At 42.3% G+C, this 70,343-nt stretch overlaps 5 protein-coding genes across 5 annotated transcripts; 2 read left to right on the top strand and 3 right to left on the bottom strand.

Moving 5' to 3' along the window:
• Window positions 1–24,984: 24,984 nt before the first annotated feature.
• On the bottom strand, window positions 24,985–27,932 carry mrpl22 (mitochondrial ribosomal protein L22). The gene is made up of 7 exons (XM_070917868.1): window positions 27,908–27,932; window positions 27,768–27,810; window positions 27,326–27,461; window positions 27,017–27,082; window positions 26,019–26,096; window positions 25,780–25,849; window positions 24,985–25,307 (listed from the first exon to the last, which is right to left on the bottom strand). The coding sequence occupies exons 1-7, from the start codon at window positions 27,930–27,932 to the stop codon at window positions 25,099–25,101; spliced, it is 627 nt and encodes a 208-aa protein (XP_070773969.1). The 3' UTR covers window positions 24,985–25,098.
• A 360-nt stretch (window positions 27,933–28,292) lies between these two features.
• Window positions 28,293–44,959, top strand: gemin5 (gem (nuclear organelle) associated protein 5). Its single transcript, XM_070917230.1, has 28 exons — window positions 28,293–28,434; window positions 29,765–29,919; window positions 30,706–30,887; window positions 31,014–31,165; window positions 31,343–31,441; window positions 31,764–31,896; window positions 32,610–32,775; window positions 33,254–33,466; window positions 34,140–34,225; window positions 34,844–34,926; window positions 36,154–36,290; window positions 37,055–37,128; window positions 37,651–37,832; window positions 38,249–38,388; window positions 38,650–38,821; window positions 38,930–39,142; window positions 39,232–39,288; window positions 39,422–39,547; window positions 40,180–40,275; window positions 40,596–40,733; window positions 41,148–41,295; window positions 41,557–41,676; window positions 41,783–41,993; window positions 42,495–42,761; window positions 42,854–43,016; window positions 43,312–43,798; window positions 44,365–44,452; window positions 44,544–44,959. The coding sequence occupies exons 1-28, from the start codon at window positions 28,293–28,295 to the stop codon at window positions 44,706–44,708; spliced, it is 4,395 nt and encodes a 1,464-aa protein (XP_070773331.1). The 3' UTR covers window positions 44,709–44,959.
• Window positions 44,960–45,254: 295 nt separating this feature from the next.
• cnot8 (CCR4-NOT transcription complex, subunit 8) lies at window positions 45,255–50,094 on the bottom strand. Its single transcript, XM_070917348.1, has 7 exons — window positions 50,019–50,094; window positions 48,543–48,752; window positions 47,610–47,803; window positions 47,359–47,520; window positions 46,628–46,772; window positions 46,334–46,444; window positions 45,255–46,062 (listed from the first exon to the last, which is right to left on the bottom strand). Exons 2-7 carry the CDS (start codon window positions 48,657–48,659, stop codon window positions 45,934–45,936), a joined length of 858 nt encoding a protein of 285 aa, XP_070773449.1. The 5' UTR covers window positions 48,660–48,752; window positions 50,019–50,094; the 3' UTR covers window positions 45,255–45,933.
• A 1,037-nt stretch (window positions 50,095–51,131) lies between these two features.
• fam114a2 (family with sequence similarity 114 member A2) lies at window positions 51,132–59,093 on the bottom strand. Its single transcript, XM_070917229.1, has 14 exons — window positions 58,981–59,093; window positions 57,943–58,178; window positions 57,256–57,355; window positions 56,670–56,771; window positions 56,425–56,528; window positions 55,626–55,760; window positions 55,141–55,305; window positions 54,913–55,036; window positions 54,712–54,797; window positions 54,286–54,366; window positions 53,469–53,593; window positions 53,295–53,367; window positions 52,562–52,615; window positions 51,132–52,444 (listed from the first exon to the last, which is right to left on the bottom strand). Exons 2-14 carry the CDS (start codon window positions 58,141–58,143, stop codon window positions 52,343–52,345), a joined length of 1,452 nt encoding a protein of 483 aa, XP_070773330.1. The 5' UTR covers window positions 58,144–58,178; window positions 58,981–59,093; the 3' UTR covers window positions 51,132–52,342.
• A 1,201-nt stretch (window positions 59,094–60,294) lies between these two features.
• On the top strand, window positions 60,295–64,394 carry LOC139295357 (microfibrillar-associated protein 3-like). The gene is made up of 3 exons (XM_070917539.1): window positions 60,295–60,399; window positions 60,863–61,164; window positions 61,903–64,394. Exons 2-3 carry the CDS (start codon window positions 60,909–60,911, stop codon window positions 62,658–62,660), a joined length of 1,014 nt encoding a protein of 337 aa, XP_070773640.1. The 5' UTR covers window positions 60,295–60,399; window positions 60,863–60,908; the 3' UTR covers window positions 62,661–64,394.
• The last annotated feature ends 5,949 nt before the right edge of the window (window positions 64,395–70,343 follow it).

Genomic DNA, 70,343 nt, shown 5'->3' with positions numbered 1-70,343 from the left:
TTAGCCAAACTGCAGTCGTAAACATCCACCGCAGCTTACAGTTCCACTTTGATCCACTGCAGTAGCCCTCGTCATGCACACTTACAGTGTTCCTGTGTAGTGAGGGATTTCTTCCAACATAGCTGATCTGTCTAATCTGTCTGCTTGTTCACAACCTGCACGACTGTCTGACAGTTTGTGTTTGGTGCCCTGTTATTTTTAGTTGCTGCTCGCCCAGATCTCAGATTCTTCCTCAGATAGATGTGCAACTTTGGGATTGTCTAATTATTCTTCAAACAAAATCTTAAATGATTTACTTATAAGCTAATGCGGTTAAAAGAACACTGGAGGCAAAATCGTGTCCTGATGTCTTCCCTTTAAACTGTTGAAAAACATGGATGTGCTTTTTGAAGCTTGCTGCAATATTGTTGTTTGGAGCCGTAAAATCCAGTTTACCCCAAAACCTAACTGGTTTCAGCTCAGGTCTGACTAAGATCTGTGCTAAATTGTGATAGGACATGCTCCTCAAGAAAGAGTCAGTATATTTTGAGTGAATGTTGAAGTGAGGTTTTATTGACAAATGTAGCTTCATCATGTTACAGACTGCGGCCAGGACACATGCTGATTGCTGAGTTTCCCCACACTTTCACAGCCCTAGTGAATTTCTGTTTTCTACATGTTTTATGTGCATTGTTGTCACGGAGAAACATACTTAAATGGAGCCAGCCTCTGAGAACTGCTTCATAAGGTGCTGGCTTCAACATTTAGCAATGATCAACAACCCAAATGAAATGAAAATTACATATGTAAAAAGGCCGACCTACCAATAGTTTAATCTACTTTACCAAATAAAAACACACACGTTGTTTTATACAGATAAAGTTACTCAGTTCAAGTTCTAAAAGACGGTAAAGTTGTTTCCATTTCACTTTTCAGTAAAGGTCTCCATAACAAGAGTCCTTGTGGACCAAATAAAGCAATAGATGAAAAGCAGAAGAGGGAGATTGAAAGAGAGTCTGAGTAGGAAAAATACATAGAGGGCAGAAGAGAAGAAGAAAGAGAAGGCAACAGGCAGAAAGAGAGGAGGAGGAAAAGTTGGAGAGAGTGAAAGAATACCGAGGGGACAAAACTTTGGAATAGAAACACAATCAAAATCTTCATGACTGCAAACTGACAAAAACAAACACAAAATACTACAAAAACAATATTTTCATGGACTGGACCCCCTTTTCACATGCTGGGCTCACTGTTGCCCCAGGCAACCCAGGCTCCTCAGGTGGAAGTGAACAGCTGCCTTGGGCCATAATAACATATTTACCTGACTGTTAATGAAGAGAGTGGACTTTCAGAGGCCCCGAGGTCACACTGCCTCTTGCTGACAGCGTCTGCAGAGATCATACCATCTAATCTCCCCTGCAAAGGAACGAGTCATTGATTTTCAGATGGTATCCGTGTGGATCTTGAATTTTTCTTTGTACATTAAGAAATGCTACAGTACATAGCATAAGTGATGCAGGCTGATCCACTGAGAGAAACTGCCGAAGAGGGTTTGCTCCACGTCACTGTGTTGGTCTCCATTGTGAGAAATTATTTTGGTGTTTTGGACCACTAGCTGCAGGGCCTGATGATGCTGTCCCCACTCACCAGTCAAATCACGATGGCATTCTCAACACATGTGCATGGTCCCCAGAGGATGAATGAATCCTTGACGAGGCTGGACGATCACCAGTGTATTGCAAAGCCTAAAGCTGGAGACCTCAGACCCCGACCTTACCTGAGTCCACTGCCATCAGGCCACAATTTCAAGTTGATCGCATTTTTTTTCAAAATCTAATGTGGTCATGAAATGTACTTACCAGGTTCATGGTCCCCAGTGGACAAACATTCTCCATTTCCTCTAGCACCATTGTGAGACCGAAATGTCCATTTATGAAACAAGCTGCATCAACATCTACATGCTCACCAGAAGATATAAACCAAAATCTAAACTAAAACTAAAATTATACATAGTTCGGTCCATGCAACATGGTTGTACTGTGCGGTCTAAAAAGCACTGCAGTCTGTAAAGGCCACCAGCAGGAATTAGACTTTCAGCCTTGTTATTTCAGCGGTCAGTCCGGTGTTGATAGGGAGCAGGAAGGAAGAGTTCCCCTGAATGTGTCGACGGTCTCCACAGCATCAGGAGGGTGATGAGACTCAGCTGAATATATATCAGCTCATCTGAAATTCAGGTTTGAGTTCAGGGGATGGCCAGGGAAAAGGTCAGTGTCGTCAAACCTGGAGTGGACACATTTTGTTCTTAGCCCTTTTGTCAGTGACAGAAGAGGGAAGAGTTTGTGCTTCTAGCTCAGAAGCCAAACCCTGGACTTCTCAGCTCCTCCCTCATCCTGCACATAAACATTTAGCAAGCGTTCGGACTAAAAACAGCCCTGCAATAAAGAATTGCAAGGGGCTGCGCTGGTGAGGGTATGTTGCTTCAGGTACCAGCGACACATGAAATATGATTCAAGACGGCCAGTTAAGAGTAATAGATCCCTGAGTTTGAAGGTTTATAAGGCACCAGAAAGGTTTATAATAATCTGAGACAGGATTTTACATTTACAAGTTCTCACGGCTGCAATTATTTTATCTTTCACCGCAACAAGTTAACAGTAAAGATACTCTCATTCAAACTTCGCTGCACTATGTAATCGGCCACCGCAGTGCCTTACAAGACGACGTCGCACTGTGATCGGGCAAAAGTTGTTCCCTAAGCATTTTGCTGGATAGTCACACTGTAAGTAAATAGCATGAATGAAAGTTAAACACTTAGGGAGGGAGACTGATCATTTATGGGGGGTGACAGAATGAATTATTCTCTTTCTGCATACAATATGATGAATAAATGACAGATTTATTACAGTGCTCTTAACAAGGCAAAACAAGTAACGTATTTAAGATATCTCTGCATATTTGAAGCTTCAGCTGTGCTGAATGTCACGGAAATGTTCCAAGGCTCAACCTATAAATGATCGCTTTTGTGACTTTTATGGAAAAATGTCTCGGCCGCTTATTCAAACATGAGACCGATGTATAAAATTGCCATTACATTCACCTAATGAAGTGTCTGAAAGGGGATTTTGACTGTCAAGATGCGTTGGTTCCCACTGTAAGCAGCAGAGAGCACGCAGCGGGGGCTAAATTTAATTTCCTCTCCCTGGAGATTCTGTTTGAATAGATGACGATAAAGGTAATTGTGAGTGAGAGCTGGAAACTGGAAGCAAACTGGGAGCATGAGGGTGCAAATGTCACTCAGATAATTCTGTATCCCGCAGGGGAACACTGCCCTTTCATAGTAAGCTTCATTATGATCAGCCGTGGCTAAACTGAGAAGCACTCTTCCTGTGGACTCTATTTCCTGCAGGAATAACATGCTAACATGAAAGGTGGGGAAGGAAAATTGCAACTGACTCCTGCCATATTGTATGAAATGGAAGGAAATTTGGTAAGGGGTGGTATTGAATTAAAATTGTTATTCAATCAAAGTGATATAAGAGCCCTTGACAGTGTGTAATTGCAATCAGTTAAACTGCTTAATTCAAACGGAGAGCCATGGGGAAGCACAGTTTGCAGAGCGAGATAGAAAAGAGAGGCGCGGAGACAGAGATTGTGAGGATTTTATTTATTTTATCCTAACCACCTCTAACTATGTTTACATCAGGCTATGCAATTAATTAATTAAATATGGATTTTATGTTGATTTAATTGTGAGCTAATGTGCCAATGAATATACCTGATATGCCTTCAGACCTTTTGTAGCTGTTCTGAAATTTGTTTTCACCATATCTTATCACTGCAAACAAACCAGCAGTGCTTCCGGATACTCCGATAGATGAAGTCTCTATTACTGAAGGTTTGTTTTTACACACAAGCACTGACTGATTGCTTGTGCAAATGATGTATTTCCTCCTCCTGGCTTTCACATTTGGTTGTGGACTCTGTTGGATCGCTCACTCGACGTGAACTCCAGACCACTTCTTTGTGGTCGAAACTGAGGCTGGTTCTCTGGTCTGAACCCAAATTTGAGATTCGAGATTTTTATCTTGATTCGTTCCTTCAGCCTTTAGCATTTCGCAGCGCAACCATGTGTGTGAGTGTGTGTGTGAAGTGGGCCTATCTTGCTTTCATGAAGCCATCTTTTAAAATGCCGTTGTTGTGTGAAAACGATGTACTCCACATCTCTGTCCACACTGAAACACCTGAACATTAGAAAGACCGGTAGCTCTGCTGAGTCTCAGCCCATTAAATCTGTATTTCAGTCTCCTCCTGCTCTTTATGATCACCTGTTCTGTATTTTAAGATGGCTGAACACATGATTTAGTTGTTCTCATTTACATATTTAAATATATTTTGCTGTTTCTATTGTCAGACAACAAAACAAGTATGAAATAGTGATTTAATCCAGGCTCATAAATAATAAATGTTAACCAGCAGCTGTTCTCAAGCTGCTGTGATGCAGTGCTGATAAAATCCTTATTTCATGATTTGTGTGTATCTGATAAAACACAACAAGTACAGGTTAATGACAGCAGCTATATTGTGTGGACAGCTACACCAACATTGGAAATGAATGATCTTGCAACGTGCTTGAATGCATCGCATCCTTTCATTGACTTTGTGTGCTGCCTCAGTCTGAACAAGCATTTTACTTCCCCAATGTCTTTTGGGGAAAAGGCCTTGAATGCAGGAAATCCTTTCCAGTCTCCCCAAGTGTGCAAATGTCCCAAGAAACGTCGCTCTACATCTCATGTGAAGCGTGAGCTGCAGTGAAAGGATGACGCACTGTAGTTATCAAGCATGGAAATAAACTTTTTCTGTATTTTCCTTATTCATTAACCTCATCTTCCAAGGAGCCATGCTGGAGGGGAAAACTGGTAATGGTGGTGTGAAGTGGTTCAGTTCTATTATTCATATGTACCACAGTGTATAATCAGACATTAAAGTGGAGTACATTGTGGCACTTTGCAGGCCACAGAGAGGCAGTTTAAACCATTTGCTAAGTGCGTGAGCAATAAGGGGATAAAAAGGATAAAAAGAAAAGAGACTGAAAGATACAGAAGGAAAGAGTAAGAAAACGAAAGAGACAGCTTCAGAAGAAAACTGAGAAAGAAAGAGTGAAGAAAAGAAGGGGAGGAGAGGAAGAAACAAGGAGCTCTCTGTTGCATCGAGAAGAGAGAGTCCTCTGATTGAAATAATACATTTAGAGTGTTGGTAATACCACCTTAAGTGCTGCTGGAGGAGTCGGGAGAATTAATCGCCTCCCTGACTCGATCTCAGCCAATCACATTATCCCCTGATTTATGACAACAGGCCAGAACGCCACCATAACCTTGAGACCAAGAGGTGCTGACTGAAACCCAAATCAAGTCTGGATCTGAATATTGTCACACTATCAGTAATGTTGTCTTTATAAACAAGTCTTTGCATGATGTTTCTAAGCCTTTGGACATCATGTTTTAGATTCCTACACTTGGTTTGGTTTCATTTCTCTTATTAAACAAAATTAAAACATAAAATAATATCGATAAACAGCATGAAACTCAGTCAGCTGTGGCTGCTGAATGCTTCTCACTACCCTGCTGCGTTTCTCCGTTTCCTGAAACACTCGGTCCAACTTTGACAAAACGTAAGAAGAATGATTCAGCTTCACTTTATGTTCCAGCCTTAAATAATTACATCAAGTTAAAGGCAGAACGAGGAGGATTTGGGTTGCGGTTTCTAAACACAACATTATAAATTGGCCCCTCCTCCCCGCCTCGTAGCTTCCTCCTGGATCCCGGCTTATGACCTGGCACCTGGTCCCGCCCTCACACCCTGCATGCTGTTATTGGCTGGGGCTGCACATTCGCTGCCCAGGGTTGGTTGACGCCCAGAAACGTCCCGAACACAGCAAAATAAGAAACTCCAGGCAGAGGGCAGGGTCTCTGCAGATACAGACACCGCTACACACCGTCAGTGGGTCATAAGTGATGATTCAGAGGGATTATGTTTGAATGAGTCTATAGATTTTTTTAGGAAATCCTACTCACTCTGCCTAAATTGATCAGAGTATGCTGTAGCTCACCATTGTTTACCCCCCCCCCCCCCACTGGGAGGCATCAGGACCTGATTTATTTGGCATCTGAGTACCTTCAGTTACCTGTGTTACTACACTATTATAATTCAGCACTGTGGTGGAAGAATGCTAGAGGCTGCATTGCTGTTGTTTCAGGCACTGATGAGATCCAGGAAGGCTGGTTTGAGTAAGATATCTACGGGTTTGTAGACTTATCAGACACCAAAACACTGCACAGTGGTTGTCATGGCGACAATCGATCACCAGGAAAACAGCAGAAATACAGCATTCTTGTTACAAAGGAACCTACCAGGAAGCACTGTGGCAGAGCTCACTGTGGCCCCCAGTGTGTCCAGTGATGGTCTGAACACAGTCTGACAAAAGAAACATTTTGAGGCTAACTGTGTCATGTCTGTAACAAGTCCCAGTCTTTACAACCTCACTCAGAACATCATGTGATGAGATGAGTGCAGGAACACAGTTGTGTCCTGCTGCTGTCAGAGCGCCAACATCACTGCACCGTGACCGCTGCATTACCTCCCAGATTGAAAGGATGATCCTTCTGTTTATTAATTGGACCTTAAGGACGCAACATGTGTGTGCACCAGTTCAGCTCTGTCAGTGTAGAGAGAGAAGCTGTGGGGCACTTACTGTAAAACCAGTTATGCGTCATTGCATGGCATCTTCTGGAGAAAACTTTATAATTTCTAAATGATTCCATCCAAACTGATGCAGAGCAGTAGACCACATCTGCAACATCTGTATGGACCTCATGATCCTGAGAGACAAGAACCTGGTTTGTTTATATTTTTCTCTTAATTAAAACTCTGGGCAGCTTGCACCCTCTGACGCTCTGTTAAATGTTTTCTGCATCGACCATTGGACCTTTTCCTCCAAGAGTATTTAAAACAAAAGTTGGCTAATTGCACAAACTGAAAGGTTGCATTTTGATCCAAGGCAAAGGCAGCGGATCCCAAAGTAGTCCGAAGTAGACCAAAGAAAAAGTAAAGACACACAACTTAACAATGAGGTCAGTCTTTTACTTCCCTCCTTAACAAAAAGAAGCTTAACCAGATCTTTGAACATGAGATGTTTGACATCAAACTTTTTTAGGAGCAGATGACTGAACTGCTTTGATTTCTAATAATAGTGTTCTGCGAGGTCCACTTCACGGTTGGGGCTCATCAAAGCTTCATGCGCTACCAGGTGTTCACAATCTGGACTACTCCAAGTGGGATTTGAAGGAGGGAGAAGGCAACAGGCTCTTCTTTTCTGCACTTTGTGTTGTCTTTTCCTTCCTGCCCCAGTTGGATTAACCCTGGTTAGATTTTGTGGAGATGTTGTTCAGTTAAAGGCTACTTGTGGAGCTTCGAGTAGCTTAATTTCTTGACAGCTTTAATTGTCTGACCTTTACTAATGCCTAGTTGGTTTTGACCATGTGGTTTTTACAGCTGCTGTTTTGGACTCTTCTGTTACAAAGAAGTTGATTGTTACAGGACTGTGCAGCTATATAATATGCTGCACAATCATGTAATCATGTCCTTCTTTGTAAGTATATGTCAGTGTAGGACATATCACCTTCAGGTTGTATATTTGTATTGTCTTTTGTACTTTTTACATCCCTGACAGAGCGATTTTTCTTCTTTTGATAATGAAATGAAACTTTAATTAAGATAGAATAGATAGATGGATAGAAGAAAAGGCTTCATTTATAATTCATGTTTTTTAGAAAGGAAAAACATCTGAATTAACAACGTAATTTATTGTACTAAAGTAAAAAAATGTTTTATGTAGGATAGATAGATAGATAGATTATGAGAACGACTTCACAGCTTTCTTCCCTGGAGCATCTGAGAAAGAGAACAACCAGAAAAGTCAGCAGCATCACCAGATCCTCCTCTTATGACGGGCATTGTGGGTGATTGGATTGTCTGTATCAGCATGTCGGCTGGTGAGAGCCGCACGATGAAGACCCTGAAGCTGATTAAAGGCTGGCGCCGTCCGCCTCCTCCTAAACAGCTTGTGACAGGCCAGAGTCCGGCGGGCTCCACGGAGGCTCCTGCTGCAGCCAGGCGGAGACCGGAGGTGCCATCGCTGCTTAGACTGTGTGTGAAAGGAGCAGCTTTACAGAAGGACGGACAAAACCAACAGAAATCAATGGATGCTCAGCAGTGGCTGCCGCTGTTGTGCTGCTTAGTTGCAGTCTGAAGGCTGATCTGACTGTTGTTAGCTGGTGGATTTAGAGGAGAAACAGGTAGAAATAAAAAGCAGCTCCCCAAAACGTCCTTTTCAACCTTAGAAGACTTTCTGCGTTTTGAAATGGCAGACCCACAAACAGCCGCCTTAACAGCTACATGCAACAGTAAACACAGAGCAAGGAGTGAACATAATGACTTTGTTCGGTACGACACAAAGCCCGTCTCAGCTGAAAACAAGGTAATGACTGCGCAAGACAACCAAAGGCAAAAATACCAGGTAATTTCACAGAATCAGGGGTAAACACTATTCAGAGCTGTTAACAACAAGAGATTACCAGGCCTTCACTTTTTGACATTTTCTTCTGTTCTTTTAGCTCCAAGGACACTAACAGCTTCTATTGATTTTCAAGAGAAAGCGTGCAGCATTTTCCCTTTTTCAGCCACATCAAAAGAAAGCAAAATACTTTGCACCGGAGCAAGATTAATGAAGCCTGGTCATATATTTGTCTTTCTTCCTCCTATATTATCATATATTATGCACTTGGACACCTGGACTGACTACCCCTGAGTGTAAAACTAATTTATACACACAAAAGTTTAATATAGCAAGAGCCTTTACACATTTACACATTTACAAACCTAAACTATAAACATAGACGGATTAACCCTCTGATACTTGATATTATATCTACCATTCCAATACAGTGGGCTAGCTTGATATTTAATGACTGCAAAACAACTCTGCGTGTTTGCATTAAGTGTAATAGAGAAAAGTGTAATTTCTTCAGGTAACACTGAGACAGATCTGTAGGATGGTTTCTCTGAAAGTTATGTAAAAGAGGTCATTATCCCTGCCATAACCACACCCCTTCAAACATACACTAATATTCTTAAACACAAGTGTGTAGAACAGTTTTGGTATTAATGGTATTTAAGATAAGTCAGGCCTACATGACAGCAACTGCAACGAAATGCAGTGTTTTCAAATGAACTCGTGACCTTGCATTTAAATCAGTTAAATGTGGCTGCATCTGTATAGTGAGAGTGTGTGTGAGAGAGCAAATTGCTCCCCTCCCTGAGGTGACTGTGGGGGCCATGCCAGACAAATGACCATTTGCACATAGACACAGACTTACACTCAGGGTCAAGTGTTGGAGAGCCACAGATCCATTACTGAGATCAGCCTGTAGGGGATCCAGGTGTCCAGACTCAGAGCACATTACATGATTAAGAGGAGTTCAGATGCCGCACAGGTGGAGTGTGTATGTGCATACCTCTGTGTGTGTGTGTGTGATACAGATGAGGAGCACAGGTTCCTTCAGCAGCACAGAGCTCTCGTTGAGCTCTCAGATGAATCAATCCATGGCCATCCAACTGAGACTGTGGGGAAAGGGTACATCGATCCAGGCTTGGGGTTTTCCACACACGCAGGTAGCTTTCCAAAAACTCCCTACACTCGTTCTGCAACAGCCCCCGTCGCATATTTAACATCTTGTAACGCACACTTGAAATCTTCACTCAAATCTCACTTTTCTAGTTATCAAGCCTTGCAGACAGTTTCAGTTTTATTTGCAGTGGTTCTGAGACCATCACAATAACCAACCCAATGAATGTCAACAGATTTGTTTGTGTTACTTAAAACACCAAAACGTGTCTTTTGAGAGAATGAAAGTGTAAACCACAGTTAATCCACAAACCTTCAAACCTTTCCTGGTTGCTGTCATCCAGTGTAAACTTTGATTTATTGGAGGCGTTATGTATCTCTGCAGAATGAGTCAGTACAAAACATCTGGTGATGCTTTTAGCTTGCCACACTGGGGGAGACGAAGACATGAGACAACTTATGGAGACAGACAAAGAGGAAGAGGTTTAGAAAGACCTCAGACTGAGGTAGTGAAGGAGAGGCAGAATACCTGTGAAGAGATGTGTTTGAGCTACACTGTTGTTGAGATGCTCCACATGCCTGTAGGAATAATGACCAATAATACTGCCTGGCAATCAAACTACATATAAACCTTTATCACTCTCAAGCTTTGACATTAAAAAACACCCCAGAGTAAACAGTCCCCCATATAACCAATATCACCAGAGCTCTGTGTTAATGACCCTGTCGGCGCTGTATATCTCATGTGTTGAGCACCGTCAGAGTGTCCGAAAAATCAATCTCAATCTGAGCCTCTTAAAGTCATCTGTCCTTGCACACACTCGTTGGTGCATTTTTAAGATCAACTGTGAGGGTCTGGAACATGGATCACGTCCATCGCTGGGTTCAACTCGACGTACTACAACATGGCTGAGTAACCGTCATCAATGCACCGCCTCTTTCGCATTCAAAGACTGCTCTCCTCCTCCTCCTCATGTGGAGGCTGCGGTGGAGACTTTTTAAGTGTATGTGAGAATAGTAAGTAAACAACTGATATTGTAAAATATTTGTATATTTCCAAACGGTAATTACAAAGAGCTTTACAAGAATAGATGAGGAAGTAGAGGAGGCTGATAAGACAAACACAAGCCAGTACAGAGCTCTAACAGAGGGGATAAACTCCAGCGGACACCAAAACGAATCCCCTCGTGAAAAAATATTGAGTGGAATTCATGTTGCTGTAGCATCTTTGTTTCTTGGTGGAAAGCGATTAAAAACGGTGGATCATTTTTCTGTTTCTTTGTTGTCCCAGGCCATTTATTCTCTGTATGAATTGAAATGTATTGATAGTATATTTTTGCACGCAGGTTCACGTATGTGCGCACGTGTACAGTCACCTCCCACACCCGAAAAACAGGGCACCCCTGAAAGCCACGTTGTAATTTGAACACTGCTTCTAAATGTATATATTTATATATGAAACTGTTGTGATATCTTACGTTTCATATGTGTTAAATATGTTGAATATTTAGAAGCACATGTGAAATGTGCTCTACAATAACCTTTAATGTGTGACCCCTAGCACACATTAAAGGTTAGCAATGTCTATTCGTGACCTATTATAACATGTTGCATAGTATCTGAGTGGAAAACGTAAATCAGATTCTTTGTGGACACTGATATCACATCATTTTACCACCACTGACTCCAGACTCTTTGAAGTAATGATTTCCAGGCAGAAGAATGGCTCCTTGAGGGTTTTTCTGTCCTTTCACAGACAGTTTTAAGTACACGGTGCCCATCTTGTCACACTGCTTGTTAGAACATTTAATCCCTCTCCAAAGACTTAATGCAATCAAAACAGAGGGATTTAAACTTTGATTTGTTGCTGCGAGTTGTGTTTACTCGTTGTGCTCAGTTTTTGGGCTGGCATGACAGATGACGTAACTAACGTATATTTTCAATTAGTATAAAACATCAAAGTTAAATGCTGCTTAAAGGACCAGTCAGAGGAAATAAAGGATCATATTGATGGTCCTGTCAGTTTTTCCACCTAATCATTGGTTTTAATTCATTTCGGTAAGCTGTTGATGATGTGAAGCTTTTTTAATGTAGGTGATCATCACAACCAAGAGTCTGCTTTATTTTGTGTCAGAGATATGTGGCCATTGAGGGAGAAGAGCTGTTTTGAAACAACTTCTTGGTGGTGCATTCAAGGACACACTGTATATCAGGGGTTTGTATTAATAAGATATTTAGTTTTGATAATAAAACTCAGAAGACAACCAATAAGCAAATATTGTTGTTTTCATTTGAATCTTTTCTTGCATCAAAAACTCTGCTGTTGGTTTGCTGATTTACTGTCAAATCTCAGATGTATGTTTAGCATCTTTAGTATTATAAGTCTCTGGGGAGACTCTCCAGCTAAAGATGCACAAGACAAGTGCGAGCGTCACACACAGCTGAGCTAGCACAGCCTTTGCCCCGGGGGCCACTGTCTGGGACTGGTCTTGATGCGATGACCAAGTGCACAGAAGCAAAGTCAAAATTTGTGTCCTTGTTAAGAACAAAAGGTATGTTGAACAGAACAAACATCTCAAACAAGGAGGCATCTGCACGAAGATGTTCGATGTCACATGATCAACCTAAACACACAGTTAAAGTGGTGATTGGTCACAATCGATCACCATCAAATGATTCAGTCGGCAGGTAAACTCCCGTGGTCTTTACATGTCATGTTTCAGTCTTTAGATAATACATCAAACACATCGCGGAGGACATATGAGTATTAGTTTCCGGACTTCTCCGTCTCACATCCAACAGTCCCGGCAGCTTGTTGTCCTTGAGTTTCGATGCCTGCTGGAATCTTCGCCACAATCTGCTAAAAAGATGAGGTTCATTTATCTTTTTAAGTGGGAGAAACACGCTGAGATGTTTTGCCACTCGCAACAAACCACAACCTTCCCCCCAAAACAAACTTGCGTGCAACATTTCCAAACCAATTAAGGACGTAATTAATGAAACCCAGCACCTGTAGTGCCAGAGCAATCACCGGAGAGGGGACAGTGAAAAATGTAGCAATCAAATTAATCAAGCAAAAGGCACAGGCCAATTACTCACAAACCATCTAGAGTGTGGAGCCGCGCTCGGAGAACAGGTGATAGTTATCATTAAATTAGAGGGAGATCAGCGGCTCAGGCTGTTTCATCATGTGGCACCTTGATGAACCGCGGGCCGGGCGCCGCGTTTGTTGTGGGCACAGTGGCAGACAAGGCAGTCCATATGCCCGATGGTTTCAGAGGAGAGGACGAGAGGTGCTGGGAGAAAGATTAATGAAAACGTGAGTGACTCTGCAGCAGAAACACAACTACATCTGGTCTTGGGCCCCCGTGTACATCCAGTGGATCGGTGGTGGTCCCGTAGGGGAGCACACACACACAGCCTGCGGAGTTGGTGAAAGATGTTGGAATTTGAGGGTTTGGTTGAAAGTTTGCAGCCGTTTCATGAATTCCCTCATCACCCACGATGGCAGCTGAAGGGGAACATGCAAACCTACCAGCCTTCTAAGATAGAAGTGTTTGTGTACGTTTTCTTTTGTTAGCCCCTTGAAGGTCTTATTATTAATAGGACCCTTGACCCTTGTTGTGTATGTTGCTATTACATGATTGCTGCACACACACGGAGGCCATAGTGAGCCGTTATGTCAAGATCAACCGGACTGATTCATTCCTTTGAAATTAAATTAGGTTCTTTACTATTACTGCTACTACGTACTACTGTCACCCTTCTAAGTAAAAAAAAACAAAACATATATTATTACTACTGTTAATTATTAAATATAATTAATTATAGCTCCCCCATCAGGCTAATCACATTATGTTATTAGACACTGGAACACAGCGGAAGCTTTAAGCTAGCCATTAATACAACATATCCCATGAGTCTTAGCCACAAAAGCATGGCCTAAGCGTCATGGTAGCTGTTAATGATGAGACTGCTCAATGTTAATCTCCAGTAAAGGAACAGATACTCACTGTGGACATAAAACTCCAGGAACATGAAACCTTCAATGAGAAAACAGCACTGACCTCTGAAAACCAGTGCAACAGAAGGGAATCCTTCAGTGTCAGGTGCCTGAAACGTCACCTGAAATACTATATTTGATATATAATATCACGTGGAAAGTTCAACATGCACCCAAATGAGTACAGAAAGTGTCACAACATGAAAAATGTATGCTAAAAACAGCTTTAACTTCTTTGAACTGATGCAAGAAAGACATTTAGGTCCAGATTTTACCAAAACAATATGTTGTACAGCGCTGACCATTGCAAAGAAAGAGTCACTGCAAAGAAATGAATTGTTTTGCGTGGACAAAGTGTGATTAAAGCTTGTATTGCAATGGTGAATAAATGGTGTGTGCTGCATGGAGTGAAAACAAAGGCTGGACTAAGCGTGCTGGAGTGTGAATAGTGATGTGCATTTCAATCGTGTGCAGCGGTGGCCGAGGTGAGTGAAGTGCTGATTAGTCTGGACGTGGGTTACAGGTTGGCTGAATGGAAACGGCTCTGATGGACTGTGTGTAATAAACCATGATGACCTCCTGCTAATCCACACACTGCAGCTCAGAGTCACTAAAGCACAGCCGCTGAATGGAAAGCTGCTCAGTCGCCACTCTGCGCCTGCTTTGGTCACGTAAACTGCAAAATCCAGTGACTGAAAGAGACTTCATTAGACCATCGCTGCCTCAAATTCACCACTTAATGAGATTGGACCAGTTTCTACATAACTCATTTCTATGAGAGTGTTTCCTACACCCAATCCAGAATCTTGTTTTTGTGGCAGACATAAAGAAAACTGCTTCACAAAGGTGTGTGATCGGGTGAGGCAGGAACGTCCACGCTACATGCTGATGGACAGAGGGGATGCTCAGCTTTAAGCTTCTGAACTGAATGCGGTGGCAGGAGGCGCACAAAACACCACAAAACATCCTGCACAGATCAGTCATGTTAAACACAGTACTGACAGGAGATAAAGGTACATTCGATCTTTAATTTGATTTGTAATGTATTGATGTATTTCTTCTCCCTCCCTCCATGGAGTGAACTCCTTCAGGAGTTGGTTAAAAATATTGGACCCACATTTGTTGGGTCGCCAGAAACATGAATCTAAATGAATGCTAATGTTTCTCCGGTCCTCTAAGGTCCTGGAGGCCTACACATGTGCATCCTCGAATGCCTTCTAGTAGAGACCAGCTCAAAACATTGCTGCATAGCACCATTTGTGGTCAAAAACTCCACAGGGTCCCTTTAACATCCTGGTACGGGCATCGCAGTTGCAAATCTCAAAACTCTGAGGCTCGGGTGGTGAACACAGCCAGCAAAAATAAAAACAAAGCTGTGTTTAAAAAGACAGCACTGTGTGTGATCTGTACTGCTGTTTAACTCACGTTTATTATCACTTTTCTAGATCGTGCCCTGTAGTTTACATATGAATACTTGGGTTGTAGATTGACACATATTTGATGTCATTCATGTCTTCATGATGTTGTTGTTTTACATGTTGTCTGTAATATTGCATGTATTAGTATCCCTTTTTTGATACACTGCTGGGTCTAGTCAAAGACAGTTTTATTGTGTAGGGTAAATATTACATGTTTTCACACATTTCTTGAAGCTTTTGCACAGACTTGAATCATTCTAGTAGCTGAAAGAAGCAGGTGGGGGGAGGGAGGGGGGGTTCATTCTCAGATCCCTCACCAACAGAGGCCACAAGGCTGTTTTAATCCACCAAATATCTTAGTGGATTAAAACATAAATACTTAATCTGTGCATGCAGGTGCTCATCAAGGTGGGTATTTCTTCAGTGTTTGTGTGCGATACAACATCACTACTTACTGATATACCTGATGACCTTTTCATAGTAAAATACTGTAGATACATTTTACAGGAAGTGAAGAAGCGTTTAGTTCAATTTAAAGGGTCAGTTCGGCCAGTTTAGTCCAAGTGGTATCTAGTCATGTAGATAGTTTGTGTAGTTGGAGGTTGTGAGATATCTGTCTGTGGTTTTCTGCAGCCACAACAACATAGGTTGTAAGTTTTAGTGCAGTATTAAACCAGTATGTGTTTGCTTTGGGGTAACCAGTAGTGGTTAGTTTCAGCGCACGGTGATGTTCACCACAGTCTGCTGTTCAACACAGATACCAAAATAACCAAATTCAGGCACCAAGTGGTTTCCGTTTGGTTTGGATTAGTTTCTTATCTGTACTGTACAGATGGATACTACAGTGCAGACACACATTTTTGTCGTTTTTTGATTCATGAGGTTCTTAAAATTGGCCCAGCTTGGACACCAGAGACACACAATCCCATTATTCTGAGTTGCTGATTGTGAACTACATTTGGAAATGTGACTAATTCTTTTTTTTATTCCTCTTTTGACAGCTCGACTGGAATAGGAACAAACACATCATTAAATCAGCAATGTCCCACTGTCGTCATCGTTATGAAACTCAGTTTGATGCCAACGTCTTTCATTAGAAAAAGCAGGCAGCCATTTGGGGCCCCGAGTTCCCTCGGTACGGAAATATGACGCTAATCACGGACACAGTGCACGCCAAGCCCGGGGAAAACTGCTCTCTGCTTTAGGAGCGTTTTCAAAGAATACCATTAAAAAATAATAATTGATGAAGTTGGCTCTGAGCAAAGGCACTAAGCGCTTTAAAAGCCTTCCGTCGTCTTACAATACAATTTCCAAATCAATATTTCATTAACTGGATAGAGGTGCAATGTTCCTTGTTAATAAAGAAGGTTTGGCTCAGTGCAGACTTAACGTTTAGCGTTAGTGAATTTCAGGCAGGGAGGTGGGCAATTATGTTCCACCTGGCCTCCACATACACACTCACATACACACACATACATTCAGTATATTCTCTGCACACACACAGGCCCGGTCCTCCCCTGATTGTTTCTGTGTTTATGGGCCGTTTTATGACCGGAGAGCCTCTGATATCCTGCGTCGCCGGGCATCAGGTGACTTTCCCGGCGGCAACAGAGAGAAACAAACGTGAGCTCCGCTGGTTTTGGCCCTAATTCAAGAGACAGAGAAGGTGCAGCCACCACGCTAACAACGCTGTGAATACAGAGTGAAATTCAGGACAGAATTAGCCCACAGAGAGTCTGTGTAGGTCACGTTTAAAGAGCTGATTTGATTTCAGGTAGAGTTAGACCGACTTATGACCACTAAGAATATTCAGCCACGATTGGCTATTCACAGCTAGAAGGTGACTTGTTTCAGCTGCTCTTCACTCATCTGTCTGATTTTCACCTGGTCTTCTGTTTGCATTATGACGGCAGATTGTGCCTTTAAACACCTGCTATCACTTACACTGTTCTTAAAGTGGATTTCAGTGAGAGTTTCATGCTCTGTCCCTTCACACTCCACATTTGTCTACTGACACTTTAGAAATAAAGAGAATAAAATATTCATTTAGTTTAGCATTCGTGTTTGTGAAGACAGTGTCAATGCATTGCTTGTTGCCGTGGTAATTCTTTCTTAGGCGAGGCAAGTTTTGCAGAAGACATAAATAAATAATCACTCATGACTCATGTTGATAATCTTTGTGTTTTCCTTGAGAAACAGTGAATCCCAAAACCGGTCCTGTCCTGGTGGACTAGTGCTCCAACACACTTATCATGTAATCACGACATCCCTGGTTTGATTCCTTGGTTTTGTATCATCCCTCTCGCTCTTTCTGCCACGTTCTGCAGTTTGTGGATTATACTGACAATGAGGTGTGAATGTTCACCCAGCAACAGAACAACTGGTTGGATCTTTTGTTTCCTGTGTTATGCTCATCCATTAAAGATGACAGCAGTCTTGCAGAGGTTGAATGAATGATCACTTTTTCTGTCTTTGTCTTAAGTAATACACTTGAAAGTAAAGACAAGTAGTGTGCGAGTAATCTGTCACACTATGTAGAATTCCCCGTGATGGTGAATAGTGAATGACTAACACTAACACACACACACTAAATGACATTGGGCAACACAGTGTGTTTTGTTGAGTGTTGATGTAAAAATTCCACTTCACTGTCCTCTGATGGTGTTTTCAGAGGCAAACGGATCAAAAGATAATTCTGAGGGACACATTAAATATTTCCAAGTATTTGGTACAAAATGGACACAGTTTATTGGTAGTGAGTCCCAGCGACAGTACGAGCACCATGAATCCTGAAATATCATATCAGTTTAGCTGCAAACTTCAGGCAGTCACGCATATAGAAGCAGGAGCAACGATGGGACAGATTTTGATCTTTGTAGGGCTTCATTTAAAGCAGGGGAAAATACCTTTTATAGTTTTTATAGATGCATTCAATTCAAGGGACAACAGCTGGGTGACAATGAGTGTCATTCAAACGTTTGGAGATTGAACAAATAAAATGTGCACATTTTTCTCACCATGTGAGTCCTTAAATTAACTTTTTTCTATATGATTTAAGATTCTTTGAGACACCAGTTCTTTATTTGAGTACAACCAAAAACTTCAGTGCAAACCACTATTCGTTTGTATTTGTTTACCAGCTAGATGGTGCCTCAGAGTGAAGAAAGCCAGGGACGTAGGACATCACCCAAAGGTCTCTAAAGTGAGGTCCAATTTTGTAGCCAGAAAATTCATATTTTAGCATTGGGTAGGAATCCTGGTGGAGGTGAGGTGGGACAGCAGCTTTAAACTTGTTTGTTAGTTTTATATTTTGACTTTGTGCCTTTGTCAGTCTGCAAAATGCACTTTACTTTGATTCAGCTTTAAATGGATTTGTGTGGAGAAGGTTTTGGCATCAATGCAAATGCAGTGGTGCTTGTCATTCAGGGCTGTGTGCCTGGACATTTGATTAACTTCTGTACAGCTGTAATGAAATATTGGAATGTACACACACAGTATCAGAATTACAGAAAGTCAATTTTACTGTAACAGTCTTTTATTGTACTTTCTTTCTCAGCCTGCTGCACATCGTCCCTGCACTGCACAGCTCTGTGCTGAGAGCTGCAGCATGCGTGACAAATTGAAATAGTGAAATTCATCTTGATGAATTGAAAGACGTGCAGTGCACATACCCAGCAGGATTGTGTCAGATTAGTGTCTCTGGGTCTCTGGTTTCATGCGGGATGTCATCCATTGGAGGAGTCTGCAGACATGTTTAGGGAAGCCGTCCTCTGCGTCCTGCGAAACGTGACGCTTTGAGCTGCTGCTCCTACCGAAGCCTCCGACATACAGTTTGAAGCAGGAGCATTCAGACGTGATGCAACAGTGACACCCAGTGTAGCTGAAATGCAGGGGTACTCACACCGCCATGCATTTACTCTGTGGTGGGTCTTGAAAAGATGTAAAAAAAGAAAAATGTATGAATCCTGAAAATGTGGATTTAAATTCTATCACTTCCATCTCCTCATGATCATAACGCCTAAATGCTGCTGGACCAAATTAATTTCCCAACAGTGATCATTCAAGCTTCATCATCTTTATCCTCATGTGTCTGCTCTCAGTTGTCTCTCCTCTCTGAGCTGCTTTTGAGTTTGTGTATCTAATGACAATGTCAGTGATAGCACCCATGCTTTGTGTTCTTGAACAAAGCATTAACACAAAGCCGAGCAGGAAGGTTGGACGATTTAAACCCAGGTCAGGCTCTGCTGATTTATACAAGGCCTCTCCAGCTCCAGTGACCAGGAAGCAGCTTTCCAATATTGGCTTGCTTCACTAATTATACATGTTTCTAGAGTTAAGTCTGGAATCCAGGCCTGAAAAAACATGGAGAAAGGCTGGACTTGAGGAAACTGACTTAAAGAGAGTGCCTCACAATCACAAACATGAGCATGCGCTGTCGTGCTGCCTGTTTGGAACATGCAGAGCTGAGTGGGACGGGCTCGAGTGGCTGCCTGTAATGCAGGAGTTACAAAAGTATGAGACTGCAGACACAAGCAGCCGAAATGAGAGTTTCCTCCATCCAGAAGAAGCTCAGAGTAGAACGGTTAAGGTGGTTTATTTACCCTCAGGAGGTGTTCAAGACAAATCCAAGTGGAGGTCCCAGTGAAAACCCAGAACACACTGGGGAAATTGCATTTGGCCACTGGAATGGAAAAGTGTTCCCAGGGACTTTTCTGTCTCTGACAGAAAGCCCAGATGAACTGTTCCCAGGAGGAGCTGGAGGATGTAGCCGGGGAGAAAGATGCCTTTCTTAAAGCCTCAGTATTCTTGAAACTAAGTGCTTGCTGGATCATCTAACAGCATCTGAAAGACCATTTCAACAGCTGAATCAGGGGTCTGTATCCGCCAATGTTTGTAACTTTTGTAACTACAAAAACAGACAATAGACAATGGTTGGCCAGGTGCACAGAGCCGCGAAGGAAGGCAGGGTCTGAACGTCTTTCTCAAGGTCTCTTTGTTCACTGCAACACCATGAAGGCCTCTGAGGGGAGACGGGCCAGAAGGGTTTGCTGATATTGGGATTTGTGGGATGCATTACGTCTCACTCCTTTCTATGACAGCCGTCTTCTCACCCCGTCTTCGAGTGTGGTCATTTAGGACAGGTGTCTTTAGATGTGTTTGGACAACACGTCATTCAAACTAGTTTGTTTTAGGCATACTGAAACCTTTAGCCTACTGCCACTGCGACCTAGATAAATGGCAGAACATGGATGGATAGATGGATGAACACACAGATGGGCAGTGGAGAAGTGGATGATGCTGCAGTAGTGGTTTGAGAGGTGTGTTGGAATACATTACCACTGACATGAATTTAATGTGACCACAGCTACTATCAGGAGGGAAACTGTAAACATTTTACAGCCACCTTTCGAGTCTACGGGTCATGTTTGAGACTCAAAAAGGTTGGAGGTGGATCACTTGTGTGTGAGTGTGATGAGGAAAAAGCCGACAACAGACAAGCTCTCAAGCACTTTTGTTCCTGCAACTTTCTTCCTTTCTTTTCTTTTAAAAACAGATGCGTCCCTGTCAGGGAGATAAAGACTGTGAGCTTTTTTTCAGGAAAAAAAAGAGGTGTATGCGGCTTTATTGGAGGCTGTCCAGTGAGCTAACAAAGTGTTTCGTGTCTGGATTTGTTTCTCAAGGGCAAAGCATCCAGCGCCGGCCAGCAGGCAGCCTACTCTGTGGTGTTTGTGCCGAAGATTTCATTTGGGAGCTAACACCATTTTGCGGCTGTCGTTCTCTGCACACCGCCACCACAGAGAGACAGGGAGAGAGAGAGAGAGAAAAAAACATAAAATGGAAAAGTTAAAAGGAAATGAATAACACCCTGAGGCACTCCCCACACAACTGGCTTCTGATTTCTATTTGTTTCTCAATCTGAGCCTCCTCTGGGCCGCCCGGCACACTGACCGACAACCAACATTAATATCAAATGAAAGAAAGCATCATGACATCCCCTTCTTTCATCCAGGTGTGTGTATATGTGTGTGTGTTGCGGCCCACGTTGTGTAGCGCATACGTTTGTATTTTTAATGCACAATTTCACCTGTCATGAATAATAAAGTCCAGACTATGTGAATGTTTCCTCCATGATTCCCAACGCTGGCAGCACGTTTTCTTGTCCTGTTGTCTGATGAGCTCATGTTTGGAATGAGACGATGCATAATTCACGTAACCGCTGAACTCCACCATGGCGTCCCTGCAGAGGGATGGTGGGGGTGCTGGGGTGGGGGGGGCAAAAGAGCTGGAGAGAAGCTTAGTTTTTGATCATTTATTTATGTGACTTCTCATGAAAACCACAATGGAGGACAATAAGTGTTTTACCACACCAGTGTCTCTTGACAAAAGATAAGAAATTTGGGGGGTTTTTCTGATTATTTTTTGCCATTTTAGCATTTATTGGACAGCCAATGAGGAGACTCGACATGCACTGCAACCATTTGGCTACCAGGGTGCCCATGTCTGAAGAAATATTGGTTTGTATGTACACCACACTCTGTGGTCGTCTGGATTAAGGTGAATGTGTTAAGCGTGGGAGTGAGAAATATACAGTATCTGTTTCACTCGCAGAGGGAAACTTTGCTGTAGTTCAGGCACTAGCATGAGACTGAAGCTCAGTCTTGACTGTGGAAAAGGTAGTTTGACAAAGCAATTCCAACTCAAGGTCCACTTACTAGCTTTTTGATCTTCATGACAACTGAGCAGAGTTGGTGTTTTGTCAAAAAACAACAAGTGTCAAATATTGAGGTTCTCTAGAAAAGGAAAGGCCTAACGTGAGTGTTAGTGAACATTTGACCTGTTGAAAAGTTATGACATGTGACCATTGACTTATATAATCAGTAATCTTCTGGTCGTGATTACTGTCCCACTTTACCAACAAATGATATACTTAATGTTAACAATAAAATCTCCTCTAATCGATTTTCATGTGTTATGGATGTGAATGGAAACCTACTGAGGTTTGTTAAAGTAAAAAAAACGAATTATATTTATGAAATACAGCAGCATGGTTTCCAAAATGTTCAACTGTGACGTAAAGTAAATTACTTTCAAAAAGCTAAAACATGCACAAAAAAAGGAGAAAAAAGGAGTTTCTGATTTTCCTTCATTGTGGTTTCACTGAAAGTCATCAATATATGGGTATAGGACAAGAGTTGAGCTGTATATTACAGTTCTCTCAAGAGGTTATACACCCCCCCTCTCTCACACACACACACACACACTGCACAATATTCACACATTCATTAATCAGCAGTATTGCCGCTTCACCAACACGACTCACAGAAACATGCTCTTATCTGACAGAAAGCCCAGATGGACTACGAGCCTCTCAGGTTTATTGGCCGAAGCTTTGCCAAACATTTTTCACTTCAATCTCAGTGTGTATCTGTGCGTCCGTAGCTGCCGGGCGGAGGCAGTCATCTGTTCAACGCCGATTAATTGGTGTAGACATTACACAAGTCGCATCTGTGTGTGTGCGTTTGTAGCCTGTCTTTGCATGATTACAGTTGGAGAGAGGGAAGGTGGTTTGTGGAAAACAAAAGTCAATGCAGTATTTTGTTGTTTTCTGTGGAAGGACCACTTTTCTCAACGCACTTGAATGCATCAGTGCTCAGTTTACTGATCCATTCAATCATCCAATTAGTCTTAGTGTATTTAAAGAAACACCAACCATCATCCCAGAGACTTTCACAGAAGGTTCCACCTCGAAAACAGCCCATAGACTCCAAGCTTGGACCGCACTATCTACTGTTGGAATGATCCATAATTGTATTTGTTTAAAATGACTCATTTGGTTAGTTAGCTATCCAACTGCTTTGTTCATCTTCAAAAGGCCACTTTAACTCTCGTGGCTGTGTCCCATTTCAGAAGATGGATACTCCAAATGTGTAAATACAGTTTTGTTTGTTGTTTTTTGTAGATTGTCTCCCTTGTTTTGTACCAACGCTGACAGGCGCCAGTTCATCCTCCAGTTGTGCAGACACCTGATGATTATATGATCCCTCACTGGCTTTCCACCGTCAAATGGCCAATCGGGTTTGTTGGGAATTGAACATCATGTCTCTGTGGTGGTTTTGGGTAGCCCGACTGATATGTCAGCTAGGCCAATATCATCTGTTGATATTAGCTTATCAGAGCGGTATTAGCATGAGCGTATATTTCAGCTGACAAAAACAAGAAATCCCAGTACAGAAGATATGCTTAGATAGATGATTCAGAAACAGTGTCATTACATAGTTTGTCCACCAGAAAGCAGTGACTCGTGTTTTTAATTCGTACATGTTAATGTTAAAAAAAAAAACTATCTATCAATATATCATCATCAAATGTTTAATTAATTCTCAGTGATCATTGCTGGTATCAGTCAGGCTGTAGTGGGGGGACAAGAACTCTGAATTAATATTCCACTAAATATTTCCTGCATGTTTGTGTTTGTGCTCAGAGAGGTGGAGGGAGATTAGCAGCGAAGAGAGACAGTCAGGTAGTAAAGGTGAGGGAGAGAGAGAAAAAAGAAAAAAGGAAGAAGATGAAGCCTTTTGCTCTTTTCTGGAGTCGGTGCTGCTTTGTGCTGTGGGACCGAGCCGGCCTTCAACCTGAGATTGAGGGCACTTGTCTGCTGAAATTGGGGCCAGCAGATGGCATTTTATTTGAAAATACACTCAAAGCTGCTCAGAGCTGACAAGGGCTTTGGAGGGACGTGGTGACGGGCAGATGCACGAGCCGGATCACTCACATCAGGAACAGGAAACTAAAGGCCAGCAGAGGAACAGCAGAGAGCGAAGCTGTGGGCCTGGACAACACTGAGGCACTGTGACCTTTAGAAAAGACAAATTCCCAAAGAAGACATGTTTTCATGTCTCCTCCCAAGTTTGTTCCTCTGGGGATGTTTCCTTTCCGTCTAAATTAAACTCATTGGAAGAATAACAGACAATAATTATGAGGGGGAGGCTGAGAAATCCAAAAGAGAATGCAAATAATAAATAGAGGAGGACATGAAAGACATAATTACATTCTGCAGGAGTTTTAGATAAGACGGCAGAACAACAAAAAGCATAAGTAACTAAATTAAATGGATAAGCAGACAAACATTCAAAAGATAATGTGATGTGTAAATTAATGCTGACTCTTATTTTACATCCATGAAAAAGTGTTTTTAAAGAAGGCTACTGTTTCCTCCGAAATCTCATTTTAAAAACATGAAGTTCTTTTCTACAGACTGAAGCCTGCGAGCGAAGCCATTCACTTCAGGCTTATTGTTTCCTGTGTTTCATAAAGGCACTGAGGCAGCTCCGAGGGCGTCTGCAGCCCGGTTTCTCTGAGCTGTGGTCAAAGTGAAGGGATGAAGAACAGTGAAGCTGACAGGTGTGTACTCAGGGGAGGAGTTGTGGTGACTGCTGTCACCCTAACACAACTACCAGAGCCATCACAGTGAGGCTGTGACAGTATGACAGACACACACTTAAGGCTCTACTTTGGTGTGGCACAAAAACACACATTTTCTTGAGAAGCAATGGGATGCGCCTGTTTGGTCTTTTGGTGACTCGCTGTGAGCTGCACAGTGAGGAGGGGCACCGTGGTGTCACTAAATGTGATTAGCGCTGGCCACTATTCATCAAACTTGCCCCATGTTTTTTTTTTAAACTGACAGAGGTGAAGTCTCTCTTTGTGATATTTATGAGATGAAATCTATTGTAGAAAATGAAGAAACTGCCCTTTCTTAAATGTTGGTGGGCTTTATGATCTCTGTCTGAAGTAGTCGTCACTTTATTTACATCTGCATCACTGCTGCAGTCAATATTAGTCAACATAATATGTAAGACAATGAAAATACCAAAAACGAGCAACGCTATAAGGTCTCATTACCCGTTCGCTCATTTGTTTATTTACAAATGTCAAATGACACACACACACACACACACACACACACACACACACACACATACAGTAAAAGGTACATGTGATATATTATCCTATCCGATGGTCTACAGGCTGTGGATGATGGTTCGGTTCTTGAGGTCCTGGACGTACTCTTTGGCCTGGTCAAAGCCCGTCCTCTTCTCTGTTTTTGGCGGCGGGCCCTCCACCAGCTTGACAAAGTAATGACTGTAAACCTTGTCCATGATGCCAAACATCCCCCTGCCATGGTAACGGATCCGCTTTAGGTACTTCCCTTTGCCGGAGTAGGACTCAGCTGCGGGAGGGGAGACGGGAGGGGAGACGGGAAGGGAGACGGGAGGGGGGGGCGTGTGATTAAAGAGGGGATGAGATAAACAGAGAGAGAGCGATAAGGTACAGAATAACTCATTTAATTTGTGGAGGTGCCTTTGAATGAAAACTGGTAAAAATAAAGATTGTGCTGAGTTTAGGCTTATCTGTAATGACGTCTGCAACTCCATATAAATTACTCACTCTGCGCAGCTCCTGAACTCAAAAGGAAATCTACTGCTTTTTAAAAAAAAAAAAAAATTCATTACCTGCTTCCCCTCTAACTGAAGGTCATTTTCCACTCTGAAATTTATTTTCTTGCTTTTGGCACAACGGCTGACAGCATGTGATGACTAATATGAGATTTTCAAGTAGTTCTGGGAAGCACAAATCTTTCATTTGCAAGTCTGAGTGCAGTTGTTTACACAGTGAAACCCAACAGTGCCGCGGACACTTACCTACATACAGGTTGGATTTGTACTCGACATTGTGATTTATCACCGCCATCTCCTGAGCTTCCAGAAGAACCTGAACAAGCAAACAAAGAAAAGCTGTGACATCCGTACGTAGGTGTGATGGAGGACTATGTCAAATAAAACATGAGCAGTGAAAATGGGAATTTGATGAACACCTATTTGTGACGGCAGCGTCTAATTGTATTAAACACACACACACACACGAACATGCAGCTTCAAACCTCTTTCATGATCTTCGCCCCTTTCTTGTCGTTGAACTCCAGCTGTGCAATGGCCTCATCAATGCTCATCCCTCGGATCTGTGAAGGAGGACAAACAGCGAGATGAAACAACAAAATGAACATTTAGGACAGCAGGGTATTGCACAGCACGGATATGAAGCACCATGTTTAAGTCAACCCTGGCCACAGCAGCTCTATAAAACAACACAAAGCTGTGTGCAACAGCTAATTAAAACTAATAAGCACTCAAAGTTTGTACAGCCCTGGAGGAAGTGTGAGTGTTTGTTATTGTAATAATGAGAGCCAGAAAATAATTATTTTTCAACAATTAAGTGCAGTAGATCATGAAAAAAATGCAAAAATGTTTAAAAAGGCCTCCTCTTGCAATGTTAAGAAATAATTTCAAAGCATTACTGGATACACTAACGACGTGTTCCTTGGGCCATGGCCTGACTTTCCAAAATAAAATATCCTGCAGGCTAACACACAGACAAAAAACACCTTCTCTTTGGCAGAAGTGATCCCCCAAAACAAACAAACATTTGAATACATTGTGGGGTCACTCTGGAGGGTCTGAGAATTGTTCAGATATGAGGAATCATATGATATAATTAAGCCACTCGTAGTGTTCACAAATGATCCATCACCAAGGCAGCACGTCAGAATTAACAGAGATGCATTCTGCATCACATGATGTGACTGGTGACCATCCACTGCACCATGTGACGGCTGAATGCAGCTGTGGTCAAGAAAACAGCAGAAATAAAAACAAACATCCCTGATAGATTCATCCCCACTGCTCTTTTACCCCAAATCTCTAAATGTCCTTTCAGGCACCGTTGACGCCTGTTTGAAACAAGCATCAGCTTCAAGCATTTAAAAAGAGGTGAGTGGTACAAATGACTGAGTAAAGGGGACAAATATGATTCACTGCTTGATGCGGTTCAGCTGCTCGAGGATCTGATACTGATGAGGACAATCCCTGCTGTAGCTCTCACCATTTTGGCCAGGTACCACATCTTGTCTTTGCTGTACTTAATCTGCCTCCTGCTGTGGTGGATCTCCTGAAAAGAAGAAACATCAAAGTCTTCAGATGTTTGTAGAGACAAGAGCCAACTTCTTCATTATTTTTGGGATATGGAGATGATCGCTCAGCTTATTCAAACATACAGTACGTATACATACATACGTCCATAACGTTACCATTAGCAATCCAAAGAAACTCTGAATCAACTAAGTTTCCTGCAGGTGACACCTGACCGGGACATCCTCTGTACTTTATGTTGTGAACGGGCAGAAAGACTCACTGCTGGTCTGCAGGGATCGTCTGGTAGCTGGGGCGGATACACCTTGAGGTTCCTCCTCTCCCAGTTCTTTGACTCCAGTGAGGTGCTGGTGTGGAGACATGAGAGCTGCTGAGGACCACCACCCAGAACCTGGAACCTGGAGACACGTTTAGGGAAGGGGACAAAAAGAGAGACATTTAATTACATTGTCAACTGATCATCAAAAATAATAAGCCCACTGTACAGCAAAAAGCAAGGTAGCCTTACATGGATAGAACAACAGTAAACACTTCGCTTATATAAATACACACATTACAAACAGACACCATTCACGGCAAAGTCACACTATAGTTCTGTATTTCATAAGTTCTCTGTCAATAAAGCGGTTTAATAAAGACATTTGTCCTTCTGCAGAGACAGTGATAGAGTTAGCTAAGTAGCTGTGTCATATCGATGTATTTACCTTGACTGCAACACGCCAGATATATTCCTAATAAAAGCGATACCTGAAAACAAGTATGAATCCGTTAAACCATCGTCAGCAGACACAATTAATGTCATATAATGGCAGATTTGTGGATAATTAGGCTGCACTTCTCTTACCACGTCCTGTCATTGCAGTCGCCATGTTGCATTTTTACGACGCTACTGTGTTCGCTTTACGGCAGTATTGTTCGAAGCGTCAACAGCGCAATTTGTCTCGTTACTTGTCTTCTTCACTACGTATGTAACGTATTAATATTTTGTATTAACAGTAATGTGAAAATGTAGTGTTACAAACTGCAGTTGTGGTTTGAGACAGCAAACTATTCATGGTTTGACCCAACTAGGATTCCGTACTCGGCACCGGCAGGATTTACGATACCACGCTGGCCGTACGGCCGACAGTGTTGTCGCTACGACAGTGCAGGTAACATGTGAGAAGTTTGGCTTTGGCTGTATCAGACTTTATTAGAGAATCGATAAACTTTAAACTATTCGAGGCGACATGCACGAAAGGTCGCTTCCCGCCTCTCCCAACTGGTACTGCTCCCGCTGCAGTGACGTCAACAGCAGCGGTTTACTGGGAGTCGGAGCCAAAAACATCATCTATTTGATTGACGTGTCTGCATCCTTCTGCAGGGTTGTAGGTGAGTCTGCTGTCTCTGCGGGGCTTTATATAGGCCTATAGACTCCCCAGCCTCTTCAAGGCTAAAAAAAACATGTTCCACGCAGGTAAAGTCGTCTCAGGTGTGGTGATTACGGCTCTTGGGGTCGTGTAGCAAAAGAAAAACGGACGTCTGATCATGTGGCTGGATTGTTAAAAAGTCTACTGCTGAAAAGAGTAGCTGATTAATAAGTTAGCTAGTCGCTACCAGGAAAGCCAAATACATCTTTGGCTTAAAGAACTACTCAAGTTCAAGCAACAGTTACAACCGAAGCAGATCTCTCTGAACTGATTTATTGAGCTCTGAACTGAGGAATCAGCCGATTCATTGATATGATAACAGTTTTTCTTAATTTATTGACCGAAAACATTTGCTAGTTCCATCTTCTCAAATGTGAGGATTAGCTGCTGCCCTCTGTTTAATATTATATCATTGTAAACTTAATGTTTTCAGGTTTTAGACAGTGTGGTCGTGTCACTGTGGGTAGTGGTAAATTGGGAGGGGCATTTTCACTGTTTATCAGACAATATTTAGACTAAATGATCAATCGATTAAAGGGGTACTCCACTTATTTACTATTGCACTTTCATAAGGTTTGAGGACCTAAAGGGGAGACACATTTAAAAGAATAACAACATCAGGATATCTTGACTTTTAGTATGAGTGAAGCTCCAATAACACTGGATCCTACTATTCCCATAATGCAATTCTATAGTATCTTTCATTAGACCCAACCAACTCCACACCCCCAGTTTGTAGCGCAGGGTTTCTATTATAAATTTGAAGTCACAATCCCAAACCCACCTCACCCTGATGACATCACAATGACGTCATCCGGGTTGTTTCCTCAGAAACTGGAAAGCTTTTCCAAAGCCACAGAAGACATTATACTGGTGGTGCTCCTTTATTGAAAAATAACAGGCCAGGGCTGCCGTTTATTTTCTCAATTAATCACATGGTCTATAAAATGTCAGCAAATAGTGATAAATGGCCGTTTTATTTCCCACAGCCCTCACATTAAAGAAGCTGCAGCTCGAACATGTTTGGTATTTTTGCTAAAAAAAAATGACTGAAACAATTAATTGAGTAGTAAAATTGTTGCGGATTAATTTTCAGCCAATTGACAAATCGTTTCAGCCCTTAAAATGTATTTAGTTTGGCTGTGTGAAGGTTCAGATCTCAAATCATCATCCCAAATCTCTTGTGATATAATCGAGCAGAGACATCAGTGGCTTGTTACTCTGTTTCGGGTATTTTGTGGTCGTTTCTTCATGAGAAGACGCTGATGTCCAGCTCGCTCTGTGTTTTTCAGGTGAGCTTGTGGGCCATAAAGACTTGGTGTCTGGCTTTTCATTCTGTCAGCATGCAGGCCAGAGTGACATCTGCGTCAGCTCCTCCAATGATGGGAGTGTTCGCTTCTGGGACTCAGACAACAAGGTTCATATAAGGGATCATGCAGCTCATCAGGTGAGAGTCGACGTTCTTGTTCTGTTGTGTCTTTGCAACAGAAACTGTGTGTTTTCGAGACATGCTGGCGCCCCCTGCAGGCTGCAGTCAGCTTTGCACCAGCAGCAGAGGTAAAGAGGCAGCTTTCTCAGTTCTGAAGCTGAAGTCTTTCTCTTCAGGCTTAGATGCAGATGCAGTCTGGAGAGAGAAAGTTCACCTTCTGAGCATGACCACATGTGCAGAGGGACAAACGGCACAGATTTCTACAGTTGGCTTCCAAGCCGCTCCTCTGCAGCAATTCAGTGACTCTCTCAAGGGCATTTTTGAACAGTTGTCAAGGTTAGGGAGGGCATTGCTTATTTACTTTCCATTATTTGCTTCAAATGATGCCTTCAGGGGATAATTATTATGTGGTTTGATCTGGAAAACAGACACAGACTGGCAGGATGGTTAGGCTTCCCTCTTTGAATGGGTCTCAATTTTCATTTTTTCATTCAGTGACGCAAACAAGTGCTTTCTATTTTTTATTCTTGTTTTTATGATGTCCTCTTTCACTTAATGTTCAGCCATTAAACAGTGTTCTGTAGCAGAAGACTATAAAAGTGTTTGTAAATTTTACCCTTTTCACGGCAAAATTTGAAAAGACTGAACCAGGCATGTTTCCTTCCGATGATTTCCTGTGAAGGTAGCAAGCCCTGGAAACAGAATTTTGACCACCATAAGAAACTAAGACTTTCCACTGCAGCCCAACTAGTAAAGCACAGTATCAACAGGATGCCATTACAGCTGTTTTTTCCTCACACACAGAGCCCCGTCGCAGCGGTGCACTGGTCTCCGGTGGATAAAAACCTGGTGGTGTCGGGGGACGAGAAGGGCATTGTGGTCTGTCACTGGTATCACACAGGAGACACCGCCAGCTTCTTCCCCGAGCCCAGGACCATCTTCTGCCTCACCTGCTCCCCTCACACCTGGAGCACTGTGGCTGTGGGGTAAGAAGACCATAGACCACTTCACTCTGCTGGAACTAAATTGGTTGTCTTTAAACAAAGTCCAGAAATTCAAATCTGAACTAATGAAAATAAGAGTGATTTCATTGTTTCATGATTCGGTCTAAGGTACAAAGATGGGATGATTGTGCTGATTGACGTGAGTAAGAAAGGCGAGGTGATGCACCGTCTCCGTGGACACGACGATGAGATCCACTCGCTGGCGTGGTCGCCGCTGGCCAGCGAGGACGCACTCTACAGCAGACCTGAGGACAGTGAAGGTAGCAGTGTGTGGTCACAAACACCAGTCGTACATTGGTTTAGTGCATCTGTCAATGCAGTAGCATTTTGAATGTGTGATAATTCTGCACCAACAACTACTTTTTGACAGAAAAAATGGTACAGAAACTAAAGTGGTGATGGAAAATGTATATGATGTGTTTTTTTTCATCCTGTAGCAGCCAGCGGAGTGTCTGCAGGAGACGAGGCGGGCTGCTATCTTGCGTCTGGGAGCAAAGACCAGACAGTGAGGATCTGGAGCTCAGCGAAGGGAAAAGGTGAGAGATTCAGCCGAGGTCTGACCAGCATCAGTGTCTTAAGGCAGGTTTTTAGATTGAAGCTGCCAGGAGTCTGTGCTCATTCATGTCTGTTTGTGTTGAAGGGTATCTGTAGCTCATTAACAAGCCCCAAATATTGAGTCAGGCTTCAGGAAAAAAGTGCAAAATATAGAAATTCTGAATGGATTTTAGGCTTAACGCGATGAAAACAGCAGCTCAAATCCATAGAACTAAGATCGCACTGCTGATGTTCAGTGAGGAAGATGTGATGAACTGGATGATCTCGTGTAATCCTCTCTGTGTCCTCTTCTGCCCCCTGCAGGTGTGATGACTCTGAAGCTGCCGTATGTGAAGAAAAGAGGCTCTGCAGTCGACCCCGGGGTCAAAGAGAGACTCTGGCTCCACGTCCACTGGCCGAAGGGACGACCAACACAACTTGTGTCCAGCTGCTTCTGGTACGCACACGTCAGAGCGCAGTCGTCAGTCATGAATGTGGCCAGTTGTTTTAACCCTTTAATGAGTGATTTTCCTGCCTTAGTAGCACACTGCAGAGACTTTGAAACTGGGATTTCAAAGTAAATGTATAAATTGTTCTCAGTGTTTTGTCTTTATGAGTCATGATATTGTCTCATGGTGATGCATTTGCAGGCAGGGGATAATTAAGATTATTCTTATAATCATATTTAGATAATAACATCAGCCAGCTCACCAGTAAGTTCTGTTTGTTAACCGTACCTTTATTTTAGCTCCTTTATTTGCTGTGCACAGGAATCCACATGCCCTATCATATCTACCATAATCCAGCGACAACGCAAACCCACTCCATGAGAGACAAAAACTTACATTGTGTACACTATTTATCCTCAAATGCTTTAAGTAGCTGCAATATGAGCATGCTTGGCTTATTTGTATATGTATGTGTGTTGCTGAGAAGGTGTATTGTGCTTGCTCAGCACACTCAATCAATTCTAACCCTTCTTAGACTTTGAATCCCTTGTCAATAGTTTCAGCCCTTTCTCAGAGCTAAGGCTCAGGTCCACCTTCCCGTGTCCTTCTATTGACAAGGGATTGGAAGTCTAAGAAGAGTTAGAATTGATCGAGTGCGCTGAGCGACCGCAATTCACCTTCTCAACTGCGTGTGTGTGTGTGTGCGTGTGTGTCCGTCCAGTGGTGAGTTGGTGATGTGGGACTTGACCAGGACAGGAAAGCAGAGGTGGACTCTGTTTGGGACATCTTCCGAGGGTCAGAACCACAGCAGGATCATCTTCAACTTGAGTTCAGTCCACCTGCAGGACAACAGAGAGCTGCTCATTAGCACCTCCATGGACAGGGAGGTGGGTCACCGTTCTTTGGTCTGACGCAACCTCTCATCCTGCCCGGTCAGAGTGTTTTATGGGGCCTGAGTCACTCTCAAACACGTGTGCAACAGGATATATTTGACCCTTTTTTCAAGACAAAGACTGTGGTTGTATAAAAGAGGGAAAAGCCTGAATCGGCTGAACTTTGGTTAAGAATAATCTGTGTTGAATCAGCACTTTTATTTGTTGGCAAAAGGTTTCACAGTGTTGATGATTCATCAGGTTTGAGTATTTGTTGCAGCTAGCAGGAGGCAAAAAAAACCTTTGGTGTGTTGTGAACTCTACAGAACATTTAAATATTTAGACTTCCTAAATGTACCATTAATTATGAGCTAATTGTGGAGTTTACCACATTATCATTGTTTCCTAAAGGGCCTTTGGCTGAATGCTGGTTCACGTTGTTGGAGAAATGGTGTATTTGCAGAGAGGCCTGACTTGACTCTTTATTTTCCAGATTAAATGCTGGGACCTGGCCTCTCTGGACTGCTGCTGGACTCTGCCCACCCTGGGTGGTTTCGTCTACGCCCTGACCTTCTCCCCTGTGGGTGCAGGGTGTTTGGCGCTGGGTGTCGGTGACAACATGATCCGGGTGTGGAACACACTGACCACCCAGAACCAGTACGACACCAGGTCCTTCTGGCAGGGCATCAAGTCCAAGGTCACAGCGGTAAGGTTTGGTTTAATTAGATTTAGTTGAAAGCTCCATATGTAAAAATATTAACTTCATTTTATTACCACTGTTGACTTCTGCAGGATGTAACAAAACAATTAGCCTAATTGTTTTGTAGTCGTCTTTTTATTTGTGCTTCATAAAACAAAAAAATACAGATAAGATATTCACAATATCTTTGTCCGTAATACGTTAAGGATTTACAGAATAGTTGTATGTCGTATAGGCAGTATGTTAGGGTCAGTTTATTAGGAGGTCTCAGAGCAGTCAGACAAAGACAAAGAAAGCTATCTGTCTAAATGTCTGCTTTTTAATAAAATCCTCCACTGAGCTGCTGATAAGGCTCCTATCAGCCACTCGCAGCCGTGAAATTCAGAAAGGACATTTGTAAACTTGTTATGATTCAGACTGTGATTTATCAACCCCCCCCCATCATATCTGAGGGTGATGGTGACAATGGCTGAATAATATCAGGCATCTAATGTAGAGCTGATATCAACCCGGCACATCAGTTTCACGCATTCTTTTGAAGAGGTGAGACTTCAGTTGTTTGTTTTGCGTCCTCGGTTATCAACAGCTGTTACTCATTTCAGAAACTCTTCGATGACACAAAAGAAGCTCTTGAGATTATAAGATTAAGTGCATTAAGAAATCTTTTCATCCACTGCAGCTGGCGTGGCACCCAAAAAAAGAAGGATCCTTGTCTTTTGGAACAGATGATGGTAAAGTTGGTATCTACGATGTCTTCTCAAACAAGTAAGATTCATTATTTCATGTTTTAATCTAATAGCTTCCAATACTTCATCACACCAGTCCACACATTCACGCTTCAGTGTCATACCTTCTTAAAGTTTTTAACCCACAATCCACATTAGCTAATGGTTGGCTTAGCTTTCTATCTAATGTCTCATTCTCAAACACAAGCATGGACAACACAAACAAACAAACATCCACCAGGAGACAAGTGTACCGCTAACGTTAGATAGCTAGTTAACTGCTATCTAACCGAAAAACCTAGCTACAAAATGTCGGCGGTCATGCACTCCACACGTTACCTCGACCTCAGGGATATACATGACGTATTCTGGTAGGAAACACTGAATGTGCACGTAACTTTTGTTTGTTTATAATATTTCACAAAACCCTTTTTAAAAGTGACTGTGTTTAACCGCAAGAATGGACGACTGATTTCAATTGGACTTTGAGTTTGGAGACTTTTCTGAAAGTCATGAAGTTAAACCGTTGCTGGTTGTTTGCCTGGGGGCCTTCTGGATCTTTCTCATAATCCCTCCAGCCCCCTGAGTCCCTTTTTCCTGCAGCTGTCTACGTCATCTATTCCTGACTGGGCATTTGTTCTGCTTCATCTCCTCCCAGGCCTCCTCAAATATCGAGCTCCTATCACCGTAAAACAGTGTACACAATGGCCTGGGGACCCCCCGTCCCCCCGATGTCATTTGGTAAGTTCCTAATGAACTCTTAGCATCTGCTGCCGTTTGCTCTGAACGCTCTGACCCAGCAAAAACACTGACGCTGGGACGCCGAAAACCCGCAAGTCAGCAAAAAAGCTCTAACGTCTCTGCACGGCCTTTTTGTAATCGACTCTGTAATTGAATGAGCCGAGGAAACGCGTACTGCTCGCCTCCCCCCACTTCAGTCGCTCGTGGGGAAATCAAGAGGTAGGAAGCTGATTTTACCAGCTGTCGGCAGATGACATTTTGATTAGCGTATCAGTCACTCGGCTTTGAAGCCGTAAATGTAATTGTTGCCATGCCAACAACCTACTGATGGCTCCTACACAAAGTAAAGGAGCAGCTAATGTGTTTACCCGCAGCCCTGACACACCGGTTCAGCTCAGTTCATGGTTCTGGTGGAGTTCTGCGATCTCATTGGTTCAGATCGTCAGGGTGGCTTACAATAGGTGTGCAGAGGAAAGTACATCGGCTGTCAACTGTCACGCTGCTTTCTGTTCTTACATTTAAATCCTCTACATACTCAATGCAGGCTGAACCAAACATTTTAGACCACCGGCTCATCCTTAAAATGAGCTGAAGCAGATGAGTGCAGGTGACAAATACAGTCCCTTTTTTAAAAATGCATCTGTTGAATCGGTTTCAGAAAGAGACTGAGAGATTGACTCATTATAGCTGGGCATATTACAACAGATGGTGAAGCGTTTTAGAAGCCAGCGTATGTTTTCATCTTGTACAGGCTGAGACACGCTGAAGGGTTCACATGCGTTTAAAGGTTCATATCAATATTCTCAAGTTACAGTCGCCAGTACAACATGGTTAAAGTTCACAAAACAGTTTTTTTTATAAACCACTTATTTATAAGTGTAAAAAAAGGTGAACTGTAATGCAGAACTGCACATGCACTTGGTCAGAGCTGACCCCGGATGAAGTGAATCCTGAATACTTACAGTTTGTGTGTGATGATTATGTTGAACCTGCGACAGCACACACTGTGAGGCCCTGTTTCTCTCTGATGAAGCTGGAGGGCAGAAATGTTGTAATGATGTTTTCATGCCTGAAATCCAATAAATAATGATAAAGTTTTCTGTGTTTTTGCTGAAATGTATGTTCTGCTAGCGTGTAAATGGTTTTGAAAAAGCATTTAGGCCTCAGTAACCATAGTCAGCAGACAGTCATGTTTAGTTTTCTGTTTGTCTTGTGTGTGATGTTCAGGTGCAGTAGGAGGAAAGCCGTCCTACAGCCTGTACAGCTGCGCCGGCGAAGGCATCATCCTGCAGCACGATCCGTCTAAGCTGAGTGGAGAGGCATCCGACATCGACAAGCTGATCAGAGACACCAACAACATCAAGGTGGGAGGGATGTTGAGGTGATGATGATGATATGATTCTCCGGGCCATTTAACCTGCAAACTGTGTCATGTGGTTGAGTTTTAAGTACATGCTTTTCCAATGTGGCTTCGTTCCATGAACCACGACAGCAAAGTAAGTAAAGATGTTCTCCCTGCAGCCAGTCGGGAATCATCCTCCCAGGTTTGTCCAAAATCCTGTAGCCGTTAAGTTCTTTATAGATTTATAATTTATTATGGTTGTGCGTGGCATTAGAAAGCAACAGCTGGATGGTATGTGCACACAAGGCCACCGGCTCTTGATCTGATTTCTATTTTCAAATTGATACAGTAGTTTTTCTTTGAATCTTTTAATCAAATTTTAAGGATAAACAAGACAACAGCAGTTATCTGCTCTTGACACCTGAGCTCTTGTAAGGGAACATATTTATGCTACGATGAGCAGGAAAACAATCGTTATCTATACAGAGAAATGAATTGGTGTCAGCGTTCCTGCGATCCTTTAATCGAGGACCTTTAGCTTTGTCTTCTGTCCCTTCAGTGAGTTAGAAACACCTCAGCCACAGTACACACACACCTCAAGGTGGAGAACAAACCCAGGAAAGTTCACATGAGAAGTTCAGACTTCAGCTTCTCGGTGTCAAAGCTTTAACGGAGCAGATATCGTGTCCGGTGCTCCCGGCTGTGACAGTCTGTTTCCTGTTTGCTGCTGAATGTAAATGGAGGTGATTTGAATATGTTACGAAGGTGATCTCTGCTTCCCAACAGCACAAGCTGTCTCCACACACCGACCTCAGCTGGAAGCCAGATGGGAAAGTGGTTGCCATCGGCAACGAGGACGGGTGAGTGAACGGCCGGGCCTGACCCGTCTCATAATAGACCACCAGCCTGTGGAGTCCTGCGAGGGACCAACTGTCCACTGACAGTGTGCAGTCTCCAGGCTACAGAATAATGGATTTGTTTCTGTGTGAACTGTTGTACTCCGCTAACTGGGTCACATTCTGAGTTTATGATGGGTGTCGCACTGACTCATCTCAACTCTTTAACATCCTGAACCAGACAGATTCACCGTAAAACACACACCTGTTAGTGTTAGTATTAGTAGTATTAGTATTAGTCTGTGATGGTTGAGTTTGTTTGTAGATGTTTGCATCCGGGATTTGACTCAACTGGCAAAACTGCTGTTGTCTGTGTGTTTAACCTCGACAGGGTTTGTGGTGACTTTGTCTAGATATTCATAAACCATCTCTTTCGTTGTATCTTGTCGTTTCTTCTTAGTTTTCATGTTGTCTTGGTAATGCAGTCACTTTTAATTCTTAATTAAAATGATTATGTTCCTTTCCCCCCGACACATCTGACTGCAGGAGCATTGATGTGTATGAGGCTCCCAGTCTGAAGCTGCTGTGCAGCATCCAGCAGCACCACAAGATCATCAACGCGTTACGGTGGCATCACGACCACAGCTCTCCTCCAGAGCTGCACTGCCTGCTGGCCTCGGGCTCCAGCAATGCCACCGTCTACGTGCACGACCTCCGCTCTATCATAGGTGGGAGGAGACCTCAAGCACACTGTATCATTCAGTCCATCCGAGGAATTTCTCTACAAACCTACATTAATTACGAGAGCTTGCATTATTGTCTGAACTGAGTATTTCAGCAAAAACCGTCAAATTATAAGAACAAATTTTCAGGAGGAGTTTGGCCGACTCACATCAGCGTTAATTAGCTTCAGCTGACATAATTGGTTACTGACTAAAACATTCACCTTTTACATGTTAGACATTTTTATTAACGCGAGTTGTAATTAAACTTGCAGCTCTTGATTTATTGTTTAGTTCACCAAAGAAAAGGAAGTACAGCATGTCAGTGACTTCCAGTAGTTACTTTGGGAGGAACATCACATCTTGGATATTTAACATTTTAAGAGCTCTGTAGCTCCTGACATTAGTGTCCCTTTGCACAGAGAATCCTCCAGAAAGCGTTGTGGTGTTGACGGAGCCGTATCGCAGGCTGTGTGGACATACAGCTAAAATCACCGGCATGGCCTGGAGTCCACACCACGAAGCCCGGCTGGTCTCCGTCTCATATGATGGCACGGCCCAGGTCAGTACCAGACCAGCATCGGGTTTATAAAACCATGATAATGTTCCAGAGTCTGAATCAACCCACAAACTGTAGAACAGCATCTTGAACCTGTATGCCACATGCTCCTTTTGAGAGGTTTGGTTTTGGGTTTACTGATCATCTAATAAGTGGACTTGGTTTCTTCTTGTTAGTTAATGCATCAAAATATTATTTATCTCCTTTTTATATATTTTTATTCCTTGTTGTATTTGTAATCTTTCTTCCTTATGTGCTGTTCAGGTGTGGGAGGTGCTGCAGGAGGCGGCTGTCTCTAACTACCGGGGTCACGTTGGTTATCTGCTGTGCGTGGACTGGTCGCCTGTCGATCCGGATGTGATCTGGACTGGAGGGAAGGACTTCACCCTGCAGGAGTGGAGAGTCTCCAAACAAGAGTTTACAAAGCCACCTAAAGGTGAACATCAGCGCTGTTGAAAGACCCAGAACCACATCCTCCAGCACTCAAGACCAGGTTAAAGAAAAGTTCTCTTTCTGCCTAACGTTCACATGCTCGTCCTCTCAGGGAAGAAGATGGTCGACCTGAGGGAGAAGATGAAGGCTAATCCCAAGCAGAAGAGGAAGAACAAGAAGGCGTCGGCGGCCGGAGGAGCTGCACCACTGGAGATGAACGGAGAGACGGTTACAGGAGGAGAGAAGGCGGCGGTGGGACAGGAGCTGTCTGGTGACGATGAGGAAGATGAAGTCAGCTCAACGAGCAGTCCTGTACCTGCACCAGGTGACAACAGTCGCTACAGTTTTAGAAACGTTAAGATTTTGGGACCTTTTTAAGTGTAAAGCCAACTTTATTCTGAAATTGTGTTTCAGCCACTTTTGAGATGCAAAGAAAATCCTCTGCTGCCGTGAAGAGCAAAGACAAACCTGGTAGGTACTTTAATTTTATACTGTAACTGTTAGTACTACTACTACTAATTATAAAACGACTTGTATATTATAGAATTTTTATTTCTGAAATTGGGTGTAGTGACTTTTTGGGTTTCTATGTGAGTGTTTCCAGACTTAAACTTGCTGAAGAAGAAGAAGCCTCGCTCCATGTTGCCCATCAGTACGTCCATGGACCATCGGCCCAAAGAGGATCTGCTGCAAGACTGTGTCACTCTGGCCTCCATCAAACACAGCAATGGTGAGACGGAGTCTGCTGCGGAGACGCTTGTCTCTGTGTCTCTGTATTATAATCACTGTGCGAACCAATGAACTGAACAGTTTGTAGGAGCGATGAGTTTAAATAATTGATTACCTTTTGGAGGAGACACGCTGAAAGACTGGCATGGGACCAGGGGTTCAGATCAAGGTAATCGTAGCAGGTTAGTTTTAGATCATTGGTTGCCATGGTAACAGACTTTAGTAAACAGGTAAACCTTTTGAAACTCTGTAGCTGTGCCTCTGTTGCCATACGGAAAACCATGAAAAGCTTCAGTTCCCAAGTCAAGATTACACAGGGTTTCCCGCAGCACATTATGGGGGCAGCGTGCCTGAAGTAAAAACGATGTTACTCTTCTAAGGGGTAGTAACATAAAACCAGATGAAGAATTTATACATTTTCTGATTCTTTTCTTTATATGGAAGCTGAAGTTGAACTTCAGGGACATTCCAGGTCAAAATGGCAAACATGATAAGACTTGCTAGACAAAAAAAACAAAACATTGCTTTTTTGCATTTCTTGTTAGTTGTTCAGTTACAAGCAAAATAGGGCTCATCAGCAAATGTCACACGGATTAGCTCTTTAAGTGGACTCTGTGTGTATGTGGTTTCCAGCGCCCCCTGCAGGCTGTGTCCCAGGCCAGGGAGAGCACGTCCACCTGGGCCTCTTCTCTGACAGACAGGCTCTGTACCGCATGTTTGACGCAGAAGGTATGTTGTTTTTCTCAGCCTTTCCTTGAGTTGTACGTCCTCTCTCTGATTAACACAGTTAATAATGTTCACGTCCTTCAGGGATTCATTTTCTGTTGTTTAGCTTGTTAATCAGTTTAATTAAAGTGAGCACATAATTCCACCTGACACATTTCAGACACTGAACGCTTCATGATGCACACAGAAACGCTTCATGTGCTCCTGATAGAAATCACAGCGCTAAATCGGTGTTCATTTCAATGCTAATAAGCCTTACATAGAGAGAAGACTTCACGTGTTGTGTCAGTGAAGTCATTGCTCTGCTGTCTCTCGTTCTTCAGAGGAGGGTCATGTGGAGGCGGGTCACTACGACTCTGTTGTGTACCTGCGGCTGTGGAGCGGAGACCTGGAGGGGGCGCTGCAGCTCGCCACAGAGAAAGGGGAGCTGAACGACCACCTGCTCTCCGTCGCTCCTATGGGTAAAGACTGGTGTTGATTTAACATTGTCCTTTAGCTGACACAAATGTGCGTAAAATATTGGACAGTTTTCTTTGATAACTATCTCGTAATATCTCTCAAGACTCAAAACTATACATTTTCTCAAATGTTTGACTTGCTATCTCGCAACAATAAAAACATAAGAATGGTACCTCGGCTTATTTCCAAACCTTTTGTCTGTTTTTATGATATTTACGTCATGGTGCTGCTCAGCTTCACTGACTCCATTTTTAGTAGGTTGTAAATAACTGACACTGATCTCTACTTGATAAAGACATCAATAAACCTGCGTGCATCATGATACTGTGGTGCTGCCTTAATGTTAAAAGTTGATGAAACACAATATCAGGAGGCTTCCAGATGTTGCAGTAATGCTTGTGTGCTTCCTCGTCCAGCCGGGTTCGAGGTGTGGAGTCGAACAGTGGAGGCCTTCGTCAAGCAGCTGTGTCTGCAGGAGCAGTACCTGAAGGCAGCGTCCCACCTGCTGTCAATCAACAAGCTCTATGAGGCCGTTAACCTGCTGCGCTCGCACAAACTCTACAGGTTCTTTTTTAATGGGTTTTGATTATTGGCTTCATTTTGTCACTTTTCTTCTACCTACACAGCGACAAACATTTGTTTTGCTGTAAAATAAAAGTACTTGAACATTTCTAAGGCAACTTTGTAGTGTTTCCTCTTACACTAAACCCATAAGACGATTCTTTTTATTTATAAATGTCATGCGGATCTTGGCTCCTTACTTCAGTGCAGTGTCCAGATGATATTTGTTTATTTGCTAACAGAACAGATCTGTGTGTGTTTCAGGGAGGCCATAGCTCTGGTCAAAGCCAGACTGCCAGCAGACGAGCCCGTCCTGAAGGAGCTCTACACCTGCTGGGCCACCGTGCTGGAGAAAGACGGCCATTTCTCTGCAGCCGCTAAATGGTGGGAATAGGAAGGATTTATGGAATCGTCTCTCAAATAACTAACTTAAATCTCTTTTACAAACGCGTTATTTAAACTTGCCCGTTTGTTTTACCTCGTCTTCCAGTTACCTGGCTGCTGGGGCCAGTTTCGACGCTACTAAAGTTATCGCCAGGAAGAATGACGTCTCCTCGCTGAGGACAGCGGCCAGTCTAGCGAGAATATCAGGAGAGGTCGCTCTGGCTCAGTCGCTGGCGCTGCGGTGCGCTAAAGACCTGGCTGCTGCTCAGGACTGGGTCGGAGCCCAGGAGGTCCTGAACTCACAGGAGAGCCTGCTGGTCAGTGGCACAAACATCATCGACACAGAAAAACATTTCATTTTTACTGTCAATTTGAAAAGGGAATATCACTCTTTGGTTGAATTCCTTGCGAGTAATAAACACACATGCAACCTAAGACGAGCCTGAAGGTTGGGAACCACTGCGCCATGCATTTAAAAATGTTCACTTGATCGTCCTTGGCTCCATGAAATGTCACACAAAACAGCACTATTACGGCCTGATATGAGTATTTGGGTTGTCCATCATCAGAATAAACTGTGTGGGGCCAGTTCAAAGTCTGGAAACAACCTGAAATCATCTGTATTCCAAGCATTAAAGCTCTTTGTGCTCCACATGCAGCTCAAACAAACCTGTAAATAAAAACAATAGTTAAAGTTCATTCCTTTTGCATTCAATCATTTCATAAAAAACATGGAGAAACAGAAAGGTGTGACCTTTTTTTGATTCAAGGTTTGAAAAAGGTTTTTGCCTTTTGTGAAATGGTTTCAACCCCTGCAGGTCCACAGGCTGCACCTCTGCGTCGCTGAGCTGCTGGCTGGGATGCTGACAGACTCTCCAGTTGGATCTCAGTCCTGTGTGTCCGGTCACCCGTGGGCGTCGCCGGGTGAGCGTCTCATCAGCCTCCAGGACCAAGTGAGAGACGTGTGGGAGGAGCAGTTTGGTGTTTCACAAAAGTCGGCAGGACACCGCAGCGTCGGAGCTCTTCTGCAGGAGCTGAAGTCTGTGGAGAGTCCGACACCCACCGCCAACGTTCCTCTCAGACAGGTGCAGAGTCTTCAAACGGCTTTCTTCATTTCACGAGTGTGCTTTCAGATGTACGCTGGTTTAAAGATCCTATTTGTCTCGCTCGTCCTCAGGTTCAGCTGTATTCATCCCTCCACCTGACCCGTGCTGTGTTGAGCTGGTTACTGGACGATGATGGACAGCTGATAAAGGAGTTGTGGCAGGCGGTGGCCTGGCTCAGAGACGCCGGACACTTCTGCGTCTCTGCAGAGCTCTGCAGGCTGCTGTTCTCCGACGGTACATGCGTCTGTCTGTCTAATCAAACAATCCATCCATCTGAATTGGTGCAGCACTCGTTTTTAATTCATTTAATTCCTAAATGTGCAAAAATGTCAAACAATGTGAGGAGTTTCTGCTTTTCTCTGTTTTATATCATTGTAAGCTGAATATTTTATTATCAAACAAAAATCACTGTTGAAAACACTCAACAGATTCATTAATAATAGAAATAATCATTGGTTGCAGCCATAATGTATTCATTTTATATTCTGTGCCGTAATTACTCAAAAATGTTTTCTCGTTCTTTCATCAGGTGATGTCAGTGTTTGTTCCAGGAAACATCCCAAAACACTTGATCTCACAGAAGAAGAAGCCAAAGCCGCTGCCAACAGTCTGCAGGCTTTTGTCCATTACCAGAATCTGTACCAACACTGGTGGAGCAACTCCATCCAGGTCCAGGACAGACTTTCCCTCTCAGGAGCTGACTCCAGTCCTGGAGACGAGGTGAAGGACAAAGTGGTGAACGGAGATGTATCGCAGTCAGAAGAGAGCGTCTCCCCCGTGACCAGGAGGTTTGATAAACTGGCGTCTCTGCTTCTGTCTGAGCGTCACGCCGCCTGTCAGGCCACTCAGAGGTCAGTGAGAGAGATCCAGGAGCAGCTGGCAGCCATGGTGCTGCAGCACAGCAGAGCCCAGGGAGGGCAGCTCGACTCTGGGGAGAGAGAGGCCGACGCGCCCGCTCAGGTCTCCACCACCAGAGAGTCATCAGACAGCCAGGGGTCCGCTGATGCTGGCCGACGGTGAGGCTTACTATGTTATTATTGATTGATTCATTTGTTGGTGATGTTTGAAACCATGAGTATACCGTTCTGAGCACTGGAGGATTTCATTCCAAAACCATATGCAGTAGGCTAAAAACTTTAACACTTCTCAGCATTTCTAAACACACTGGTGAGTCTTAACATGCCAGCAATTAGTTCCTTTCCTCCACTGTAAGTCGGTCTCACACAATGTCGAGTACATTTACTTAAGTATTTGTATTTTATGCTACTTTGTTCCATTCCGCTACATTTCGGATTAAAGTACTAGTACTTTTTACTCCACTACTCCAATACTTAAGCACAGTATTTGAGTAAATGTACTTGCATACATTAGCCTACATTCCACCACTGTTAAAAGCTCCTTTTTGTTACCTGGCCATGTACTGTATGTTAGACGTATTGTAGATGCATCTGAAAGGCAAAGCTCAATAATGTCAAATTTTTTCAAAGATTTCATGTGTTTTCGCTGCCCGATTGATGTATTTGTAATAGTCACTGTCAGTTTGATGGGTGTCCATTAAGCGACTGTGTCTTCTCTCCCTCAGGCCTGAGGACCAGGACACTCTGCTCTCTTTGTCCTCCAAGATGTCAGAACACCAGAATCAGCTGGCTGACCTGCCCGACACAATCAAGGTACACCTCCCTACAGAACCCATTCAGTATGATATCATCGAGGTACAACTCACGAGTGCTAATGAACAATCACATGTGCGTTTCCTCTCAGATGTATCCTCACCCAGACGTTGTCGAATGCTGCCTGGTTCTCCTGCACGTCGGCAAGTCTTCACAGTCTGTCTCGGAGTCCCTGCAGCAACAAGCGAAAGATCTGCTCCGCAAATACGGAACGACTCCCTCCGTCCTCAAAGCCTCCCAGCGATTCCTCACCTGAGTCTTTCATTAGCAGACTGAAAGAAGCACTTCCACTGTACAGCTTATTTGTTGAATAAAAAATAACTTTAATTACAAAATGATGTTCAAACATCACGAGTCCGTTTGAGTCTACATCCAGAGAAGTCTGACGGAGGCTCAAATGGATGTCAGAGCTGCGTGACCTGGAAGACGGTGGTATTTACATTGCAGAAGTATCTGATTTACACTGTGGGATGTCCACGTAAAAAGATTAGGAGTTAGTTACTTTGTGTAAGCTTCATCTTTAAAATGTAATTCCACTGAAAACTGCTGAGTGTTCTGTGGAACAACTGGAAAATGTGGATGTATAAAGTAACTGGAAAAAACCGCTAAATATTCTGCTGCCAGCTTCTCATGTGATAAATCTCACATCAACATGTCAAAACAGATATTTAAATCTTAAAACTCCTCAAATTTGGGTGAACTTTAAGTCTCATCTACTGCTTCTAATGACCTGAAACCTTCTTACAACAAGCTGTGTGTCGGTGTAAGGCTAGTAAAAAAGATCAAATACTTAACGTTTACATTCAAAATACAAAACAATTTAATATACAACTGTTTAAAACAAGGTAGAATGTAAAAACAACAGTAAGCACAACATCTGTAGACCTGACGGTGGACAGTTTGGTTTGGTGGGTGAATGTACAGAACGACAGTAGTTTGCCCATTGAAACACATGCATAACCAAGCACAGTTATACACTTTGACGCTCACTGTTAAAAGCTTCTGAAAGTGGAAAAGAGCTAAAACATTTTTATTTTCATCAAAATTATACATTTTAATTTACAGGCCCTTCCAACATTAACTTAAAAAATGAAATCCCTGCAACAAGAGACGAGTCCCGCTGATGAGAAGGATAGTCTGAACTGAAGAATCTGACTGTCAACGTTTGGTCTGAAATCACAGTATGATACAGGAGCTGGTCCCATGCTGTTAAAGAAGGGTGTCACTATTGTGCTGTAAAAAAAAATCCAACAGATTAAAAAAAGTGTTCTGAATATGTGGCCATATACTCAGTAAAAGCGACTAAAAAGAAAGGTGTAAGCCAGTGAAGGATCCACTGAGAGTCACTCCGGAGGAAAATTTAAAGAATGGATTTCGTTTTGTCTTGTTCAGGGATCGAGTGTTGAGGGAGATCAGAGGGGAAATCTGCTGGTTGGGTTTTAAAACAAGTGCGTATCCCACTTGAAGGTTTGAGCGCTCAGTCAGTGCTTGTTGTTGGTCTCCTCCTGGCCCGAGCTGGAGATGCCGTTCTGGGGTTGGGTGGAGCCCGAGCCCAGGCCGTACAATCTCCCACAATACTTTGCATCATCAATGTTGTCTTCAAAGAAAAGCTGAACAAGAGAAAAAGATTTCAGTGAGATGACTGCTGTATTCCTAAAACACACTTCCAATACAAACTCTAAAGAGTTAAAGTATTTTTCAAACTGATTGTATGTTGTCACACATTAAAAAAAGCTGTTTCCTACTTCAACACAGCCCCTGCTAGTGAGGGAAGTAAAGGACTTTCAGGGAATATAAAGTTCTAAGAAAAACAAAGTGATAATGATGCACATTAGCTACAGTCCCACAATTAAAAAAAAACCCTCTGGATATTTATGTTACCTCTTTCATCCTGAAGAAAGCCATGCCGGTGAGCAGCGAGTCTGATCCGGCTTGATGCTGCCGCCCGATCCTCTTCAGCTCCAGCTGGTCTGCTACTTCCTGCAGCCCTCCCTGCACAAACACACATACGTCAGACGTGTCAAGACTTGTTTTGACATGATTTGACGGATTTTGTCTCCTATGTACAAGTGGAGGACAAAACAACATGAACAACTGTGGTCTAACTGTTGAATTGAGGCCTCTGATGTGGTTTCCACCTCCTGTATATCTATATCTGTACCCAGTCTACAATACCTTTAGGTTCTTGCAGCTCTTCATCAAGTACTTGACGTCATAGATTGCGGGGAAGAACAGGTTGAGGATCTGGAAGAAGTCGTGTTCCTCCTCAGGGAGCCGTGCGTCCGTCAGGAGTTTCACCAGGTAGCCGAAGTCGTAGCCGCTGAGAAATACAGAAGAGGAGGATTCAGGTCAGGGTGGACTGGACTACACCGATGTCAGTGGGTTCAACATGGCTCAAATTGAAGCCAGTGTTAAAGTTAAGTGGGTGCAGTTACTAGTAAAACCCAAGCTTCTCTACAGAAATCTCAAGTTCAGTTCTTCGAATTGTAATCTCATAGTTCTTTAAAGATAATATTGAGGATTAAAGTGGGATGTTTTCCTTGATTGACAGGTGTCTAAGCTCCACTGCCTTTGCCCATATATTGGCTGCAGTAACTGATCGAGGTCCCCTCAGAAACCTGTGGGAGACCTCACAGAGGTGCATCCATGTTTTCTACAGCCTGTGATTCAAACCGAGAAAAATTAGAACTCTTTCTCAGTTCAAACACAGATTGTTTAACAAAACGGAAGAGGATGTGTGAAACAAGTAACTGAGCACTCATCATTAGTAAATTCTTTTCAGAAACGTCTCTACAAGGACGGTTGCAAGTCAGTGAGATTTTGTAGCATTTTGAGAAACTGTAGGATTCACAGTCCTCTGAACCGGGACTAACAATGCGGAGGGTGAATCCGAACCAACAACCGACCTGTGGAAGGAGAGCCACTTGACGTTTTCACACAGCACCAGACCAGACGTCATGAGGAGCTCGGCGAAGTAGAGCGTGTCGATTCCCTCTTCTTCGTGTTTTTTAAACTGGAGGCCGGAGTTCTGGAGCAGGTCTATGGAGTCTTGTGAGTACATGTCTTCTCTGTGAGGAGCAAAAGACATATATAAAAAAGACTTGTTGAATTGTAGAAAGAGCTAGAAGACAAAGTGGGAGAGTAACAGTCCGCCTACGTGAGGTTGAACTTGAAGTTGAACTGCCACGTCGTCGTGCCAGGAGGATAGTCTCCATCCTCGTTCATGAACGTGAGGCCGAGCTGGATGATCTTCAGGAGGTCGACGTTACACCTCAGCAGCTGGTACTGGTAATCCACTGTGCTGCGAAACTCTCCGATTGGCCGGACAACCACTCCAGGGAACTCTGTGTCCTGAAGAAAAATACAGACATCAACAGAAAAGTCCACCTTCACTATCCCTGCACATCCTCATCAGCACATGATGGTCATCACTCCACTACTTGTGTGCACTGACGTTTTGTATTTAACTTTGATGTTGCCATTTTGCCTTAACCTGCCTGCTTTATGTTATCTTTTTTGTTTTTACAGATTAGCTGAAGTGTAACTTTTGCACCTGTAAGTTGTTTATACTGCAGAAGTCACTGTAGTTTACAGAGATGACTTCCTCTTGTAATTAAGACAGGTAACAGAAAGTGAATAAAAACTAGAGACAAATGAGCTGCTGATTACAAACCAGAGTCTTTCAAATTGTTTCCGCTTCCAAATGTATTTTAAAAATCAATTTCTTTACTAGTTTGCTATTCAAATTAAAACACTGATCATTTCCAGTTATAAAAAAAACATCAAATGAATTAATAATGAGCAACAGGATGTGTTTCCCAGATTGATATTGTGTCATGGTTTATCCCCATTCAGTCACGTACCACTCATGCAAAGTTAAAATGCTTAAGGAAACAATATCTGCAATATAGCACATAAAGAACATGAAAGTCCTCAAGCCTTCTAATTCTGTCTTTGAGTCAGATGGTAGGCTACTCTGTCTTTTACTCTACATTACTCAAAAAGATGAGAAAGTAATTATTTACAGTAACTCTGCTTTCAACAAATGTAGTTATTATTCCTTTTTACACCACCGAAGTGCGTTACTTACCATGGCGATGTAATTGTAGCTTTGAATAATCTGCCGGATTTTCCTCATTTCCTCCTCCACATTGCTCGCCCAGACTTCACAGATTATCTGACTGGAATCTGTAAGTGCGGCTGGCATGTTGGCAGGTCAGGAAGAGAGCTAAAACCCCAACAATCCTGCAGCGCTCGTGAAGGGGGCGAAGGGGAGGCAATGTGATGAAGAAAGACGACTCTGGAAGAGGATGAAAAGGAGGAGTTGGTGAATGCATTTAAATCTCACTGCAATACTGATGTAAGGATAATATCCGATATACAATGAGGAACATTAATGTTAGTACCACTACTGCTGTCGCTACTGACAATAATACACACAATAATGCACAGAGCACAAGTTAACATATAAAAACATTCAATAAAAATGACAAAACAAGGTGAATAAAACAGCAATATGAGAAACACATTTTCATAATCAACTAATATATAATGATTAATCGATTACTCATCAATCTAGTATGAAAAATTACAACAAATGTCCATTACAAACATGATCTCCAGGTGATGTCTTCTAAGACAAGAAGCAACTCCTCACAGCCTACATCTGTTTTAGTGAATGAGTGAATGTAAGCTGCAGAATGAACGCTATATTGAGTGAAATGCAAAGAGGCATCATGTTTTCACAAGAGCCAGAATGAAGCTTTCTTGGTTTCAGTCATTTTAATTTAAAAACACTACACTCATGTGCCAGTTTATTAGGTACACCACCTTGCACTGGTTAAAACTAATGTACCCTATAGTCCTGCAATAAGACCTACCTTCGTGAAGGTTATAATGTTCAGTTTTTGTTGAAACTCTTTTAAAGAGGTGTTCATTCAACTTCATGGTCACTTTGGAGGCTGTAGCTTGTAATACTATAGAATTATATTGAGTTATACTTGGAGGTGTTTCAATATTTAGCCTCTAAGTTGCCCTCGTTGATATAAGTGGCATTTCCTTTTCTTCATTAACCGCAAAAACAAACGACCTGCACACAACTCCCTGAGAATAGGTTTGTAAGATGATCTCCTTTCAAATGAACTACCTTTGTGTTACCATGACATCACGATGAATTAACCCCATATAGTTGGTGGTTGTGTATGATATCTAGCTACCAAAGTAGCATCAGATATGACAAACGTTCCTCTTCACTGAAAGTCTTTGACAAGAGTTAACAGTGTTTTACAACTTGGGCGGCTTTAGTAACTGCATAGTTTGAAATACTATTAATACTAGCTAACGATGCTGCAGCGAGGGAGTAAAGTACTAGCTGAGTGCTTAGCGTAAACGGCTAACGTTTACAAGCTAATCCTCGCGCTATCGAGAAAGCTAACATCACCGGAGCTAAGATTAAATGAAACCGCACTGCTTTTTCACTTATCAATGTGTCACAGCAGCTATGCGCACTGCAGACATGGTAGCGTATTACTGTGGAAAGTATAAAAGTATAAAAAACTACATTTACCTCTGAATTTCCACGACGTAACCAGCCAAGCTAGCTGATAGCGGCTCTGTCTCCTTCTTCTTCGCTTTCTCCTTCTCCTCCTTCTTCTTTGTGTATGTTGGCGAAACGCAATTAGGCCGTAAATGTGAACACCGCCACCTACTGGACTGGAGTGTGTAACGACGTGAAATAAGACTTTATAGGCTAAACTGTTAAATTAACTTAATTTCTTTTCAATACTTTTACATATAATAATTCTGCTGTCACTCAAATACAGTTGAGGCGAAGTGGATTTGTTTTACTGCTCAACACACTGAAAAATGGCATTTGATTAACTAATAAATACACATTATAATTATCAGAATTATAAATACAAAATTAGGTTTACCTTGAATAGTTATTGGAACTATTCAGTGGCAAAATGTATTTACTTTCTCTCAAGTTAAGTTTTAATACAGCACTTTGAATTGTAATATTTTAAGTATTTCTACAAGTTATACTTAAATGATCTGAATACTTCCTCCACCATTTTCTACCAAAGAAACAGTCCTGATGCAAACTGTCCAGAACGCCGTCTGTCGATTGAGAAACCAACAAACAAAAAACTAAACATGAATACATCTATCTATGGTCAGGGAGGAACCTCAATATATACACAGTACATAATAGTACGTGAACACATGTACATTACACTCGTGTGTAAAACTACAGGCATCATAACAGCCTCCACTCTTACGGAGCATCTTTCCACCAGATGTTGGAACCTGGCTGCAGGGATCTGCAAGAGCATCAGTCACGTCCAACACTGATGTTGGCTGCTAATACCTGGCTCGCAGTCCACGTTCTAGTTCATGCCAGAGGTGTTGGAGTGTGTTGAGGTCAAGCATCTGTTGTCAAGTTGAAAGCACACACTAAATTATAATTTTATGTCGTAACATTAAGTTTTCTCTTCATTCTAAACGGGTCCCAAACAAACCCAGAACCAAAGTCCACTGAGATCTGTGTCCCTGCAACCATCAAAAACCAAAACACAGGATTCCAACTTATCACTTTCATATTGATTGACATGTTTTCTACTTAACAGTCCACTAAATCTGTAATTTACACTCACACACATCAAACATGGCGCCTATATGAAAGCACATTTATTTGAAAACCATCTCAAATACCTTATACAGCGTACAGTATATTGCTCGGAAAAATCTCACCTTTTTTCACAGCCCACAACACACCGCTTCAACATCAGAAAGCTGAATGCTGAAAGAGACAATCACAATCTTCATGGCAGATAGAAGCTCACTTGTTGATTAATAAACACTTCTAGTTATGCTGAAGTTTCATGAAAAGTGACAATAAAGAGGGAGATAGGCTTAAAATGATGGACATTTACAATCTGTCATGTTCCAAGTCTTTCTTTCTGAGTAAGTCTCAAGTGTTTCAGGACAGGTCCAGGTCAAGCTGCAAGTCCTCAGAAACAAATTGTGAGTCCGTTGCAAGTCTTTCAGGACTTCAGGAAAATGCCAGCCAAAACTGTTGAAATGTTATTTTACAGGCTGAGCCCTCTCAATGCAGACGCCTGCTTATTAAATTAATACTTATTAAAAGTCCTGCCTGTTCCAATCTAATTAATATTTTAATGTTCTACGATTCCACCAGGTCAAAACTGGACACTTGAATGTTTTTTCTTTCTCATATCAAGTAAAGTCTCACATCAGCGAGCCGGACAGGAAGTGCTGTGAATATGGGGAGGTTCCCTTGTGTTTGCAGGTTACAGAAAATACTGATATACATGGTTGCCAAAAAGCCCCCCCAACTGCTCCAGGACCAGCCATATGTTGAATGACAGTTTTAGAGAGATATGCATAGAAAACCAATTCCAAACTAATCTCTGTGCAGTAAAAAGAAAAATACATTATCGATATATCTTGCTGTCTTATACGAGACACCTTTATTAACAAATTGTGTTTCCACCCTGTATGTATTCTTTTAAGTGTTCTCTGAGGCAGAACTTTTCAGTTAAGAGCACAAGTGCTATCAGAAACATTTGTAGTGGCCATGTTAGAAAAGGAGGAAGTCGCTCCGTTTATGACAAATACATTTGTTCCCCTCAGTTTTCAGACCTTCTCAACACTGTGCTTCAATGAGTCCATCTACTGTGCTTTACGATTAAAGCAGCAATGCAAAAAAAGTTAACACTGTTTGACAAAAACACACTTTTCTTCGCAGGCCTGAAATTGCTTTTGTCCTGAGATGAAAACCAGACATATTAAGAGCTGACGCCATGTCAGGTCTCTGCTGTGAGTCCCGGCGTCGTGGCCATGGACGACAGAGGGGACCTCAGCTGGTCACTGCTCTGTGGATTCAGCTCTCCTCTGGATGTGGGAGATCTCCAGGATGGGCATCAGCAGCTGGAAAGCATCCTGGATGTAAGACGCACTGTTGGACGCCTGTGAGGAAAGATGATTCATAACACATGTCAAAATGTAACATGTGACACAGTATTTTAAAATCAGTCGGAGATGTCCACATCTAGATGTGCTGTAACGTAGTACTATGATACAAACCTCTAAAAAGACTCCTGTTATCAGCGGGTTGAGGACATCTCCCTTCTCATTTGACTGTAAAACAGAGTTTAGATCAGATCACAAGCAGCTCTCAGATGAACAAACAGCAGCAGTAATGTGTCAAAGCTGACTAAAAGCAGTTTGGAAAATGCCGACGATACAATACAGTAAGTTCGGCAGAACGTGAGTGGAAACAAACAGAAGGATGAAGTGAGTTCAAGATGTGGAAACGCTGGAGGTCAGCGAAGATAAGCATAAGATTGTTCATGTGGTAGCTATTGCTACAAACAGTTGTTCTGTTTACGTTAAACAAACCACTGATATAAAATACACGACTTCCTGTGAGATACAAACAAGCTCAGCACAGCAGATGGAAAAGCTTATCAGTAAAAAGACATTTATTGATATGAAAGTGTTGGGACTTCAGGTGTGTGTGTCCTCTAGGCATCATCAAAGGGGCACTGCAGTGATTTAAGATAAGATAAGATAAGACAGACTTTATTTATCCCACAGCGGGGAAATTTACAAGTCACAGCAGTGTGTTGCACGTCCATCAAGTTGAGAGACAGATTAAAAAAATGAATTTTCAAAATACTTAGTCAACTTGATGATGATGATGAAAATTCCCAACAGTCTTAAAATAAACAATAGCCTCAGTTCTACTTTGACATTAAAACTAAGGGAAATATTAAATAATACATAATTGTGAAACACAGAGACTCGTCACACTTACCCCGGCTGTTGTTAAGCAGGAGGTGAACTTCCTGGAAAGCAGTGAGATTTCTTTACACAGGACTACAGTTAACCTGAAGACAGACGACATGGAAAACACAAACCTTATTAAGAAAACTGAATTTCTACAGGACAGCTCCTGCAGTGTCTCCACACAAAGAGAACACAGTCTTACTGTGACAGAGCGCTGGCCTCTGTGCTGCCGTTGGAGAAGAGGATCATCTCAGCCAGTTTGTGGAAAAGCTCAATGGATCGAGCCGTCAGCTCCGCCAGACTCCTGATGGCTGCTGCATGAACCTCCTGACAAAAGTCAACACACACACACACACACACACACACACACATCCACCATTACATTATATTTCTTAAAATCACTTGAAAACAATGTGAGCCACTTTCACTCACTCTATATACAACAGACTAAAGAACGTCCAGCTGCAGCATCTGTTGGCTGGTGAGGAGAATCTCATCATGTCACTTAACAGAAATGTATTCAGCAGCCTTTTTGATAACAGATGAATTAATCGATTTATTGTTAAAAGGCCTTTAATAAGCATTTATTAAAAATACAAAAAACATTTTCTGCTTCCACCGTCTCTGGTTTATGTAATCGTGAACTGAACGTCGTTGGGTTTCGGACTGTTGATCGGACGTCACCTGGGGCTCTGGGTGTCATTTTGACAGTTTCTTGATATAATAGATTAAACAGTTAACAGAAAAAGTAATCGATGGCTTGTTATCTTGTTTGTTACATAGCTACTTATAAAGGCCCACCCACTGATTTACCAGGTCTTTGGTGTTACTAATGAAAAGTCATTGACAAGCTTCTGCAACCATAACACTGCAGTGCTGTAACAGTTTTAGAATCTCTCAGTGTTGTAATAAAGCTACGAGTTCACCCTGTTAGAAGTAAGCCAGTAAGTCTGATAGCAACCTCAAATGATTTCCTCCTTTGTAATGTTAAACACTGATGATGGTTAATACGAGCGTACCTCTGCAGAGAGCGCCGTCTTCACGTCCTCGTCCTCTGGTTTGCTCATGTCAGTGATCTGGCTGCAGGTGCTCTTACAGGCCTGTTGGAGGTCAGAGACCGTACTATTAACATAACTGGATTAATTAGGTTTGTGAACCGCCAGTTGACCTCAATAAAAACAGGAACTGCACAATCTAATGGAACCCAAAACCACAGCCGTACAATAAACACTCCCTCTGTGACACTGAAAATGTTTTCTCCATCTCGACTGCGTCAGATGAACTCGACAGTCATTTGTGATGGTGTTATATTTGACTGGATTATACTGCCACATATTCCTGTTGTTTTGTCCAACGGCATCAATACTACACACTAAACATTGCAGCCTCACAAATGACTTTCTCAACAAAAACTGAACAAGAATCCAGATGTGCGTAGTTGGTACCTTGCTGAGTTTGTCAGCTGTTGCAGTGACACTGAGGCCCTCCAAGGCCTCCGTTAGCTCCCTCTCAAACTCTGAACCGTCTTCATCTGGAATTAGAAATGTGCACTCAATCATTTCAGGGTGCTCCATCCGTTCTGGTGTATAGGATGCTGTACTCCTCGTGCTGGTATTTTTATAACTTTTTAAAGAGATGTTAGTTACCTTTCTTCTCGTCCACTTCCTCATCATCAAACTCCACCAGGGAGAAAGAGTCCTTGATGAGATCCAGCTCTTCTCTGAGCCGAACCAGCTCGTCTCCTGATAGAGTGGTCAGCACCGACTTCACCTACAGCACACACACCCACACACACACACACACTTTTACCAGATGCCACTTATGAGACGGAAAAACAATGTCTTAGTATGTCTATTTATTTCATCCCATCTAACCTTAGACTCGCTCTCTCGAGACAGGATCTCCAGTGCCTCGAGGTGTGACAGACCCTGAAACTCATCAAACAGCATCCCGTAGTGAGCGACCACCTTCTTCTCCGAATCTGACCACTCTGTCTCTGCTGTCTGCAGCTCCTCTCGCTCCTTCGCCTCCCTCAACACCTACGAGACAGAGAGAGACGAAAAGTCGAAAGACAGGGGACAAAACATCAGTAACCCGTCAGACACTCTGCTAAAGTTTATATGTTTGGTTTACACTCTTTAGTCTCTATCTGTCAGTTCTTTGTCTGATGAAGACTACGAAGACTTGCTATAAACAGATACAAAAAGGTAAAAGAAGGATGAAGAGGATGGATGAGATGAGATTACATACTACCTTTTAGAGATGCTGAAGGCCAAATTTAATATTGTATTCTAATATTCCAGTCCCCCATTAAAAATAAATATGTAGCACTCTACATGTTTGACGATGGTCTGCCTACCTGAGACAGAGTGGAGTTCCTGTTCATCAGTCCTTTGGTCTTCTTAAAGCCGGGGTCACCTTCTGCTATCACATCCATTGTCTTCTTCCCGATGAACTCCAGAGCATCCAGACCGCCCGTTATCATCGTTTTCCCCTGCGAGGAGAGGAAAATATATAATAAGAGTTTAGTTTCAGCGAACAACTTACATGAAATATAACATAATTAAGTTATCAAGAGACCACGTCATACTAACTTTTAATGGCTCTGTTGCTAGCTTGGTTGCTGCATCAAATTGGGCAAATACAGATGCATCAATAGTGACCTGAAGTTGAAAAAACTATACTTGGGCTTGGGTTATTCTCTGGTGAGGAAGAAATGGAACACGGATGATGTTTTAGCGAAATGGCTGCACCAGGTGAACTAAACACGCAGTTTAAAAATTCTAAACAACCTCGCATCACGTCATATTTTGTTGTTGATGCGTGAAAACTGTAAAAAAAAATGTCAACTTCGGAAATACAGTCTGATTTTGTTTGAAAGGAAGTTGAATCCTTCATTTTATCTGAAACACAGAGGCTCATATTTACTGTCTAGAACAATTTAAAAGATGAATCACAAGGGAATAGTCCTGAAATAATAGAAAATAGTTGAGGGTAAAAACAGCATTGCAATGCTACCAACGCTCCACATAAGATCTACTCCAGATCTACTCTGCTCTTTCTAAAAACTGGACATTTAAGATGCACTTAAAACATGTGAACATCTCTTTCCTCCGTCCAAGGAACAGACACAAAACACAGAGAGTATTTCAGCTTACTGTGCTCTGGACGACGCTGGTGAGCGACGTCAGCATCCCCATCGCACTTCCCACCACTGCCGATCCATCTCCTGCTGCTTTGTCCGTCTCACTGCTGGCTTCACCTGCAGGAGGAGAAACCAACACAATACATACTGTTATACAGAATAAATGGACTCATATTCATATATCTATGTGTACAAGACGGGCAGATCCGTGATGACTGGACCAGGTAATCCAGTGTTGTGCCTTAACTGATGCCTTACCCTGCTCTTTCTGCTCTTCCTCAACCTGCGCTGAGAGTTCGGTCGGACTGGGGATTCCCAGCGACGTCTCCGCCTTCTCTATCACCTGAGTGAGCCCTTGGCCTGGACGGGCGGGAGAGACAAGCAGCATGTATAGTACAGAAGAAGTCTTAACAGTAATAGACAGAAGGACAAGCAATACACAATGTAGGGAAAGAATAAGAAGTTTTTGTTTATGGAGCGAATTAAAATGATTTCTTTAGTTCAAGTATAATTAACAACATAAACCAGCACACATGCATGCATACACAAAACGACATTTACCTTGACGACGATACATTTAAGGGTCATAGAAATTGAATTCTGCTTATACAGTAAGTTATATAGTAAATGTGCTGAACTAATAAAGCTTTAAATAAACACTTATAACGTCACATGGCGTGGTACTTTGTTTCAAACGAAGACGTGGAACCAAGGCAGCACAAAGCTTAAGCATTTGATTAGATGACGACTTGCTGCAGTTTTTTAGGACAGCTCCCCACGTAGATAACTAAAAATACACATTCTGTATAAAACAGGGAGACTGGGTCAGGTGGTCTATACTCACCCACAGTAGACACAGTAGCTGTTGCTGTGGATAAGATGGATTTGCCCCAGCTGCCCCAGTATCCCCAACCACCCTGAGACACAGTGGACTCACTGGATGTCTGAGAGAGAGGACATGAAGATAGAGGGAATGAGGACGGAGGGAGGACAAGGGAAATAAAAGACAGTGAGAGAGAGGTTGTGAATGAGTGGGAGAAACAGAAAGACCAAATCAATGACCTTTGGTGTAGAGAATTCAATAGACACAAGACGAGGCTAGTCACCAGTGTTAAAACTGTAGCTAGTTGTAGTTGTTTAAAATTCAGAAGTAACACCTGCATAGTTAAGCTAGGACAAATGAACAACATTCAGGACGAAAGCTGGAATATGTGGTGAGCCGGCTGAGAGACTTCAGATATCATTTTGGTATTTGAGCTGCAATACCAGACTGTCTACAATGAAGTGAGAATGCTTTCCATGATGGCTTCATAAAGCTTTTATCAAGAATGTTAGATATTTTCATGAGCATTTCATCAGCCGAAGTGTTGTTCTGACCAACGGCAAGATGAAAGTTTCAGCCAGGTACTGCTAGGTGACCTCTGAAAAAAATGTTATCCAATCTTCTCTAGTTACAGTATTCCCCCAGAAGTTATCTTTTCACCATCTGTTACAGTTTGTCTAGTATAAACAATAATTATCTCATTCGTGCCATTGCTGGCTGCTCCTCTTCTTTCGGCATCTCCTCAGCTTCGGCTGCAGGTTTCCTTCTGGCTTTCCTCGTCGGGGCCACATCAGTCGAGACGTCAGGGGTGGTCTGCGAGGAGCGGTCAGGTGTTTCGGCAGGAGAGGCATCCTGAAAATCTGGTGCCACCTCTGGACCATCCGCTGCTGTAGCTTCACTGTCTGACATCTTAATGTCTCAGTACATGCCTTCAAAATGAAAATCTAACAGAGGATACAACTATTAGACAGATAAGTATCCAAATAAACTCCTGCATACATGGTTGATATTGTGTTTTGATATTGAAAGCATCTAATGCTTACAGGACAAGCTGGGAACGGAAACTTTAACTAAATGTAAATTAAATTAAATTAAAATTCAATTTAAAATGTTAAGGGATACAAAACAAACCTGCAGAAGTTAATGCAGAGCTGGTTTGTCCTGAAGACAGGACAATTTGAAGATCAATTTGAGGTGACAAGGGTTTTGTAAGACATTGTGACTAAATAAACACAGAGACACTGTTCATGTGTCCAGCTGGGTTGTTTAAACAAGTCCGATCCTTCTTCCACCGTTAGATTCAAACATATTTAATGCATTTATTCCATTTAATAAAATGCTTTAATTCCCTGAATGCATTTCAACAACAGCCAGGAAACAGCAGTCAGCTGTTCAGCTGCTGGTTATCTGTGCAGCTGGACGGAGTGTTAGTTTTAAGTGCAAAAGGGGACCTAAAGTAAAAGGCTATATTCAGTATATGGTATATTGTATATACTGTATATCCACATACAGTATCTCTGAGCATTTAAGTACAAATTCAAACCTCAAACACCTCACATACACATCAGGAACAGGAATTTGTATTATGACATACGTTACATAGTTAATACGTTACATGAGCTAATGACTCGTTTATGTATTGAACAATATGGCTAGAAATGTTTATTTTTATTCCTATAAGCTGTTTCAATACTCATCAACACAGTCGGGAAAACATAAACTGTTATCTTTCGGCTACAAACTCACCTTTTCTCCTGTCAAAGTCTCGATGCTAGCAGTTAACGTTACCCCAGGATGCTAACAGTTCCTTCCCAAAACCAACTAAAGGACCGGTTTACCGTCTTTATTTCGGTTTGCACCTCTGCTTCGACACGTTAAACGCCTTTTAATTTTCCAGCAAACAGTTTAATGAACGAGGTCTTGTCACTCTTTTTGTCCTACAGGATTAGCCACGTCACATTTTGTTTTCACCGATCAGCTCCAACAGACAGCCACACTGAGAACAACAAGTTCCGGTTAACATCTTCAAAATAAAATGTCTTTAGAACATTTCGGTTTCAAAAAAATACTGTAAAATAAAGAATGCGTTTGTGTAGAAGTCAGAATCGGCATCGAGACAAATATAAAAGGTTCTGTGTAGATTTATTTTTAAACAGCTAGACACATCTGAAACGTCTGGTCTCCATTTTTAATGGATTATATTTGACTTTTCCAGGGGTGACAGGTGTTACGATTTTATTTTGAAGGGAAAGCCGCCATACTACCGGTCTCTCTCTCGTTATGCAGCTTCATGTAATGATTAACGTCAGGCAACGCATACTTCCGAAGCTTTCAAAATAAAACAATTAAACTTCCTCTAATAACAATGGTTCTCTAAAATAAAAGACATTTTTAGTCGTTTGTCTACCAGATTCGTTTTTAAAAATCAACAATTCATTAATTTAATTGTTAAATACAAATACAAGTGACAATTAGATAATCAATAAATACTTATAAACAATTAATTAACATATTATCTTTAACATAAAATACTATCAATTTGCACATCGTTCCTAATATACCTGTACCTGTACTTTTCTGTGCTTGGGAAGAAATCCCCAGGGTTGGAAATATTGGGCATGTGCAAAACTAAATCTCACAGTTTGTAAAACAAAGTGAGTCTTTACCTTGTAGGTACAAATGATGACCTGATGAATTGATCTATGTCAGTCATTGATTAATTGTTGTCTTTTAGCATCTTAAAATGTAAAAGTTAAGTATGGATACATGAAGATAAGAAGGATTATATTCCTATAAAATCCACTTCATTTACGACAAAAAAAAAAACAATTAAAAGGCATGTACTTTGAGTTACAGTGAGAAGGTATAATTATAGAAAATGGTATTCAAATCCTTTTTTTCGGGGGGGCTTTATCGTTCCCCTTGTTTTCAACCAATGTTCCGCCCTTTCCTACCTGTAGGAGAGTTGAGAACAAGCCACGCCCACTCACACCTACCTGAAGCCGGAAGTGAACCCACCGGACGGTTCGTGTTTGCGTTGCTTAAACATCTGAGGGTGAAAGCTGAGTAACAGACTGAAATAGGAGTAAAAGAAAGACAGTTAAACATACATCAAGTTGTATGTCGGTGGAGGATTTGTTGCTTTGGTCGCTGTCCGAGCAGCAGGTGAGACTCACTGGCTCAGATTCTGTTTAGTCACTTTGGTGTTCTGTGTGTGGGTTTCTTTCTTCCTCTTTGGTAAAATGTGCTGGATTCACCACTATTACATATTCTGTTTTTATTTTTAGAAGGGACAACAACAACTAGTGATTGGTTCCTTTGACTCATACAATCAAATTAACATGATTTCATGTAAAAGTCAATCAAGTAAGCGACTGTAGACAATGAAAACGCTTCCATGTAACTAATACGATATGTTATCGTAGTTAAAGAAATGAATTAAAAGTAGTATGTCCTGAGGATCCACGTGTGTGTGTGTGTGTGTGTCAAAATACTGAAAACTGCAGTAGATAAAGATCTACAGTCCTGTCCAAACATGGACAGGACTGTAGATCATGAAGGGACTAAAAGTGTCTACAGTCCTGTGTTGCTGCATGAGCCATAACCGTTGACTCTTCCTGTTTTGCAGGTTTGTCTCGTCTAAATGTGAGCTGAAGGTGTAACTCCTTTCCGACATGTTACCGCTTCAGAAACACCACCTGTCACACCTGCTCCTCTCAGTCCTGCTGCTCGGAGGACGGACAGCAGACGGAGCTCAGAACGGGTCAGAGGCGGAGATGGCGTCCTCCTTAAGGCTGGCCGGCGTCCCCTCCAGCAGGAACATCGTGGTGAAGGAGGGATCCAGCATGCTGATTGAGTGTAATGTGACCGGAGGCCACGATGACATCAAGTGGTACAACTCTAAAGGACATGTGCTGGGTGAGGACACAGGTAGGAGAAGGAATGCTGTGACTTTGACTTCTTATTGTGCTACACAGTTGTTTTATATTTAAAAAAAAGTTTAAAAAAAAACTACTACTATAGGTGGTGGTAAAGTAGCTTTCTTCATTGTGTAAAAATCAGATGCCATGCCTTCCCCTAATGTACGTTCTTCTCTGAATCAGGTGTATTTAAACAGGGACACAGTCAAACAACACACAGTGACCATCGATTTGGTGTTATTGAAGATTTTACATTGAAAATAGGCTCAAACTTGTAAATAATTGTAAGCAAACAAATAGATAAGACAGAAGACATGAAATGACTCCCAACAGCAGAAAACGGTACAGTACAAAAATACTGCTGTTTCTCAATGATTCTACTCCCAATTCATCAGTTCTTCAATATTTGTTATCACCCCTCCCCTTGTTGGTGTCCCCGTGTTTAACTATTATCAGCTGGATGCTGTCTCTGACACCACAATGCAGAAGCAGTTTGTGAGTCAACACTGAAACAATAATACAACATTTCTGTTGTTTGTTGAATCTAATCTGATATATTAAACCACTTTTATCTTATCAGGTAAACTCTGAAGGGTTTGTGTGCTTATTCGGGGAAGAATTCAAATGACGTTAAGTGAAATTAAATTTGCGCTAACTGGGTGTTAATGTTTTTGATGCTACTACAAACTGTTTGATGGAGGAGATGGTGAGGATTTTCTTATCTGCTCTTATTGTGTTTTGACTCCAGGTGGGAAGTGGCAGATTCAGGAGAATGGCGTCCTGAACATCACCATGGTCTCCTTCAAGGACCGTGGCCGCTACACCTGCGTAGCCTCCAACGGCACCAACGGGACCAAAAATTACACCGTCACTCTGCGCGTAGCCCACACCGACAGCGGCCTGGGCCTGTACTACGTCATCGTCTGCCTGGTGGCCTTCACCATCACCATGATCCTCAACGTGGCGCGGCTCTGCATGGTCAGCAGCCACCTCAAGAAGACGGAGAGAGCCATCAACGAGTTCTTCCGCACAGAGGGCTCAGAGAAGCTACAGAGGGCGTTTGAGGTCGCCAAGCGCATCCCCATCATCACGTCGGCCAAGACGCTGGAGCTCGCCAAGGTCACGCAGTTCAAGACCATGGAGTTCGCCCGTCACATGGAGGAGCTGGCACGGAGCGTTCCTCTGCCGCCACTCATCCTGAACTGCCGCACGTTGGGGGAGGAGGTCGTGGAGACGGCTAAACCGGGTCCTCACCCTACAGAGCAGGTCGGAAACAGACAAGCTATAGGCCCGCCCTCCTCCGACAGAAATGGAGACGAGGAGGAGGAGGAGGTGTGTCAGACTCTGCTGTCAAGCCAAGGGAACAATGGAGGCGGCGTTGATGTCAAAGTGTCAGTCCACACGGTTTCTGAGACGGTCGTCGGTGAGGATAAGGAGGCTGAGATGCACCTTCATGCTCTTGCACCGGGCTCACGAACAAGTGTGTCCTATGAGAGCAACATATAGCTCATCTCAGTCTGAATCCCATCAGAAGTGTCGGCTGTCTAACTACAAGTGCTTAGAAGAGATCAAAAAAATCATCAGAAAATTGTTGGACATTGAGATTTTGAGTGTGGGCCCATATCTCGTCTTACTGTTCGAGTAAAAAAAAGAACAAAAACGTGTTCAAAGCAAAAACCAGCTTTATTTCAAGGCGATAAACAGTCGAGTAGAATGTAATTATTTTTGGTTAAAAGCTTTATAAATATTCTATGGCTTCTGGCTGTTTGTTTCCTTGAGATGGACACCCTAACTTCAGCTGATCCTTATATACCTTAAATACCTGCTGGGTCACATTACATTACATTACATTTGTTTTAGTCCTTTGTCAAGCTTACAGAAGTCTCACTTGTAAGCGATTGCTCCCATCTTCCATATCATTAACACGATACACATGCACTGACATATGCTTACCCAGTGATGTTGAAGGAAGGTCAAATGTTGCTTTCAGGAATCAGAAATCTGTTTCAGAACAAACCCTCAATCCTGGTGCCAAGTCAAACCAGCTTCTCGATAAACAACTGTTCCTCTTGTCTTAAATATATTTCAGTTTTCATGTTTGTGTGTTGGGTTCCTCTCACTTCCCAATCTTTGGGTTTCTTTGCACACAGCTGGTGGAGCAGCAGATAATAAGAGCTAATTTTCCTCCTTCACAAGGCGCCATTTGCTGCAAGATGTTGCAGTGAAATATCCTCATCTCATTGTTTTCACGTCACTACTTCCTGTCAGTCACCCCACTCACTCACAGGACGTTTAATGAAATAATGCCTCAAAACATTTCGCTTCGCAGACTTGATTGCCATCTCCATGTCTCTTTATTTGAGCCTTTGTTAGTAATAACAATAAAAGATATAAACACACACTAAAAAAACCCAGCAAAATGTTTTAGGGCATTTTTAAAAATGTTTTATAGTAAACAAACTTTTACCTTTCAGAAGCAGCAGAGGAACTGAAATATAAATGTCATTATTTTTACATGGATGGAAAATGTCATAAATATGCAGGAATAATCAGATTGGTGTGTGCATGCCAGGAATGTTTTTTTATAATGAAGGGGAAAAGAAATGTTCTGTCTGTATGACATTTGTGAGTTACATTTAAATGCACGCTTCATAATCAGATTAATGAAGTGTAGAAGGCAAATAGTGACTCGTTTGAAGCATGTGTGTGTTTTGTGTAGAGGTTTACATATGTATGAATATGAATACGCAGACTGTCTATATCCTGGGTGAGGTGTCTTAACGATATAAGTGTGTCTATCCTAACAGCAGAGTTTCTCTACGTGGGCTCACAAGGCTTAAAAAGTCAGATTTGAAGATGTTTTAAATGCTGGATCGTTTCTATAGAATCTTTTTGAAGTAAAAGACAAAAGAAAGTAATTCTCAAAACCACATGAAACTTGAAAACTCTGTATCTGTGGTTATGAGAAGTTTTAAGAACCTAAAAACCAGGTCAGAGGCCAAAAAATGTTGAGAAACCAGAACAGCTTCCTCTGTTTCTGAGAGGGGGATGTAAGGAAACGTTAAACTGTGAATCGGTTGTGTAACTTGACAACTGTGGTTGAACAAACACTTTTTTGAGTAATCTTGATATTGTGTGTATGCTGTCGCTGCGTGAAATGTTTTTTAAAAAGTGTAAATATTTAAAAGTGACCCTAAAGAGGTCACTCTTAGTGATCAAAGCAAATGTTTTTTACAGAGAAAGAACATCCTATAATAATAATTATTAAACAATAATTAAATAAAAACAGTCAAACATGCAAATATCTGTGTGGTTGTTATTTCTGCCCCCACCCCCAGGTAACAAGTGCTGATCAGCCACTGGGTGGCGCTGTTGGGTAAAACATCACTTCTTCATATCAGCTATCGGTGCACTCACCACCTGAAACACTCCTGGAGGGTTGTTGTGCACATCAACAGCTGTCGATGAACACTTGATATCATTGTTAAAGGAACAGGGACAGATTCACTGCCGAAGTGTTTCCAGGTTGTTCCAAGTTGTTTGGTGGTTGCCACTTCACAGTAACTTAAGACAAACATCATAACATGGGTAAAAAATGCACCATAATATAATGAATATTTAATATATACAGTAAAAATCTACCAGTGCACAATTACTCAACATCATTTAAATAGTACTTTAAACTGAAAACAGTTGATCCATAGTCATTTATTCAGTCCAGAAAGAAAGAAAGAAAGAAGAGGACGTGAAAATAAAATGAAAATAAGTTACAGTACAACTTCGATGTTTCCTGTCATTTGTCCTTTAGCATCTGCTGGTTCTAACACTTGATTTATGCTATTGTGCTTAGCTCAACTTGATATATTCAGTATATTTGGAAACGTTGGTATTGTAGGTTTTGTGGTGCTGGACCAACAGCAGAGTTGATGACTGTCACTAAAACTGAGACTGCATCCTTTTCCTGGGCATCGTTTTGGTTCTTTACTCTTTAACATCTGGAGAAAGAAATCACTTCTATTCCAGAGTCCTCAGTGAAAATCTAACTTTGTTAGCTGTATTACACAGATTCAAAGTCCTTTACGTACAATCTAACCTTAAAGGGACTTAAAAACAAAATAATTTAAGACACATTTGGAGTTTAGCAGCGAGTAAAGGAGGGAATAATGTATGGATGTACATATTTAGAGGCAAGCCTTTAAACAGAAAAAAAGATCAAAACATCACTCACCAGTCAGAACCTCAGAGGTTGCCACTGAAAAAGTGAGCATGTTTGAACATGAATACATGAGCTGTGACCATAATGTATCTGCAGTCAACAACACACACGTTCCTGCATTTTTCTCCTTTGTGAGTAAACGAGGCGCTGAGACGTCACTGAACTCATCCTGTACGCTGCAGCTGTGTACTCTCAGGACTTTCCCAGAGGTTAATCTCCTGCAATACAGCTACCGAAATGTTACAGCCTGCCCCCCCTGAGAAATAACAGGTTGGAGAGCAGCCCAAATAACAATAACCTTGGGCTCCTGTGTTGAATAACTCAAAAAATCCATCCTTCTTCCCTTTCCTGTCCTCTCTGGAGGCCAGCTTATCTAAATAGAATTGATTGGTCCGAGCGATCATTCATCATGCCGAGCCAAAGCAGACGTTTAAGGAGAGAGGGAAGGAAGATTGTACCGATAGGATATTTTCAGTCGGCCCTCCGTGTCGTCGAGGTAAACTTTACAAATTGGTCAGGCTAGAAAAGACAGAGACTGTGTGTGTGTGTGTGTGTGTGTGTGTGTGAGAGATTGATCGGCTTAAAGGACATTTTTATATCAACTTGTGTGTATGTTGAGTGTGTTTGCATGCAGACAGAAAGGTGTGTGTGTGTGTCTGATTCTGCATACTTACATAAGTGAATGAAGCCCATGCGTGCAGTAAATTTGGTCCTCTTGAATTTAAATTGCTCATAAAATCAGGTCAGAAGAAAACTGTCTCTAATTGCATTTTATTTCCAATCAGCCTGAAGGAACAAGATGGGGGGGGGGGCAAGGACAGTAGATGATGATTTGGATGACACGATGAGAGAAGCGCTCGTCATATCTGTTCATTAGATGAGAGGACGCAGCAGCCGTGATTAGCTCTGCTGTTTCAGCTGTGAGTGTGTGTGTGTGTGTGTGTGTGTGTGTGTTTACTTTCGTGATTCACTGGCATGATCCCAAACACCGTGTTGTCCTCTTAGCTTTGAGCAGGATTGTACACTGAAGGACAAACAAACACTGCAAACTTTGTTGGAGTATGTATGTGGACACGTCCACAGTTCGCCCGTATCTGACTTTAAGGTTGGCCACTGATGTTGGCTAATGAGGCCTGGATCGCAGTCGGCGTTCCAGTTCATCCAGTTGACACTGACATTAGCATTTAGCTCAAAGAGCCGCTGTCTTCTCCATCTCCTTTATGTTCTCTCTCTTCCATCCCTAATGAAAAGCACTTTGTAATACTGTTACAAAGTGCTTTACAAATAAAGTTTACACACTTATCGTTTGGTTTCATGTTAAAATAGCTTCAACTGTTCTCTGTATTATTTGCATTCAGTCAAACCAACCTATTTACAGCAAATGTAGGTTTCAAGCTTATATGTCCTTATTTCAGACAACCTCCAACAAAAATGTGCACCCGGAAACGGTCTATGTGAGGTCGAACAGCACGTGTGCTAACAAAGGGACGGGGGCACTGTGGCTGACCTGATTCTCCGCAGGGTCTCACTGCAACTAACGGCCCCGCTGTCAGGCACTAATGGGAAATAATAGCTGCAGAAGCATCACAGCGGCGGGCTGGGCTCGCTGGGGACTGGGGTGAAGGTATTGGGGTCACATCTTCCGACGGCTCCTTGCATCCTCGGACAGATACATGCTGCACAGAGAGAAAACATCTGGAGGGAATGTGTGAGAGTGGTGAGCGATGACGCCCAAATGAGGTCGTATGGAAAGGTTGTGGGTAGGAGGAAGGCAGCAGGGCTGACTGTGCTTGAAGGAAGGTGTAGGTCAGTCTCCAGGGGGGCATTGGACCACTGCACCATGAGATTGTTTTACTGGGAAACATCATCATCAAGTTGTGCACACGGGAGGGTTCTAGGTAGGTCTGAGTGGTTATTTCTCAACCATTTTTCCTTCCTTGATGTAAAACCTCTTGAGGTCAATGACAGGTGTAAAGAAGAATTCAGTAACGCTTTATTTTACAGGTCAACGATTTCCTAATTACTTTCTAGGAAGTTTTGTGGACGGAACTATAAAAGCTTCATTTAAACCAAAGTAATCCTTCATCCGTTACTGATTTATTATTGAAAACTCTTCTCTGTATATATGCTGAATTGTGTGCTCGCCTGTGTACAGGTTTTGTATTTTATATGTACAGCTGAGTGAAGACAGAGTGTACAGTCATATAGTCCAGTACGACTTGAAGACTCCCTTGTCTTAATAAAAAGCATCACAGTATTCCAGACTTCTTCAAGTGTTCCCAAGCAAGCTTTTGGACTTGTATTTACACACTGTCCAAATGCATGTGATGACCACACCATTACCCACTAACTATCTAACAGGGGTCTGGACCTTGTCCAACTGTAGATCAGGACATTGAGACCTGAACAGATCCCCAAACTGATTGGTCTTTTAAAGGTAGATGTAGACTCACTCACCTCCTCCAGCTCACCTGTGCCTGCCCTGTCTCCACCTGCCTTCTCTTCCTAAAGCATCTGGAGCAAATACGAGACTGTCAGTGACTGTGTCTGTTGATCTATATAAGGTGGCCTAAAAGAGTAATGATAGACTAGATAGACTCCATTGTATTCTATTGTTTCCAAAAACGGAAAAGCGTGAATATTGGGGGTCGTGGCTAAACCAACAGAATATCTCGCGAGAGTTTGAGAGACAGCTGGAAGCTCGTGTCAGCTGCTGTGACAGTGTTTCCTATGTTTCACTGTCTTGACTGTCTGTATCTGGTCTAGCCACGACCCAAACAAGTGGTGATTCTTTCTCCTTTGAACCCAGATTTGGAATGTCGTTCACGTTAAATGCATTTGAGGTTAACTGTTATGCTGGAAATGAATGTCGATTGGTGTCACGCACACTATAAGAGCATGAAAACTGCTGAAATCAATACATTATTGGCTGTGGGTCGACACTTTCTGAATATTGTGATTATGCACCAGATCAAGGCTGTGCAATAGCCTCAATGGCATAATAGTGAGTTCATTGACTCAGAAAGGCCGATATATTTTTAATGATATCAGCCACAAACATCTCTCTTGCATCAGCAGAAACATTCAGATTTTTCTAATTTTTCCCTGAAAAATAAACAGAATTTTTTAAAAGAGCAGATCAGTTCAAACCTTTTTCAGCCGGATTTCATGTTCCCTTGTGAAGACTGAATCTCTACAGTTTAAAGTAAACAGAGTTTAGAATATGCTTCATGTAATAGAAAGTGAAGAGAGTAATGTGGAGAAAATACAAATGAGCTGCTGATCAAGCGCCAGAGTCCCTCAAAGTGATAAAAAACCTTTACAGTGCTCTGCAATGGTATAATCTCATTTTGTTTCCTTGTTTTTTAAATATGAAAGAAAATAATGAACCCTAATTATTATCAAACCAAATTCTTCATTACCTGCATACTTGCATCCCTTGCGGAAGCTAGGGGTTTGGCATTATCCCCTTTCCTGTCATGAAGGATGTTTTTCCTTGGTTGGAGTTAGAAAAGCAGACAAGTCCTTATTGTGGCTGCTGCTAAAGAAACGTTTCTGTCTTTTAGAGAAGGAAGTGAGCCACACTTCATTTCCTGAGCAGACTTGAAGGTGTTTGGCTAAAATTGCAAGGTATTCAGAGAGTGTCCTCCAAGAAATATCAAAACTGGAGCAGGAAATTGCCTCGACTCACAAGTCCAGGTTTGGTCTTTGCACTGAGAGCAATTTGAGTCCCAAAGGAGCAAACAGAGTCTGTCAGAGGTTATAATGTGTTGCATTGTGTGAGTCTTACTCAGACCATAGTTAAGTGCCTTAAATTAAAGCTCTGAGTTGTGCAGAAATTGCTACAGAGGTCCCTTCATTTCCATTATCATTCTTCAAACCAACAAAGGGATTCTGCCTGTCCTCTGCTACAGCGTGCAATTTAAAAGGTTCCAACTGAGTTACTATACATGTCATGTGGCTATTTTCTCATTTATCATTCATTCAGCCGAGGTCTGCTGAGCACACATGGCCTCTTGTTTTGTTCCTTTCTTTTCCTATTCAAACAGCTTCGGTTATCAAGAGGTCACTGCTTTGTTAATCTTAAAAACTTACAGGCTTCACCTCCTGCTCACATCCAGCCTACATCATACCACTATGCACTGTGTGAGTGCAGTGTGAAGGGGTTGCAATGTAAATGTAAATGAACCTTGAACTCTGATCATGGGCAGTTCTATTATTCACATTTTATCCCCATCTTACTTCAGCGGTCTCTGTAAAATTTCTATGCATGTGTTTATCCTTAATTTGAATTTGAAAAGAAATTTGAATGTAAATTCAAGACATGTGAAATGTGTTATTACTGAAGATATTTCTTTGGTAGGAAATAGTTCCAATGAAAACGCATCAGATGAACAGGCAGGATATTGTTTCTAGAAAAACGGTCTCCTAGAAATTACATTCATACAGAACTAAATTGTTGTCTTAATCACATTGTGGTTAACCACAAAAGTGTTTTTGTGATGAGCAGGACGAAGAATGGAGCGTAAATGTGTCTCTTACAGTAGCAGGCCGCTATAAAGTGACAGTTAAGGCCTTTAACCCAATCAGCTGGGCCTCAGTCTGCACGCACATCCTCCTTCAAGATCCAGAGTTGGTGTTGAAGGTTCCCACTGTGATCACAACACATCAAATATACTCAGTTCTATTTAGCACCACAGCAGGGTCAAATGTGACTGTGTCTCTGCTGGCGAATGTAACGTGACTGTGCAGAAACAGCAGTGTCACTGCAGGAGAGGAGGCAGCGGCGGAGTCGCTTTTTCTTCTATGGCGCTCAAATGATCAGGACCACACTTTGTCAGTGGCTTCCAAAAGACACATGAGTGCATGAATATATGCATGTTTGATGAACTGCTATGTTTTGTGGTTAAGGTTTGGAAAGATTGTGTTCATGAATATCAACACTGTCTCTTGGTAGGAGCCAGGACATGAAC

The sequence above is a fragment of the Enoplosus armatus genome, chromosome 13 (assembly GCF_043641665.1).
Source record: "Enoplosus armatus isolate fEnoArm2 chromosome 13, fEnoArm2.hap1, whole genome shotgun sequence".
Taxonomy (NCBI): Eukaryota; Metazoa; Chordata; class Actinopteri; order Centrarchiformes; family Enoplosidae; genus Enoplosus; species Enoplosus armatus.
This window is presented reverse-complemented; position numbering and strand designations above follow the sequence as displayed.

Excerpts from the sequence above, each read along its gene's own strand:
- fam114a2 (XM_070917229.1), bottom strand. The coding sequence starts at position 58,143 with ATGTCAGACAGTGAAGCTACAGCAGCGGATGGTCCAGAGGTGGCACCA. Across the intron at positions 57,356-57,942 it reads AAGAGGAGCAGCCAGCAATG|ACATCCAGTGAGTCCACTGT; the intron begins GCACGAATGAGA and ends CCTCTCTCTCAG. Across the intron at positions 56,772-57,255 it reads AGCTACTGTGTCTACTGTGG|GCCAAGGGCTCACTCAGGTG; the intron begins GTGAGTATAGAC and ends CCGCCCGTCCAG.
- gemin5 (XM_070917230.1), top strand. The coding sequence starts at position 28,293 with ATGCACGAAAGGTCGCTTCCCGCCTCTCCCAACTGGTACTGCTCCCGC. Across the intron at positions 39,289-39,421 it reads GAAGAGCAAAGACAAACCTG|ACTTAAACTTGCTGAAGAAG; the intron begins GTAGGTACTTTA and ends GAGTGTTTCCAG. Across the intron at positions 41,296-41,556 it reads CGCTCGCACAAACTCTACAG|GGAGGCCATAGCTCTGGTCA; the intron begins GTTCTTTTTTAA and ends TGTGTGTTTCAG.
- LOC139295357 (XM_070917539.1), top strand. The coding sequence starts at position 60,909 with ATGTTACCGCTTCAGAAACACCACCTGTCACACCTGCTCCTCTCAGTC. Across the intron at positions 61,165-61,902 it reads TGTGCTGGGTGAGGACACAG|GTGGGAAGTGGCAGATTCAG; the intron begins GTAGGAGAAGGA and ends TTTTGACTCCAG.
- mrpl22 (XM_070917868.1), bottom strand. The coding sequence starts at position 27,932 with ATGGCGACTGCAATGACAGGACGTG. Across the intron at positions 27,811-27,907 it reads GACTGCAATGACAGGACGTG|GTATCGCTTTTATTAGGAAT; the intron begins GTAAGAGAAGTG and ends ACTTGTTTTCAG. Across the intron at positions 25,850-26,018 it reads GGGCGAAGATCATGAAAGAG|GTTCTTCTGGAAGCTCAGGA; the intron begins GTTTGAAGCTGC and ends TTGCTTGTTCAG.
- cnot8 (XM_070917348.1), bottom strand. The coding sequence starts at position 48,659 with ATGCCAGCCGCACTTACAGATTCCAGTCAGATAATCTGTGAAGTCTGG. Across the intron at positions 47,521-47,609 it reads AACTTCAAGTTCAACCTCAC|AGAAGACATGTACTCACAAG; the intron begins GTAGGCGGACTG and ends TGCTCCTCACAG. Across the intron at positions 46,063-46,333 it reads CTTTCTTCAGGATGAAAGAG|CTTTTCTTTGAAGACAACAT; the intron begins GTAACATAAATA and ends TCTCTTGTTCAG.